General features: G+C 38.6%; 2 protein-coding genes across 3 annotated transcripts; one reads left to right on the top strand and one right to left on the bottom strand.

Annotated features, from left to right (window-relative positions):
- The first annotated feature begins 25,721 nt into the window (after positions 1-25,721).
- On the top strand, positions 25,722-28,228 carry LOC102801585 (uncharacterized). The gene is made up of 3 exons (XM_006824114.3): positions 25,722-26,302; positions 27,062-27,456; positions 27,628-28,228. Exons 1-3 carry the CDS (start codon positions 25,789-25,791, stop codon positions 28,075-28,077), a joined length of 1,359 nt encoding a protein of 452 aa, XP_006824177.1. The 5' UTR covers positions 25,722-25,788; the 3' UTR covers positions 28,078-28,228.
- A 19,091-nt stretch (positions 28,229-47,319) lies between these two features.
- Positions 47,320-66,912, bottom strand: LOC100374442 (uncharacterized). Of its 2 annotated transcripts, none has more exons than XM_006824115.3 (7): positions 66,804-66,912; positions 59,826-60,004; positions 53,745-53,942; positions 51,753-51,902; positions 50,752-50,892; positions 50,214-50,366; positions 47,320-49,559 (listed from the first exon to the last, which is right to left on the bottom strand). In XM_006824115.3, the coding sequence occupies exons 2-7, from the start codon at positions 59,989-59,991 to the stop codon at positions 49,426-49,428; spliced, it is 942 nt and encodes a 313-aa protein (XP_006824178.1). In that variant the 5' UTR covers positions 59,992-60,004; positions 66,804-66,912; the 3' UTR covers positions 47,320-49,425. The 2 variants fall into 2 exon arrangements, with proteins under 2 accessions (XP_006824178.1, XP_006824179.1); XM_006824116.3 differs by lacking the exon at positions 66,804-66,912 and adding an exon at positions 61,696-61,851.
- Positions 66,913-72,089: the final 5,177 nt, after the last annotated feature.

Raw genomic sequence — 72,089 nt, 5'->3', positions numbered from 1 at the left:
GTATTTGCAAGTCAAAGCCAAGCCATTTTGTTTGTTCACCAACTTAGGTTAAAGCGCTGTGGACGTTGCGCAGCACGTGTTCGAATTTCATGTAAATAAACAATGTATTTTACACGCGTTGTATACGTCGCTATGAGTCCCATATCGAACAGGACGCGGCGCGACGACTACCGCCCTTTAAGCGAGACAGCTCATTCATGCATATGATAAAACATCTTTAGAATTATGTTCATCGGTATGCAATCGTTTTATTCGAACGCGTACGTTCAACTTTGAATAGTGTTTTGGATTATTCTGTCCAGCGCCGACACACGAATCGTGCGTGGCGCCATCTTGAATTCCGCTCAACTCGTCTTCCGCTTCACGCGCTTCGACGTTCTATGGTTGCGTCAGTTATAGTAATTCAATAAAGTACTCGGCTGCGCTCGCTTGCCAGGCATTGTCTGCTACATATTAACGAGCGCAGATAACGTGTGCATATATAGAAGACTATGGAATAATTATATATATTAGTACACTAGGAATTTGTTGTTTCACAAATTATGAGAAGCGAAAACACCTCATTCATGATATAACATCGTCAGAGTTTTGTTCATTGATAAGGTAATCGATTTATGACAACAGACTGGAAATAGTTTAATTTTAAATAGTTTTACGATCAGCAGTGAAACATGAATAATGCGTGCCGCCATCTTGAATCTTGAACAACCTGAGCGTTCAACCCGATCGCCACAGTTTTCGGGCCGCGACGTTTTATGATTACGATTCAATTAACTTGCTCGGCTGCGCTCGCCATACATTGCTTGCTACATATTAAATATCATTACAGTCTAGGTAATTAAATTCATATTATATTTATTAGATGGTTTGTGATGTCGTGTGAATAAGACGTATCTTATATTGTTCGACATTTTTTTTTTACCACTAAGCTTGTTCTATGATCATCGGTAGTTGTAGCGCAGACACAAAACTCAATGTCAAAATCAAAAATGCTTACGCAATCTTCTTAAAAGCGGTGGTTCAATATCACGTGATATGCACCGCGAGATTTGAGGAAACGAGGCACGAATAGATGCCTGACTGCATATGCATCTTAGGTGTAATGGTTCGTAAATTGTTTGGGAGTATATTTCACAAAGTCTTGTCTATTGAGCACGACAGTGACTTCGATTTCACGTTTCACAAGTTCTGAATTTCTTCATTGCACGTTCTCCCGAGTAATCGTCAACGCTGTAATCGATATATCGCACAATTTACGAGAATTTAATAATATAAACATGTGAGTTTTATCTCCAGTTTACATCAAATTGAGTTTGCTCAGGTGTTTCGTCGAATAATTCATGCGAGAAGAGAAAATCCGCTTTCAGGCGTAATGAGAGATGTGCGTATAATCACCGCGCTAGGGAATCAGTGTGCTTAGCCACCTGTGTATAATCGTTACGGTTATATATTCATCGAGATAGGGAGTCTTATATTTACATTTCACTATAAAAAATGTCGTTTCTTCGGTGCTCGCTTGTAGTATGGTGAAAACACTTTCTCTTTATATCGAAAGTACAATGATCCTACAGTCAGATGCAGTGAAGCAATAATTTTACGATGAACCATCAGACACCAGTCATTGTGTAATAAGGTAGGAACATGTGTTATTATACAACGACGGGGAATACGTGAGAATATGTTCGCGCGCAGAATTCTCTATCGAAACTGAGCTTCGCTTGTAATAAATGTTATTTATACCTGGTATGTTAAATAGAACCAATCTTATTGTAAGTATTCTATTCTACGTTATGACGAATGTACGATCCATGGGGCTGTTTGCAATATGCGAAACACTCTGAATATTTTTCTGCAACATTTTCCACATTTTTATAATTTTTTTTAAAATTGTTTTTCTAATTTTTATCCGAATGGTCTGATTTTTTCATATAAAGCAGGTTCTGACCAAAATTATTGATATTTATTTTGTGAAAGATGACAAATTGAAGTTGAATTTTGTGTCCATCCGGCTGTCGTGCATGGTTAATAATAAATTTAAATCCATAATCGGCAAATGGGAGATAATAGATTGTAGTTAGTAAACATGTTTTCATATGTTTCGTAATTTTACTAAAAATAGTTTCGAATACATAAAAGTTAAAATGTGTTGTAGGTTAATCACCAAGGTGCGCTCGTTAGTGGACTCACAAAGTGAAAAATTGCCATGGCAACTGATTGGTCTTTAGAAACCACTTCTACGTAATTGGCAGGGGGATTTAATTATGCAATTTTAAATGATAAGCGCCCAAGGCCATCGGAAGCCTAGTTATTTCCAGTGACACCTTTGCCTGTTCGTTGTTCATTACGTAGCAGACGATAAGAAATATCCCGCCAAATCCACGCAGTGATCCGTGTCCGTTTTATTCACTTATCTTCGAATCGTTTCGTTGAGTTTTGCTAAGGGAATAAATGATGAACAATTTCTCGATTAATACGTCTAATGAAATGGTATTCCTAAATCTGAATTTAGCGACAAAATCGCCACGGTCTTAACGATATTCCATGTATTCATGTCACGTTTCGTATCAGTGGTGTTCACCAGTTATTTAACGGTGTGGGGAGTTAATGGAAGGAGGGGAGTTTTTTCCCCACATCGTTCCCTATTCCGATTGCATCGTCTGGTTACGTTGGCTACATGGCAGTTATCACAAAAGCAAATGCCTCAAATCTTTAAATGAATCGTGCTATCCACTGTGTTCTTGTCAAAAGAGCCGACAGCTCACCGCTGCGCACAGTACGGGGCACCTCTCAATGGATCTCTACCATTATTTTTCAATGGGGAGCTGGTATTGTTTTTCCAGGCAGTTATTTTTGTTAGTGGCAATCACAATAGATGTAACTACCCTGCTCCGCCTCTTCCGGCAATAATAGTTGCCCACTTATGTATGGGATACCTTGTGCGTAATTGCTTAATTCAATGATTACTGATACGTACTATTAATTAAAAGCGCGTGCTCCGTAGTTCGTTATTCCACCCAACAAAGAACAATGACCATATTAACAAATGGCCGCCGAGATGTCGATAGGAGCGAAAAAAGCCACGCGACATGCCCCCCCCCCTCATAAAAAATAGTATTCTATTCTCTAGTGCTATGCGTCCATTTTCCAAATATCATGGTTACATAGATCAAGCGAACCATGGAGGCGATGACAGTAGAGAATGGAACACTTTTTTTGGGGGGGGGGATAAAAAAAATATGTCACGTGGCCCTCTTGCCCTTGACGCTATATTGGCGGCCATTTTACTCTGCGTTTAATTTCCGATAATTTAGTCCGAAATGACAACAATTAACAAAGTACACATTATAATGATGTTTTGCACCACGCATAAAGGTAAAATGCACATTGAAAATTTTGCAGGATTTTACAAAATTTCAAAATCAAGTCGAGTATTTTCCTTAGTTTGCTTTCTAAGTTAATAATTGTTCTAGTGATTGCATCACATGACCTCGTCCATATTGCATCTTTAATTTCGAATGATCAGTATGTACAATACAAACATTAAGTGTATTACAAGTTTAATGTACCATTAGACATCGATGTCTTGAAGTATCCGAAGCGTTTTATACGCAAACACATACATTGACACGTGACACGTGCACTATGTAGGTACGCAAGGCGTTGGAGTTGTTGAATTTCATGCTTGTCTGATCACGTGACAGGGGTCAGCAATTAACATGTTGAAGTGGATGTAGTGTTGTTAATAATAATAGTGGTTAAGTACATATAATTATAGTGTAACTGATCACTACTCGAAGTGGTTGGACGGAAGCTTCAATTTTACGATATTGATAGTGCTGTCTCTTGTACGCATATGGTAGCAAGTATGTAGACAATGCAGCGGGGAAATTTAACCCCACTCTTAGACACATCATTAATATTGACGTGCAAGCTACAAACAGAGCTTCATGGCAATCACCATGGCGACCATTCTAGCCGGTATATCTTCATGATCACGGATACTACGTGTTTGGTAATTTCCCCACAAACAGTTCAATTACCTCACGCCTTTATCCCCATCCAGCGCAGATGATAAAAGTTGCATTACACTTTTATAATTAAACAAATCGCGTATCAGCCTTCGAATGTGTTGCTGTCGTCATGGAAACGCAAACCTCGAGAATGAATTGCGAAATTGATGTGCGGATAAACACAATGGTGTTTCATGAATACGTATTTCAAGGCATATACCTGTAGATATTAAGAGGGTACGGGACGATCGATTTGTAGGTAGCAATGTGTGATAAATATATTCGTTTTTATTATAGCATATGAACAATCTATTGATGTTCGATTTTTTTTTCTAGTGAGCCATCAGTTTTGAACAATATTCCCCTTTTCCTGGGTTTCTAAATAACCTACTCCCATCTTCCTGGTGTCGATCGATCATAATGAAGTATTCTCCTCTGGGATAGGGATGTTTTATTTGAGAGACGAGGAAAAAAAAGACTGATTGCTGTAAAACAGCACGGAGCGTGTTAATAGGTAGAAACTGAATAATGAAAATATACGACGCTTGGTTTTCACTGTTTCCTCCACAGTGTTGAAGAATAAATCACGCCAACCTTATTTATTATATGAGTTCCGAATTTTAAAAATATGCGTGTATGCATGCATGAAGTACATCGTATCTCAGATAACGATTTGACACAAACAAATCATAGTATGTTACACAAACAAATTATAATTGTTATTATTTTACACGGCATATGACTTATTCACAAAAAGGTTTGCAGAAAGCTAATATATTTGTTTACCCAGAGGGTGCTACTTATATACTAAGTACATATTATATTACTTTTTCTACCATAGCTCATTGGAGTTTTGCTCCTATTCCGTAACAAACTGAGACAAAAATAAATATCTAAGAAGAAGGGAAAATTTTGTAAATATCGTGAACTAAGAAATCAATTAACTGAATCAGGCTTAATTTTAAGTCTATTTTATTCTACACGTTATTTAAAGTGCGTGAGAGTATGCCGTTTGTGTCGAGAGTCGCCACAGGAACAACATTTTAAAATAGATTACACTGTATCAATACGCCCCCAGGGCAGGGATAACGTCTCGAGTGGCCGATGGAGTGAATAGCAATTGATCTAGTTTATATGGGCATGACAATAATATGAACCGTTGTGCCTGACTGTAGAGTTACACTATACTGATTTTTAGAAAGAGAATACGTCCGTCCGTGTTTAAAAATGATGCACGATTTCACCTGATTATGTCCATATTAATTACATAAATTTGCATGTGAAATAATTGTACTAATTATTCTTATTATAGAACTAAAAATTCGAATTCACGTCAACCATTTGTCAAAAAAAAAAAAAAACATAATGAAATTTGGACAATATGGATGTTTGGCATTTACTATGAGTAGGCTACTACATTCGTCAATTAGGTGAATTAAAGCGGGGGAGTCGTCACCTGCGCATGCGTCATGTGGCTATAGCATGTCATTGTTTACAAACAAGCGTCTACTCATGAGCCTTTGCGTTTTTAGCGTGTGTTGTTATCGTCGTTTGGGACTCAATTCCCGCGCGTGCGCAGGTGACAACCTTCCCGCTTTAAGAGCTCGTGCAGTCACGAAAATATATTGAAATAGACATGAATTTAAAATATGCATATGTGACGTAACATGTCTTACACGTCGACATAACTGGAACCTCTACTTCAGAGTGTGTCACTGATTTGCCTTTGTCTGTACGCATATTTCTCCTGTCATTAAAATCATCCACAATGCATCGCGCGCCATTAGTGCGTGGACAATACGTGATGATATGTAACGGTTTATCGTGCATAATGGGACGCAGGTGAAAGCTTGAGATATACATCTTTAATATTCCCGCAATGAATAGTTGTCAAACTGATTTTTCTTTTTTAAAAAAAGCTGTCGCGACAGGCATCCGTTTACTGTGGATTTGCTCTCAGATGAATCAAAATTCGAATAAAGCTTGTCGAGTTTAAAAACAAACAATCTGGGGTCACTTTGGCGAGTTCATTACGATGATGATATTTTAAATGTCAAGGTGTTTACGTCGCAGAACCATTAATAATAATAATAGAATGCATGATAAACCGTACTCTAAAGCATTTTCAAATGTATTATCCGAATCGCACAGTTTCGTGAACACGAGGTAAAAATACCCCTCGCGACGTTATCGACAGTTTTCGTATTTGACCTCAGTAATATCATAGATATGATTGGACGCGCCTCTGAAACGTTCGCCCAATCAGAGTTGCCATAGCATATGAAAATTTGCATAAAACAAAAGACGGGATGATGCCGAATTGCCAGAGAAACACAAATACTTTATATATATTTTAATTATTAAAAATGACGCAGAGACGTTTTTTTCTAATTTCAAGTTAAGTTTACTTCACAAATGTTGGCCCAGCATTTACAAAGTAAACCTTCCGGTATACATGTCTTTCGGTGCAACATGAATCAGTTACTGTGATTTGAAGCGAATGATGTTTTGAATTGGTTCACATGCAGGCATTAGTAGTTATGCAGGAAACGCGTTTTTCAAACATCGACACTCGTAATTTCTAATGGCAAATGGTCCAAAGCCAATGAAAACAAAATAATTATAAGATGTACACACCCATTACGTCACATCCTTACTACCGTTCCTGCAAAGTCTCCTTACGAGACTTGTATGTGTTCACATAATCATTGTTATTGGTCAGCTCATGAACTACTTCTTTATGTTTTACTTGAATCACTCAACGTCACTATGTTTTTATAAGCACAGTCACTTTAAAGCCTCCCGTAGTGCCAATCAACTTTCGTTTCAGTGCGCATGATCAGTTGTTGTCGAAACACATTTACTGATACAGCATCTAAAGTGGTCAGGTGAATTCAATCTAATGAATACAGAATGACGATAAGAGATTGCGGAATGCATAACACGTACTTCGTTTATCCCTAGTAGATTTAAATGTTACAACGAGATGGTGATAATATACATGCTACGGCGGTCGACGAGCGCGTCTTTGAATAAACACATAGTATACCTCCAATATTATTGAAAACGCACATTTTCGTTGAAATGTTTATATTTTCCAGTCCAGTATTGTATAACAATCCTTATTATAATTTCTTTTAAAGTGTACATTTTTTTCGAACTCTTCTCGGTGACATTGGCACCAATTTACGCGTGAAATTGCGTCTCTGTTTACCAAAATAGACGGTAAACTTACACTATCACTTTATTATTTCCCGCAACGTGTGTACCGATAAGCTTGTAGGACGCCCTCTACCACATTATTACATTAATAGGCAGTCGAGTGCATATTAGACTGCACAACAACTCAGCTAACAAAAAAGTCAGACGATTAGCGGACATAAAAGCCAGAGGCGGCGGCACGAATTTTTGTATAGAGGGGCGAGATCTGCTCTTCACCCCGAAGGCGTGCTGAGTTTACTGGGGATCCAGGGGCATACTCTCCCTTAAACGTTTTGAAATCTAGACCCCATGAAACACTATTTCCTGCATTTTGAGAGGCAAATGTTGCTGACCCATTGGGTTTCAGCTTGATTTTCGAGGGGGCGACGCCCCTCCAACATTTGTTCGAGGGGCTACCGCCCACTCTGCCCCCTCTACCGCCGCTACTGAGAGCTGAATAAAGGCTGATTGACAACTTTGATCACGTGTTCATATTTTGTTCTCGTTTGTCGCGGTGACAATTGTTGCTAGTTAATGTTGAGTTGGCAAACGTAAAAAAGTATGAACCACAATTTCTGCTGGGGTAGATAGGATAACAATTATGTGTGCGTTATTTGTTTTCGTCATGATATAGCGTCACGTCGCTTACGTCACTTGAAGGGCGGCAGTCGTCTTGCCGCGTTCTGTTCGATATGGGACTCATAGCGACGTATACAACGCGTGTAAAATTAATTGTTTATTGACATGAAATTCGAACACGTGCTGCGCAACGTCCACAGCGCTTTAACCTAAGTTGGTGAACAAACAAAATGGCTTGGCTTTGACTTGCAAATACTGACATTTTAGGTTATAGACATTTCTGGGTATGTTAAAGACATGTGAGTCAATTGATGTATCGCAATTGAGACTTAGGCTTCATACAATGTCATAAACACAACTTTTCTAGAATACTATAATACTAATATGCCCGTCACTACACTGAAAAGCGCAATGCGTTATGGGAAAGCATTTTTTGGAATATCTCTCAACTCTGTGGGAATAACGTAAGAGATACGCGACGACCACCGCGCTTTAACGCCGCTTACGTCATGTCAATTTACGTCAATCAGTTGGCACCCTTTCCCGTGTCGATTGTTTATCAATTCTTACTCCACAGAAATAATAGCCCATAGCCGAGGAAAAAAAAAAAACATATATATATATATATATATATGTACTTGTTGGATAGCACAAACATTTTTTTTGATGTGAAGTGAACACAAAATGGAGATCTAGAATGGACTGTGACATACATGTCCCGCTTGAGTTTTTTTTTAAAGCTGCGTGTCGAATCATTGTCCGCGCACGCGCATAATGTCAAAGTAATTTACAACTTCCCGAGTTGACCTGAAGATTGATGCATGCATGAGTGGTCAATTTCCTCGTGATTTGTGTTTACTCATTTAGAAAAAAGAACAATATTATTACATTCGGTTGTCCATGCATCAATTCGATAGATTAAAATTGAAGCATTCATTGATTCCGGGTGTTTCCGGTTCAATGACGCCTATAAAGTTTTTCAACATGACTGCAATTTTCCTAACAGCTGATGGTTATGGTTGCTTTGGAGCCTAAACTTCACCTGAAAGGCATTTAGTGCGCATATTACAGCATAAAACCAGTCACATTGACGCCTCCGTCCGGTCATATATATACGCGCTGCAAATTAATATATATTGTACAGTATAGGTTAATACCATCGCATTTGGGTGTGAGCTACAGGCGTTTTGGTAACATTAACACCACTTTAATCAATGACTTTCGCGACAATTGTAGTGCTCCATACCAACTGCTAGGAACGTGTTATGTTCGTTTTACAATACGACCTTCTACAGAACAAAGCACTACATGCCACACAAAATAAATTTAAGTGTCCCTGCAAAGGAATGTAAACTTAGAAAATCTTTTATGTTGCTTTAACTGGTCGAAGGGTCAAGACCTTGCATATTTCCCTCTCTTGTTTTCGCCCCCCCCCCCTTAGGACTTTCCGCAGAATTCAATGTTAGAAAAAAAAGCTTATTTATTCAATGCCTACTAAGTGTGACCATTTGTTTTCTTCTTTTCTGTAGGTCATGGTAAATATAATAGAATGTCCTGACTGGATGATTTGAACACACCGCCGGTGGAAGGACACTACTGGTTTGCTCGATATTTAAGTCCGCCGTGTCACATTCCCGTCGAACAAAAATACTGCGGATTTCTGGCGCGTGTGCATTAAGCTTTTGTCGCAGCTGCATCATTTGTTTGAACCAATTTATTGAGCGAAGTTTTGGATGAATGCGTCGGAAGGCTTCGAATACCAAAGACATTGGAGCGTGTTAAAAAGAAACTGCTCGGTGTGCAGTGCGAGTTGACAGACAGCCATGACCAAACACGCAGTCGCCGTTCTCGGTATTATTTACGTTTCTGTGCTGATGACTTACGCGAAGCCGTCGGGTATTCTACAGAGCGTCGTCGACGGATCGTTCACTGGTTTCGCTTCCGACCAGGGGAAAGGAAAGTACGATGTGGCAACACGGCCGATCAGTAAACAAGTAGCTGCTTACAAAGACGGCGATTCTGTTTCGAAGATGGAGTTTGACACTGACTGTTCATTGCAGTGCACGGTCACGGCCAGCGACGAAAACGACTTCCAGAATACAGTGGAGACATTTGCTGAGTACGTTCGTAAAGGCGTGCGGAAAATTACTTTACAGGTCAAGTTGATGAATGAAAATCACCCGCATCCATTGTATGTTAATACGAGTCGGTATTACGAACCGGACAGATATGTTTGGTTGAATGAGCGTGGAGATTCTCTTCTGACCCTGCCTACCAGCGTCGAATCCATGGCAGCCCAAACGCTGTGGATAGCTATGAAGTCTCTGCAAATCAACCTTAACTCAGAGCCTGCCGGATGCGTAGCGTCCCTGTACGAGGACTGTAAAATCGGGCTGATATCTCGTTTTTTGGTCAGGAACGTAACTGATCAGGTAACTGATATATACGCAATCCCTGATGCCAGACTGTGTTTTCGAGTAGTCGATTTTGCCTTAGTTGAATCCGGAACTACAGTTGGATTTGTTAAGTACATGTGTTGCCACGGTGATGTAGAGGATGTGACTATGGAAACCAGGGCTGGTTGCGACAAGGCATTTGCGGCATCTTCGTTACTCAAAGCGACTGATATAACTTTAGTTGTCGTAATATTCTTTTTAATTTTCTGCTGTTTTCCCTTTTTGGTGTTACGCCTTATACCAGGGAACTGGGAACTTCCCCGCGTATATCAGCTGGAGGACACAGAATCCAATCAGCGATTGGTTGTCATAGAGGAATGCGATTTACTACATTATGATAAGAAAGCGCCTATTGGCCCAATCAACTGGCTGTGCCGTTTGTGCTGCATATGTAGATTATATAACCCGGATGTTAACAGACGAATGGACCAATGCTGTTACAGTAAACGAAAATGTGGTGCACTGGGGTCATTAACCTGGCTGCACGCTTACGAATGTGCGCGCAACTTTGTATTAGTTCTAATATTGTGCCCCCTGGCTTACTTCATTGGATTATCAGCAGTTGGATGGATAGATGTAAAACAGGGGACAATTGAGCAGACATACTTATCATACAACCCCCAAGTCGGTGACATAGTACGCCAAGACGATCTGTCCATCGGTTACGTGCAGGATCTATTCACCTCTAAAGTTTACGTGGGACTTGGAATTTTTTTCTTTCTCATTTTTGGAATTTTGTCGATAATTTTAATATTCTACGATAATGGAGAATTGACAAGAATGTTGGTGAAGATAAACCCACTGGAACAGGAGTCGGAAAAGCAAGACGGGTCAGCCACATTTAAATTCTTCTTTCGAGCCGTCAGGGACGATGTAGCAGACGACTTATCATCGACTATCAAAATAAATCCTAATTTTCCCGCCAATTTATTAAAATATTGGCCAGACGATGTCTGTGAAAGCTGGAAGTCTTGCATTTATTTCCCGTTAAAGCTAGTTCTTAATTTTTTTAAGTCGCTGTTAAAGTTGCTCCTAAAAATTCCTCTGCTAAGCTTTCTGGTTCGCACGGTCACTGTACTACATACTTCAGAACGAATCAACAAAGGTCATGAAACAGACGACAGTTTTTCTTGGAAAATCATTTTACATCTTGTATACTGTTATTGTTTTTTATATATGTTATTTTTAATTTCTCTTTCGGCATATTTTATTCTCGAAGTCGTTGTCGCCATGTTGGCAGCGTTATCAATGGACTTGCGACGCACAGCTCCTTACGTTCTCTGCGCAGTCGCAGTAGTGATGTACTGGTTCGGGTTGGTGACCGACATGAACGATCACTATTTGACCATAAAGAAAATCGTCTTCGAAATATGTCGTCTGCCAGACTACCAAAAGCGCCATGCATTGTGCAAGCATGTATTCATTAAAGACATTTTATTTTTGAAAAAACTCACACCGGACAAGCTCGTATACAGTGACGCTTTGGTGTTCGAAAGTTGTGACGGCAAAGTGGAGAGTATGCATAGGGGATTATTCCAATACGTATGCGACGAGGTTAGCCCACCGACCGAAATTTTTTTCAAAAAAATTAAATCATTTACTATAAAAGTTCTTTTTATTCTCATAGTCGTTTTAACGGTCATAACTTTTAACCCAGACCCGTCATTCTCAACAGCGGCGACCGCGGCTATGGTAATTTTACCTAAGCTGATCTGCTTGTTGAAAAAGTCGCCTAAAGGGGGACAAATTGACGAAGATATTCTGCGAAACGACATTGCAGAAGCGATATGGAATTTTGAAGGCACTCTGTACACGCCGTATTACGTGATTGAGAACAAGCCCGTGCAACACCGGGATGAAACGTACATGACGGAAATTGGAGGAAGTGACGATTTCGAGACTGCAAACGAGGAGATGATCAGCCATGTTGAAAATAACGATATGATCACAATTAGACTACCGATAAATGGCAACAACAAAGACCAAGAAACGGCCGTATGACTAGGCTCCTACCAGTATTAGTAGAGATTGGGCATGTTGCGAGGTCAGTAGGGCGTATTCAAACACCCAGTACGTCCAATATGTGCGCGCAAACAAAAATAATGCGTTGACCGTAACTCCAAGTTCGCTTATCTGTTGTTTAAAGTTCGAGTTACTAAATATGGACCTTCAACAAAAACAAAAAGAAAAGGTTACCTGTAACTCGAAGTTCTGTCAACTTTTAATTGGACATCGAGTTACAATTTGGGCGTGATTTCGCAAAAGAGGGCATTGTTTCTGAAATATGGGCGTGGTCATTTTTGTAACTCGATGTTTTGGTAACTCGATGTCCGTAACTCGAACAAGTCTGCTGACACAATTATAATTAGCCCCCCCCCCCTCCCAACATGATTAATCTCTACTAAAACTGCGGGTTTCAAGTTGTTCTTAATTTCTGGAATTCTACATTGTGTACGCTCTACGTGATAACGTTATCGCATGTTTGGTCGCGACGTAATTGACCATTTCCGTTCATTGCGAGATCCCGCGTTATGCGTGAGATCAAACGTAAAAACAGGACAAACGCAGGTCATAGCGTCTTAGTGGCGCCGTAACATCGGGATATCATCTATTTTATGGCCAGGCGTGAGGTTAACACAAATAAGAGCAACGAATTGACAATAGAAATAATGCTTATATATATATATTATTGTTAATTCCAGGTAATATTTCTATTATATAAGTACATTTCAACAACTGTTTTTCTGGAACACTGTACACTATATTTGACTCGTGTAAATTAAGATGACGTGACCGTGTGACCGTGTACACCACGACGTCACAGTCGGAATGTGTGTCCATTTTGTAATGGTACTATGCTAACAAGCGATTAAGATAATCAATTATTGTACTCAATAGTCTTACTAAGCGATGTTAAGTTAAATTTGACGTCTAATCACAAACAAAATATAACTTTAACACACTAGCTTAAAATAAACCCCCTAACGTACGATCCTGTGTTATCCAGCTCAGTAGTTAAAGGGCGGTGGTCGTCGCGCCGCGCATGTATGACATTTGTGTTGATAAACATTAATCCAGTGCGCTCATTTAATGTAAATCACAAGTACGAGTTTTTGACCTGGGCGCGACCTGCACTAATTACCTCCGGTGACTCCTTTGATACCTTCCAGTCACCAAATAAAATACCTAATTAAAGCTTGGTAGCGTCTTAGTTTGTACTCGTTGGTCTGCGCAACAGTCAGAGCGGCCATCTTTGCTCATATGAGACCCATATGTCGCACATGCGTAGCGCGACGAGCACCGCCCTTTAAGGTCAGCAACAATTTACAACCTACTCATATCGCGCGTGAACAAACTTTGAACTATTCTACAACACAAAATAATCCCATAAACAGCTTTATATCCTAATATTTCCGGTCCGGTTTCTATGAGTGAAATAAACCCCGAGTTGCAAGCTTTATTGGGTCACAAGTGAGTTCAAACACTGCGATAAGAAAAGGCGTCACGTATACCAAGTTGAAACATTGAAACTTGTGAAGCGAAATACTGTCGTACACCACACTGGAAGTAAAAAAAAATATATGTAATATATATTTGAGGTAGTCATGACAATTCACGTAGAGAAACTCAATAACTATACTAAGGTACTATTATCATTAAGGAATAATTAAAGGGCGGCAGTCGTCGTGTCGCGTCCTGTTCGATATGGAACTCATAGTGACGTATACAACGCGTGTAAAATACATTGTTTATTTACATGAAATTCGAACACGCGCTGCACGACGATCACCGCGCTTTAAAATAATAAACAGAAATTAAGAGTGTACGATGCAGTGAATTTTATGAAGTCATGATTGTTCTTTGGGTGAGCAAAATATTGTTGTGCAAGTCAGCAGTGTTTTGCTTACCAAATCAGATTAAGAATCCTTGTCGTGAACGGTAGCAACATTTCCCTTTTGAAACGGATTAAGGGTATAGAATTCGAAATTGAGGGTGAATTTTGTTACGTATGCTTGTACCCGAAACTTTGTGTTTATACTTTCTTTTACCGATCTTCGGTTATATGTATTTTTTTTAATACCACGTTTTAAAAAAAATCTTAAACTTTTAAATATTAATATTAAATACTAGCTGAATTTTTCTGCCCACACCCATTTAGTTCAATGTATAAACCCTTGTCTGCTTCAAGAAGAAATGTTGCTCACTGTTTAGTACGAAAAGGATTTTTATCAGACTTGTCTACTATATTTTTCTCATTATTTACCACCCAGTTTGAAAACAAAAATCACTACGCGTTGGTGTTCAATTGATTGAATTGTAGCCAATCATATATGAATGAACCGCGAGACTTGCGGGTAAATGTTTTATTATTATTTAATAATTTTCATAAAAAATCACTGTCATTGAGCATAACTGCGTTTTAAACAGATTTATGTACGCATTTACGAATGTATTTATATACGGTGTACTCTTTCTTGAATACATTATAATATTTAAATATACAGTATGTATCAATAATTTGAATATGTCGATGAGTATTTCTAGGACGACTCCATTGTTGTGAAGGGGTGAAGCTCTTCAACTTCCTTTTATTTAGATCATCTTAATAAGGGTAATTGTCCAGTTAAATGGGAGTCAGGAGTTCGTGATGCGGACACAGCGAAAAAAATGTTTTTGAATTTTTTTACGAAAATAAGTGTGCAAGGTGTATTTGAAGAAACTGCAAAAGTTATACTATTGCGTAGGTTTAGCAAAGTACAAGTATGAACAGCCCAAATAAAGAATGCTCAATCAATTGTGTGATTTATTTAGCGTGTCTATCAGGCCCCGTATGTTGAAAACAATTCATATATTTAATATGTTATGCGTAAAATGTTCCAGCAAACGACAATACCTCTACATTCTGTGACTAGTACATATGCCAGTGTCCTGAGATGACGCTATACTTGCCAACTTGAAGTCACGTGCATTCGGGCTGATTTTGGCGTCACCCGCATTTCAATTTCTGTAAAACATATGAACCTAAGTTTGCGATCTTCCATGATTTGCATCATTACCCATTATCACTAGATGAATATGAGGTTATTACGAGAAAGTATGTCAAAGTATGCACGAAGACAGTACAGCGGGAGTATCGACCGAGTAATAAGTTATACATCTTATCCTCCCAAGGATACATCATGGGAATGCCGAAATCCAAAAAGTTCGAATAGACCTCAGCGAACTTCTTTGTATGGAGTCCGGTCAAACCCTGGTGGCAGCCATGTTTGTTTTTATTATTAGAGGACGTTTACGCGCGTAATCATTCTATATTTGGAAATTACATTTCCTAATATGGTAGGATGAAAATACCCCGTAAAATATTTGTAGTTGTAGTTCTGAAAATATGCAAATTGGAGAATTTTCGTATGATATAATATGCAAAATGAGTGATTTGAATAATTCAGGCAGTTGGCGGGAATATGTGAGTCGTGAGTGCCATTCAAAGCCCCACACCCCTTTATTGTAGACTGCTGTGATGGCAATCTCTATTGTATAGTTTATATGTGTTATCGCGTAAATTGTGTATGTTGCTCTTCCTACAAAACCCATTACATTTGCACCGAAAATAGTGACAGTTTTGCAAATATATTCATTAGCAACCCTCTATTCAGAAAAAAAAATATAACACCATGATACATTACAATTCTCAATAAAAATACATATTTTGTATTTGGAAAGGAATTATTCAATAAAATCATTTTGATAATTTTGGTAGATAACACTCTATTCATGTAGAATAGATATGCATTCAGATTATGCTTTATATTATGTCATACAAATGTAAAATATGGTAGTAGTAATTAATTATTAACTAATGTTTGTTTTATTTACAGTTACTAATGACAAAACATGTATATTTAGCTAACTGTGTATTAAACAGTAACAACGGGAATGGTTGAATATTTTTTACATCGAAAAAAACCAAAACAAAAACATTTTCTTCTGAGGTTGCCTTAAACCATTAGAAATATTTGTGCTGTCAACTGCAGTGGGTGTAAGATTGCTGTTTTAATAATCGCCTACACCGTGAACATATACGAATATCCCCACAGTGTTTATCCGACTTAACTAAAAATAACTGCCAACATTTCACAAAAATCGTTTATATTCAATTGTGAGAATAAATGTGTTTCTGTTCAGTAACTTGACATCCGGTTCACGTGTACGCTTGCGTCAGAAACAGTCTGATTCGTAGAGTGCGGCTCAAGAACGCTATTTCATATATAATAACTATGTTTTGTATACAAAAATTATGACAATAAGTACATTTGATTCAACGATATAGTTTTTTATATTATTATTTCAAAGTCTTGTTGGAGAGGGTGCTCCACAAAATAAGCGCTGCATGGCAGGGTCCTCTATGAGAGTAAACAATTTGCATGCATGGTGACAGTGAAAACTGGGATTCTTACACCTCTTCAATATTGTAACTACTAGATATGGATCAACCTTTTCGAGCCTTTTTACCGTAAATGACTTTAGAGGTAATATGTCAGATCAATTTTTTATGAAACAGAGACGATGTTTTGAGTTCGGGCGGCAGACACTCATTCATTAGTGCACCCCGGGTCCTTCTATGATATTTCCACATCACGTCTGTACCGTGACTAAAATGGTAATTGTAAAATATATTGATTTGGCATCAGCAAGTTTTGAATTGAAAACAAGCAAAATCTCAATTATTGGCGCTCATTTCATATTGTCTTTCTATTCATTACTCTTGCAACTTATGACAGTAAATAAATTGATTAAGGCGTAGGGTAATGTCTCCTACATGTTTCTGGGATACTGTCAACCAATGAAAGTGACTGTTACAAACGCGAGTCGGGAACCAGGTTAATCCAATTAACACAGCAGAACAAAATACAGTACAGCTCATCTATTTTCTATAACTGTATATTGACACATCATTCCAGTACGATTGGTACCTTATTGATAGTAAATTATAAACCGACTTTTTCAACACAAAAACTTACCTCGTAGTTCTTGAAGTGCGATGACGCCCACCCGACCTCATACAATCGATTATATTTCAAAGGGGTGATATACGAGATACAACTTGAAAGTTATCTGTTTCAACGCCTGATTGGTTTTGTAACTTGAGATGACGTTATCTTAGAACACGGGCTGTTCATTTCATTTCTATACTATGTATGAAGCCACGAGAAAATAAATTACGATAGCAGTTGACGCCACTTTGATATGTGTATACGTTTTACGTCCAAGGTGGTTCACTTGTTATCAGGCTTTTGTTTTCAGCTTCGGGTCGGACAAATTTATACATGTTTCTGGTCCTTGTACGCGTCACAAAAATATTCATGTTTCTCGTCATCGCGCGCATTACAAAATTTCTGGTTCTGGCGCGCTTCAGTTAAAATCGTGTGCGTCAGTTTTGTTTTTTTTGAATTTTAGTAGAATAAAGGGGGGGGGACAGTTTTCAGTACGAATTTATTGTGCATTTTAAAATTGCGTAGGCGGCCGTCGATTTTAGAAAATAAATTGCCCAGAGTTGATCTTTTGATTTATGCGGTCATGCGGTCGAATTGTTCCCAGGAGCAAAAAACGAACGAGGTTATGCGATTCGACGAAGATTCTTCAGACACGCGAGATTTAAATAAATATAATATAATACTAGTAACCTCACAATTGATTTAAATCGCGAGGGTCATCACTTGCGCACGCGCGGGAATTGAGTTCCAAGCGACAATAACAACACACGCTAAAAACGCAAATGCTCATGGGAAGACACTTGTTTGTAAATAATGACACACTATGCGTATGCGTAGACGACGACATCCCCGCTTTAAGACATTAAAAAAAAGAAGAATTTAAAGCGTTGCATTAAAAATGTAAGTATTCAAGAAATAGGTAACCTAAGTACACCATATAGCGAGTGATTCAATAATATCTTTAAAATATGGTATGTAAAAGATATGCCCCTGATATGTTGGTAAAATGCGTAGTGTCAAGTTGTATCAGTCGTTGAGTTATGCACTACTATAAAGCGGTGGTTCTTTCAGACTCAAAATTAAACAAATGCCCCATTATTGAGACGAAGCATTCAGAATATTCTTGGCCCGAGGGAGTGTGCTTTTGAAGTCAAAGAGCATCATGTATTGAACATCGACCATTGTTCGCATGGGATATAACTGGGGGAAGTACGTTTCGACGCAGTCAGTCCCATATGTCACGTGACACACATTTGCAGTAAGGGAGTGTTCACAAATTAGCCGAAACCTGAGGTTACCAGGCATAGTGAATGGTGTTTATACATGTTGCAATTAGTCGCTGTGTCCCTCCTGGATTGTAAAATGCAATAAGGGACTTGAAAATTGGGAGGTTTGGCGATGTTGGATAAAATATTTGACGCGGAGCACATTTTGCAGGCCTAATCAATTCGCCAATAGAGGGCGCTATGTAGTGACAAAATAAACGCTGTGGTCACACACAACACGTGCATGTAAATATAAAGCTGGTCAAGAATGATCGTTTGCTGGGTACTAACAGCACAATCAGTGATATCGTTTGCTGGGTACTAACAGCACAATCAGTGATATCGTTTGATGGGTACTAACAACACAATCAGTGATATCGTTTGCTGGGTACTAACAACACAATCAGTGATATCGTTTGCTGGGTACTAACAACACAATCAGTGATATCGTTTGCTGGGTACTAACAGCACAATCAGTGATATCGTTTGCTGGGTACTAACAGCACAATCAGTGATGTCGTTTGCTGGGTACTAACAACACAATCAGTGATATCGTTTGCTGGGTACTAACAGCACAATCAGTGATATCGTTTGCTGGGTACTAACAGCACAATCAGTGATATCGTTTGCTGGGTACTAACAGCACAATCAGTGATATCGTTTGCTGGGTACTAACAACACAATCAGTGATATCGTTTGCTGGGTACTAACAACACAATCAGTGATATCGTTTGCTGGGTACTAACAACACAATCAGTGATATCGTTTGCTGGGTATTAACAACGCAATCAGTGATATCGTTTGCTGGGTACTAACAGCACAATCAGTGATATCGTTTGCTGGGTACTAACAACACAATCAGTGATATCGTTTGCTGGGTACTAACAACACAATCAGTGATATCGTTTGCTGGGTACTAACAACACAATCAGTGATATCGTTTGCTGGGTATTAACAACGCAATCAGTGATATCGTTTGCTGGGTACTAACAGCACAATCAGTGATATCGTTTGCTGGGTACTAACAGCACAATCAGTGATATCGATCGTTTGCTGGGTACTAACAGCACAATCAGTGATATCGTTTGCTGGGTACTAACAACACAATCAGTGATATCGTTTGCTGGGTACTAACAACACAATCAGTGATATCGTTTGCTGGGTACTAACAACACAATCAGTGATATCGTTTGCTGGGTACTAACAGCACAATCAGTGATATCGTTTGCTGGGTACTAACAGCACAATCAGTGATATCGTTTGCTGGGTACTAACAACACAATCAGTGATATCGTTTGCTGGGTACTAACAGCACAATCAGTGATATCGTTTGCTGGGTACTAACAGCACAATCAGTGATATCGTTTGCTGGGTACTAACAGCACAATCAGTGATATCGTTTGCTGGGTACTAACAACACAATCAGTGATATCGTTTGCTGGGTACTAACAACACAATCAGTGATATCGTTTGCTGGGTACTAACAACACAATCAGTGATATCGTTTGCTGGGTATTAACAACGCAATCAGTGATATCGTTTGCTGGGTACTAACAGCACAATCAGTGATATCGTTTGCTGGGTACTAACAACACAATCAGTGATATCGTTTGCTGGGTACTAACAACACAATCAGTGATATCGTTTGCTGGGTACTAACAACACAATCAGTGATATCGTTTGCTGGGTATTAACAACGCAATCAGTGATATCGTTTGCTGGGTACTAACAGCACAATCAGTGATATCGTTTGCTGGGTACTAACAGCACAATCAGTGATATCGATCGTTTGCTGGGTACTAACAGCACAATCAGTGATATCGTTTGCTGGGTACTAACAACACAATCAGTGATATCGTTTGCTGGGTACTAACAACACAATCAGTGATATCGTTTGCTGGGTATTAACAACACAATCAGTGATATCGTTTGCTGGGTACTAACAGCACAATCAGTGATATCGTTTGCTGGGTACTAACAACACAATCAGTGATATCGTTTGCTGGGTACTAACAACACAATCAGTGATATCGTTTGCTGGGTACTAACAACACAATCAGTGATATCGTTTGCTGGGTACTAACAACACAATCAGTGATATCGTTTGCTGGGTACTAACAACACAATCAGTGATATCGTTTGCTGGGTACTAACAGCACAATCAGTGATATCGTTTGCTGGGTACTAACAGCACAATCAGTGATATCGTTCGAGCAGTCAGTCCAACATTTTACAAAAAAAAATTGCGGTGTTTACAGAATTCTCCGTTAAAGTCTAAGGCTTCGTTGTCATGTTTACGGCAACAGTTTGGAATATAACAATAAAGGATGTAAAAGGAATTACGTCATCGACACCTTGATGGAAATTGTAATTATAGTGAGAAACTTGTAATGAATGGTCGTTTTAAAACCTTTACGTATGCCGAACAGTGTTAACAGCGCCCTCTGTTGATGAAGATCTCACGGTGGCGTGTGTGAAAATAATTATTGGTTATTATATCCGTTTGAGTACGTGTCAATTGCAAATGCAAGTGATAAGGATATATATCTATATATCTATCTATACATAATTTTGACACAGAAATCATATTCAATTTATGACACTACTACGTGACGGACCTTAGTCACCATCTACAAGTTCATATCGGGCATTATGGAAATTGAATGCGCATGCGCTTTTGCGGCGTCAACTGATTGAATCAACACATTAGAAAAAAAAAGAACACCCCTAAAGTTACATCCGTGAATAAATCTGGGCATGTGGCTTTGAACTGTGGCCTTGGATACCCACCAAGATATTAGATTGACCCCGTGTTCAACGTCAGGTAAAACAACCATTAACTGAGGAATTGTTTGATTTGTTTCCATGTTATTCGAATTTGTAAAAAAGTCACGTGGTTTCCAGCGCTTTTGACACCTACGTCACATGGCATTTGTGAAAAAAAACTTCAAATTAAAAATGTTAACAATGATAACCATTCACAACATTTCAAAGACAACAAGTATTTTTTTAAGAAGTTATAATTATTCAAAGCACTGTCGCGCTTTCTGATCACGTTCCATTTATATTTATTGGGTTATCATTAATGAACGTATGTGTAATCAACAAAGTTCTAGATACAATGAACACATTGGCATTAAACATAGACCGTGCATTCACGGGTAACATGGGAATTCCAAAATTCAAATACTATAATATGAATTCCCGAGAGCATTAGTTTGATCGTGCAGATTGTTAAGTTGATTTTGAAAGATTCAATATATATCTGCATGAAGATTTTTTAACTGACTGGGAGATATTTAAATTTCACTGAGAACTGGCGTTTTATTAATTTGAACAGAGATAAATTGCATCTCTAAAAAAAAGAAATAGAAACTATAAAAAATGAAGAAAATATGTAAGTATTATATAAAAACATGCAATTTTACATCTTTGAGTCTCAAACCATTTTTTTTTTATTATTTGGATAGTGGCCTGAAATGGCATAAGTAGCGTTTTAATCAATCTAATACAAATTCAATGATCTTTGAATATTATCAAAAGAACACTATCTATTGTGGTATGATGGATATCTATGCTGTGCATAAACAAACAACGCTTGAACAGCTGGAAATGGATATTCATTTTTTTAACAATTTGTGGAAAATGTGTTGAATGTTACCAGTACGTTTACCCGTTTGATAACAATGACAAAGAAAATTTTGGCTGAAACTGAAGTTGAAGTCCGATTTTCGAAATCTCAGATTTTCCGCCAAACATATCGTGTACCGTGACACACTCAACATGCCCGTGAACCACATGTCATGAATTCGAGCAAATTTGTTAAATTGTGATATAAACGGAATGTTTTGTAAAATGTTCAAATTTGGTAATAACGAGCGGTAGGGTCTGTTTGTCATTTGTGTCATTTGTGATATGTATGCGATGGCTTCAAACTGTTGATGGCTTGAAGCTGTTACAACCGCCTTCATAAAGAAATCATTGACACTCGCGGAACAAAGTACTTTTGAACTTCGCCCCGTGGACAAAACATTTCTCGTTTCTGCTAATCAATTTTATTACATTTCCTGCATAAAACAAATTGAAATTCAACAATAACTGAAATTAGTGGTATTGTACATGAATTTAAGTAATCGCGAAGTCGTTCACAAAAATACATTTCCATTATTGAGGAGTGAAAAGACACAATGGGAATCGTTTTCACTAGTATGTCAATTGGTGGATTGTGAAACTCCAAATTGAAAATCAATATGATGCCAAGCTGTTCACCGGGAAAGATGTGTGTCGATGTAATAAGCGGTTGTATTTAAAAAACGAGATTCGAAATATATATTGTTTTAAACCTAAAATATTTAAAATTATTCACCAATTTTAGGCGTATTAATACAGACGGGGTACCTGGCATTATGTTTAATAGGTCACATTCAGTTGTTTTGCGGTTAGTATACAAAGATATGGGAACAAATAGAACATCCCGTTTGTTTTAATTATTTTAGCGTGAACAAATACCACAGCCGATACTTTTGAACTGATGCGCCTTTCTCTAAAAGCGGATAGTGTTTTTTAAGTAGAACCTAAATGTGTGTAGTTTTTAGTTGTTATATTAATTTGATTTCAATATTGCGCCACAGTCGTCGCGTGTTTCACTTTCACATTTTTTCATTTACACGCGGTGTGAATGTTACACGACAACTGAAAAACTCTCGCTTAGAACGCTGCACGTCGCGGCACCGCGAATGTGGGCGCTTTGAACTAATAACCACAGTTATCCCTGCATCGACAATGTCTGTACAGCGTGAATTACATCCAAACTAATGTAAAATACCATGTATATCACTTGGCAAATTTAACTACCCTATAACTTTCATAGAGTATAGTCTTATAACGAGTGTTGGAATTTTAGCTTTGAGCGATAAAGTGTAGTGTCAAAGGTCATCACGTTTCAGTACTATATCACGTGATCAACATTGTAAAGAAACAACGTGTATAGCTTTTAATATGTTTGAACACTTTCAAATAATTTAATTTAGTTAGTTCATCGTGATAAAAATAATAGAACATTATTTATCGCTAAATAAAAAATCAGGGCGCATAAACATCCACGTTTTCAATAGTTCATTGAACGAATAATACATCAGCTTTGCCGTTTGCTGCCAAACAAGGTTTTTATTTCATGATGAAACTAAACATTATTATTCCTAATAAGATACAGCATTAAAATAATCATATTTACCCATACTGCATGTGTTATTCAACTCACGAGGTCTATTTTACGGGCAAGGCCTGAAGGCTCCACGAATAATTCACTCATCCGTCATGCGGCGAGTCTTCAACTTTTTCCCCAAAACATAACACCACAGATTTATGTGGCCTCTATATATTATATTGATCGAGTAAGGTTAAGGTTGAACAGTTTTTTTTTGGGGGGGGGGATCCTTCAAATTAAGATGCAAAATAAAGGTAGACGTCTGTGGAACATTTATCAAAAGAAGTCACTTTAAAGCATTATTTCATTAAAAATGAATATTAAACATCAGAATGTCATAATATAATGTTATAACTGTACTGTGGGATATTTTACTTTCGCTTGGAATTAATTTGCGCCATTTTCGAGAGGATGAAATCCTGCAAATATACCTTTTATCCTATATTTCACAATCAACTCATCAAAAATCAGTGAAAATAAATTCTATACAAAATACCCAAAAAAGTCTATTCAGCGAAAAGTAATTCCAGCTATAATAAAGTATTTTACAGTATATGATTTTTACCGTGTATGACCAAACAAAACTATGCGTTATTATGATGAATTTTAGTGACCGTCTATTTTATCTGGATTTTGTGAACATCAGTATAAAATAAACACGAAATGCTATATGAATCTGATCATGTATTATAGTATACTGCCTTGGCCTCTGTGTCGTAACAAACCCATCTATGTCATCGCGTATGGCGTACGCTACTTTCGAGATGAACAAAAAAAACGCAGTACAAAACGCAGTACAGACAGTCTTGTCTAGCTTGTTGCTAGTGTCAGTGTCCTGAGTTTTCGACTCAAAGTTTCTGGATTATAATATTAAGACATCAGTGTCTCAACTGTATTCGGTAAATCTAGTTTTACCGTTTGTATATGGATTGCTAAATTCATTACTTTAGAAGAAACGAGATTGATTTGTGAACAATGAGGAAACAATTGACGCCCTGTTGGTTGTAGAATTTCATCGCAAATTGAGTAAATTGTTGGAATTTATTCCATTGATCACGGGCTAATTAACACTAAACGATGTGGGAAGTGGCTTGCAACGTCCCGGGGGTGTGTATTGTGCTTAGATGCAAAAAACGCTGGTCACTTAAACGCTTTGCTAATCAAATGCATTCTAAAACAAAGAGGCGATCAGTGAACACAAAACATAATCACAATACAACAAAAAGTAATCTCGATTACGTCAGAATGGTATAATTGTCTTTTCAAATTTAGGTATTCCGGTGTGGAGAATGGCGGTGATTGGCTGCAAGAGAAAAAAAAAACACGATTCCGGTATTGTTACACGATGCACACTGCCGTGACGACAGCGAACAAAATTTGGTGGAGAGAGCACAGGTAAGACAGCGACTTCTATTCACACTGTAGCAGTAATCTGCGAGTCCTGGAGTTAGGTAGGACAACTTCAAGCGTTTCGTGGTACCCACACGTGTGTTTCAGTGCATTATAGATAGTTTTCTGTAAGCCTCTATCTAAAGCCGTGGTTATAAATGCCATAAACCTATCAAACTCTATTATCACATTCTCGTTTGAGTTATAAACCCAGGCGTTTTAAACACAATTTCCGATATTCAAATGTATATATTTGTAATCCACTCAAAATAAGAACTTCCCGGAAAACAATAATTTTACGGTCTCGGTTCTTAGTTGAATTATATTTTAATTATAAAATAATACAAATTAAGGAACATTCTTTTCGCCTTCGAATAGGTGTAAACTGCATAAATTAAACAGAATGAAGGTGCTTGAATTACGTGGTGTTAATCGCCATGTTTGCGAGCAGTACAATGGCTCCACCCACTTGTGAACGTTTTCATGCTGGCATCGCAGCTACAGCTGTAAAAAGCGCAGTTAGCGGCTAATCAACAGCTAGATGGATATGTTAATTCGATCATGCTAAACACATTCTATGATATTATAACCGTTCAACAAATCGTGCCATTTTCAAATGCGACACCGAACATGGAGGTCTGGTAACTTCTTCAGTAACTTCTTGATTTGTTCCAGCCAGTCGGAGAAAGAATGACTTCATATCAAGTCTTGAACACTCGGGATACAAACAGCATGTCCTCTTACCAGACGCCAACGTCCAAAGATTCGAAAAAAACATCCCGACATATGGTGAGAAAATTGCGATCTGCGTACGAGGATCACGAACAGTTATCCCTTCATCACGGACGCGCAGGCACACATCAGCGGGATGTAAATGGCGACATGAAAGAACTGCAGATGACATGTCCGAGAGATGGCCATCTCGCTTCTGTTGAGGCCGAGCAACCGAAGCAGAAAATCAAACAGGAGGAGGAAAAGGAAAATGTTGGAAATTCTGAAAAATGTGGCATCGATACTAAAGTTTCAACCAAACTGATTCATAAGCATTCTATTGAAAGTATCCTGAACATAACGTCACTCAGTGGAAATAAACAAGGGGATTTTAAACCGCGTGATAGTGGAATCTCTCTCAGTTGTGATACGATTTCTGTTTCAAGACATCCTGAAAGTTGCTATAATACCCACACAGAAGTGAAAAATGCTGGTAAGATATTATTTAGATTACCATGTAAAGTAGATTTATTATAACTGGTACAAGCCCTGCGTACAGTGCTGTGTGTACGGAGACGCGTTCGGTTGATAGATGTCCCCACCACAGCCCTGCGAACTTCCATAGACAAAGTCCGGGACTTTGAAAAATATAACTTTTTTAATGAAATAACATGACCAGGTACCCAAAATGGTGATCGATTACCAGATATATCCAGAACCCCTAGTTCGGAGTCCAATTGTGGATGAAATCGGCTACTTTGCCCTAAAAACAAACGCATTCTCTCGCGTGAATGAAATTAAAAATGACGGCGTTTGGTGGATAATTCCTCCGGTACCTACGCGTTTACAATTTGACCGTCTTTACTAGTTGTTATTTAAAAACATTTCAGTTTCAGATAACTTTGTAATGGTTGTTACGGATAACTATCGTCATTTCTAAAAATTTCGGCTGGGAAACTACTTATTTTTAACTTGCGCACCAATTACGGCGCGCTCCCGGACTTTGTCTATGGAGGTACGCAGGACTGTGGTGGGGACATCTGTCAACCTAACGCGTTCCCGTACACACAGCACTGTACGCAGGGCTAAACTGGTACATGATTCCCCCCCCCCCCAACACTTCCATCTTGAAATTCGCATTAATCTATACGTACGACATTTACCAGCTCGTCATTTACCGTAGTTTTCAAAAAAATGCATGATGTATGATTTTATTATATCAGAAATTAATTTATCCGTGATTTGTTCACAGTTTTCGATCCCAACCTCAATTGCGACGCCGTAATTCCGAGTTCACCCAACAAAGACGCCATATTGGAGACGACAACTAGATTGATCTCTGAACCCCTCTGTAACGATCAAGACCCGTGTGTCGAAGACGACGCAGAGAAGAACCCGGTCGGCACCGATGAATGCGATAGTGGGTTATCGGCATCCCCGTCGACACCCAAAGCTAGCAAGGACGGTAGTTCGCATACGAGTCCGGGAAGTTCCAATGGAGACGACCAATACCGGAAGCCGAGAACTATCTTTAAAGTCTACCAAGTAACGGCGTTGGAGGAAGTATTTGAACGAACACACTATCCTGATCAAGATTTGTTAGAATGGTTAGCTGAAAAACTTGAAATACCGGAACCCAAAGTAAAGGTAAGTTTCATGAATATTCAGTAGTTGCCTACTGATAATCCAAAGAAATGTGAATATTTCTTCAGGTTTCACCGCCATGACAACGCTACCGCACCACAATTTTTTTTTTTTTAAATATATTTATTTTATGTATGTTATATGAAGTGTACGTGTCTATTTAAATCATTCCAGGTTTGGTTTCAAAACAAGAGGGCGCGCTGGAAGAAGCGGACAGAGAATGATCTATACGAGAATGATTGCTCCCCCGTGCCATATATGGGCTCTCCCGCGCCTTATATGGGCACGCCTACGCCTTATATGGTCAACCCCGCATCTATTATGGTCAGCCCCGCACCACATATGACGAATAACACGTGGATGCAGAACATTCCGCCCACCTCCCATCCAATGACCAGGGCAGCAGCCCCATCCGACCACCATCCCATGATGCAACACACGATGATGCCACAGTACGCGAGCGCTCCAATGATGCACCCCATGCCGGCGACGCAATTTCAGGGGCCACCTTACACAGCCGTACCACCTTACTACCCCATCATGAATGTGCCGATGTCAGCTAGTTCGCGACCTGCTGGCATGCCTATGATGACGTCACACTATCCCCACCAAACACCGATGTAAATTCGAACATTCGTATGAACCGTGGCAATGAATTTCATCAGGAAGTTGAGAATAATCGAGGTGTCATCCAAGCGAACACTTGTTTCCCAACCTCTGCCATATTTAATGTAATATATTGTGCAATATAGTTTATTAAATAAGATTATAGTAATGCTTTTGTGTTTTTATACTCGGTTCGGATGATGATGACATTTGAATTTGTTTAAAGCGCTGTAGACATGTTTGAATTTGACGTAAACACCCAATGTATTTTACACGCGTTGTATACGTCGCTATGGGACCCACATCGAACAGGACGCGGCGCAACGACTGTAACGCATTAAATGCGCAATATGGTGGGGAAACCTTTTTATATTGTTGTTTAATTCTCATTAGAGCTTAAGCATTAGACTATGATTTGTCATGAACTGAAACCCCTATTCTTGTTCGCTGTTCGATAAAACAATGGTTTTTCTACTACGCATGCGCATTGTTTACACGCACAATAACAATTACTGCACATGCGTATTATTAGTTTTTTAACGGATAGTGTTGTGTGTTCATCATCGCAACATTTTTAGCTTATGGTAAATCATAATCCTATTCGGTCTACAGTATGGAAAATCGTATTAAAAATATGTTTTCGTCCATATTAAATCTTCATGAAGTGATCGTCAGCACGCAGCAACATGAGCTGTGGAAAGAAGTGTTAGCATAGTAACCAATGATAAGAAGATTAGGAAACGGACAACATTTTCTCGAAAACAGTTTGACCCCCCACATTCCTTTACTGCGCAGTGTCATTAAATAGGCTCGTGCGTTGTATACGTCGTATGGAACCCATGCCAAACATGGCGCGTTGAGACGACCATTGCACTTACTCGTTGTAGTCGAACAAAGAAAGAAAGAAAGAACAAAATAATTAAATTTGTAAACGACACATATGATAGTGGCAGGTAATTATTCAAAGAGCAGTGGTCACCGCGCAACGCATATGCGTTGATGAACATTGATTTTCCCACAATTTAGAGCGCTTTCCCAGTGGTATGAATGAATTCGAGATTTGATCTGTTGATCTGGTCGCGATGTGCACTAAATATCAAATTTGACACTTTAGAGTCCTCCAATACGTTCAAATCATCCTATGACTTCTCGAGTTTAATCTTAAGTTGGTAATATCCTGTTTTGTATGCATTGATATGCAAAACAATATCTCACATATGACACATATCTCACGCAATAGTGTCACGACGGCCATCACCCTCTTACCGGGAAGTTGACCATGTGCTCAAGTGAGGAAAATGCTATACCACAAACTGAAAGATGGTTCCCACGTTAATTTCAGCTATGCATAGTATGCCGGTAGATGGCGCGATTTCGCATTGGCGCTGAGCTGGCGTACTCTTTGATAGCACATGTCTGGGAATTGAAAAAACAAAAACGTGAATGAACGTTTAATCAATTGAATTACCCATTGTTTTATTATGTTGCGAAGGGGTCATGTTTTCTCTTTCCCCGTAGAGTCTGATGGATAAATCCGCGTAAAGTAATATCACGTTTATCTAAAAAAACTGAAAGTCAAATATTCAATCGAAAATTTGAAATTTTGAAATTTGAAATTGAAAACCCGATGACACAACCCAAGGCTTTGCTCTGAAGACCAATACGCAATACAAATGGTATGTCATATCATATATGTTGTATACGATGTCTTTTTTTTGGGGGGGGGGTCTGGCTAGGGGATGTATATAATAATAATGTAATACTATGAGGTTATTACGAGGATACTGCAAGGTATGTACGAAGACAGTACAGCGGGAGTATCGACCGACGCGTAGCGACGCGTAACAGATTTAGCGAACATTTGTGTGTGGGGTCCGGTCAAATCTATGTTTGTTTTTTTATCATTAGAGGACGCTTACGCGCGTAATCGTTCCCTATTAGGAATTCGCGTTTCCTAATATGGTAGGATGAAAATCCCAGTGCAATACCGCAAAATTACGGCACGCTGTCACTTACGGGGTTAGTATAATAATAGTATATATACATAGAACATTACAGCAATTAAAACTGCTTCATAATATAATTACAAAACTTAGAAAGGTTCAAGTTGTTTTGATGAATTGAATAATTGCTCCGAGTCCATTTTTTAGTGTGTTTGGTCAAACACGATAATACGGTTTTAATAATTGTTTCGTTATTGTACGGAAAACAACACACTCAAACATATTGTGATATTCATCACCAATATAGTTGCCTTGGCATTATGTATATATTCTATCACGAGCAGCAACGTTTTGATAACGACCAGTCATGATAGGTAACCTATCATTATAACATCTAAATTTACATTTATATAATTCGATTACGTCAACTGTTTCACAACGGGAACTGTCATCGTAGCGTTCAAATAAACACAAGATCCAAACAAATGTAACGTGTTCAGAATTTCGAGTAGTTCAAATAAAAAAAATAATACCCGCCATGCAGTGGTGCGATAAATTTTAGTGATTACTGTACGACTGTCTGCGACCGAGGCTACACAATGTATAACGTACTCGGACAAAAATACGTGTTATTAAACGGCGAATAGAATAGAATAGAATAGAATAGAATACCTCGGCTTCATAAGAACGTTACGTCAACAGGTGGTTGAGTTGTCCGGGGTAGCATTCGGTCTGGTCGTACAACATGATTTACATGGCATTCCGTATCTTGTTACACACCCTATAATAAAGCACGCGGTAGCCATGCGACCACGGCATGGACAAATAAAAAGTCAGATTTCTGATGAACCTCCCTGATAATCGCGCCATCTGGCGTTGAAGCGGTGTCGTACAAGTCACCTAACTGCGTCCCGGACATGCGTGGGAGCAGTGACGTACATATACGTGAAACATCATTATTTTGAGTATAGCAGATAGCAAAAATAATTTAACTATGGATTGACGCAGCTAACACACAGTACACAGGAATTTCTTGCAAATTTGCTAACTATGTCCTGCGAATGCGATTTTATAGTAGGAGAAAAAACTGTGGTACCGGTTTGTGAAGTATGAACCTGAATCTACTAGTATTTCAAAATGGCCGCCAGAGTACGGCTTAACCACAGGAATAAATCACACAGTCGTTGTTTCCATGAGAACAAGTTCGGGTACCTCGCCCACTACTTATTTGCTCTTTGACATATATATTTATTTGAATCGTCTGCTCAGTAAAATATCAAGCATTTGTAAAACATAAAAATCGTCAACATTTGTATTAGTTAGCCTCGTCCATTCTCGACACTAAACAAAAACATATCTAGTGATTGGGGGCGAATCTTTGACTCTCTGGTAAACACATATTACCGTTATAGTTGCCATGCCAACCTGCGTGGTGTCAGGTTGACCCCTATAGACATGGCCTACCGCAATCGATACCGCGTAAACGTGTAAAATTTACTGTCAACGGCTTACGTTAAATGAGTGAGTGAAACAAATTATTTCGATGTTTACAATGACGTCGCGGATCGCCGTCAGCATGTGTTAGAGATATACGACAAATATTTGTTAACATTTCGGTTTATCGTGACAGAGTATTCGTTGACAGTGACATTAGCAGGATGTTTACACATAGGTAGTGGTCGTTACTGCATGCAACACACATATTTATCGGTGTCAGTTTAATGACTTTAACACACCGATAAAAAATCAATATTGATCGTCATTGTCAGTATAGTCGAATTATTGACCGCTTTTGGACTGCTTCTGATTTGCACGACAAAGCCAAGTGAGCGAGAACAAAACTTGACACTTTGCACTGTTTTGTTGAAAATCGTAATAAAGTTCGAATTCATTTGGACGTGTTTTATTACGTGTTGAATTTCACCGCGTTTCCGAAGTGAGTCAGTCTGGACAGTGGCGTCCCGCGAATACAACGTCGATAACGACCGGGATTTAGCAGCTTCGACAAAGAGTGTTGTACAATTACCTGGACGTGGATATTTCAAGATAGTAATGTTAACGTTTTGATTTATATCAGTCCAGACAGAGAGCTGGAAATAGACTAAAGTGCCAGTGTAATTTAAATCGACGTGGAATGTGCGTAATATGTCGTAGTGTATACCACCAATGTCAACGGACACCAGAGAACCACAAGTTTTGAAGTCGATCATTTTGGGCAAAGCACGAAGTTCAATTCAAGTTCGCTACAACATCACGGGAAACTTTACTGTGTTTGATACATATAGTCAATAATCTGAACCGGTGAGCGAAAATGAATTAAGTTCATTGATGCCAGGCTGATCCCGGATAGCAAATGACTTGGTCTCACTTTTTGTGACGGTGTCAGCTAATCATAACACATCTTTGACTGAACTTTAACGATGAGTTTCAAACGCAGTCAAATTGAACACGCTCGTAGGAGGAACAGAAAGGAACAAGCGTTGTTGGAGCTGAAACTTCGAGGATTTGAAAAACAACTGTGCTACTCTAAGGCACATGTGAATATAGAGATGAAAACTCTGCGAGCGGCCCTGTGTACGGTTAGGAAAACTACGGGGAATTTGTGTTATAGAAGACCGTTGCCGGCACCGCCCTCGGACGAAAGTTCTTCAACGGTATCACTCAGTTCGCTAAGTTCCGCTTCAACCGATGACGTTTTTCAGAATTACAGCGTGAGTATGACAGAATTGAATTTCAAAAAACAGAACTGCGATATTAAGCGTAAGTGCTCAGTGTCAACAAGTTTAACAGTACCACGAATAAAGAGACATGAATTCGAGAGGGAACAACCAGAAAATCCCACGGCTTCTTTAATCGAGAGCCTGCTTCACAAGAAGGAGGGCGCTACCGAACGTTCGCAAGCCAAAGTGCCGGTATCAGAAACGGATAGCGCCAAAGTGACAATTGATCGAAATATCGATTTGATATCATTAAAAATACAACATGCTACGAACTCACTACATAAACTCGGAGAAAGAAGGCAATCTCTTCCAGTGTCCGTTATTTCAGCCCCAACTCGCGTTCTTCCAACGTCTTATAAGCCGCTTATCCGGACTAAATCGGTCGAAGAAGGACTTACTTACGACGATCTACAGAGAGAATTATACAGGGGTAATTTAGAATATAAACCGTTTTCGGGGAGTGTAAAAAAGTTGACTGGGAGTCCAGTCTTGAACGCAATGAGAGACGGGGTTTTTGACAACAAAATAAGTATACCAACAAAAGTGGCCTGGAACGAGGAGGGTGGTTTCAAACAGCAGACCGTGGGAAACCATGAAATCTCTGTGAGCGAACTAGTGCGGTCAGGTGACCATGCGCACAAAAGTAATGTCGCAATCGATATTAAGGTGTCTGTTGCTGATATTGGAGACCGTGACGACGAGTTCGAATTGGATATCATTAAAGAAAAAAAACATTCTAGTGTAACTGAAGGAGTTGACTCTGTTTCCCGGGCAACGGATGCTATTGATAAACGTGAAAAGGTACCTACGACAACAATGAGCGAAGCGCGGAACGCGAAAGAAGAATCGGAACCTGCATCGAATCACGTGCTCAATAAAAGCTCGCCATACCAGATGCCCTTCCGTCGGAACATGCTGCAACGAACATCGTCGTTTTTGAAGAACGCCTTGATTAACGAAGACGCCGATAAAAAGTCAAATTTGAAAGCTGGGGCGGAACATGGCTCATCCAACGTACCGGCAACCAGGGCAAACAAGGGGCCCATTCGACGCTGGAAACGCGACCTTAGGCGTGAGGCGCCACCCGGACTACGAGTGGCCAGTGAGCCAAAGGTAAAACTAGCTGTGTCTACAAAGGCAATTAAACACGAGGTGAGTCACCTGCAGAATGCACGCGAAGTCGACTTCCGCAAAGAAATGGATAAAAATCGCAAAGCCCAGTTACAACGAAAACTCGGACAATACATGACATTCAATGTTATTGCAATTGGAAAGTAACGAACTAAAGTTTTATCTTTAAGATGCAATATGGACGAGAAATGTAATTTTTAGTTGTGTTGTTTGATATTGTATACTGAATAGATCGGACTAAGAGTCACTATAATCTGAAAACGCTGTTCTTGTAGCACACATCTGAATATTCGCTCGGTGAAACTTTCTAATACGCATGCGCACTGGTTGTTTTTGGTCTATAACAACCATTGCACATGCGTATTAGTGGTTTTGGTTTTTCACCTAAAGTAATAATGCCTTACGTCCTGCAAATTTTCAGTTTACGATGAATCATTGCGGATACAGCTTTAAACCGTGACGGTTTGCTGTATATAGATAAGTTAGTTTACACGATATACATCTGTTGTCGCGCCCTCTAGTGTCAAAGTTCTCATATGACGTAACTAAGTGTAAGTGACGTAACACCAATACTGTTTAGAAATGTATTCTCAATCAATTACCGTTCAATGTTTCTGAACGATAGTTCCTAATGATATTATAAATGATGAACGAAATACAGACACGGTTGTCACTTTGAAATACATTGCTTTGAATTTAAGTCACTGCCCTTGCGAGCACTCATGCCAAAGCCTTGGATGAAATGGTTATGATTTTCTTGACATTTCGTAATGTCTGAGAACATCTAATAATAACACAACGCCATGACTTCGCTCTGACGTTTGTGATGTATTAAGTTCCCTTTTCACGACGATGCAGTGTATCCATGCTATATTTCGAAGGATAAACCGTGGCACTCGTGAAAATAGCTTCAATACCGCAACAAACCTCAGAGTGAAGCCATGGCATTCTGTCTAACTATCGTCTACTGAGTAAGCTATTGTTCTTCTTCACTACAATGCATCCCGTCATGCATTGTTGTTCATCGTCACTGTCACGTGCTGAACACAGCTGACTGGAAAATGTGTAATGTTCGTACAGATATTGTGGTGACGTGAGTAATGTAATTAAAAACCGGTAGCCATCTAAGACTAATCTTAATAGGAAATGCTTTTCAACGATTATTGAATACTTTGTACTAGTAGTTTATTTTCGATCGTATAAATAGAGAATCCAGTCCCCCGTGCAATTTGGTGACGGAATTGCTTGATGATTTTCGATATTGACAAGAACATTCTGCCGCCGATCTCTTGCGAATATCATAGCTGTTGCATTTATTATGACGCATATCACATGACATGTCAAAGGCTTCAAACAAAACGTTGCCGACAATACAACGTTGAAGCTTCAAGTTTTCCGGGCCCCAATACTGTGAACTGTAACGAGTACGCCCTCATCGGTTGATAGTGAAGCATTGTTTCTATCTCTCATGTGAACATATTTGTTTATGCCTTGTTGTTGATTTTCAAAATAAATATTATGTAATATCATATTATGTGTCAGCTTTTTTCTATTTCAAAGGAGATTTTAGATCACATTATCAATATTCTGAACAATGAACAAAGCACCAACGCATTTACTAACGTGGATGTCTCTTATCCAAGTATGTTGAGTCTTCGTAGTTATAGGATACTTACTGCTCATATCAACAAGCAAATACCGCAATTAAAAGTCTGGAACCCCATTGTTTGTGACAACATGTGATTCAATCTAATTCATACTGTTGAGTGGACAGACGGTCGTCTCGGAGTAGACCGAACCTACACCCCCCCCCCCCCCGACGCGAAGCTAAATTATTCTAGCGATTAATTACCTATTTGGGTTCTGTGTTCATGTGTAAGTTGTTTTGTAACGTTGAACACTCAGAGGTAAGATCAATACAAAAACACTCTGTCAAAATGTCAATATAAATGTTTATAATTTGTTTACAATTATTTTGTAATCATTGTTAAGTTGTTTCGTGTAACGCCATTTAGCCACAGGTTCGTTAAATCGACTCAAAATAAATACAAATGGCGGTGCATTGTGTTATATTTTATTGTACTGCATTGCACATTTCAATTAAAATGCAAGCAATTGTCACACGTTCGTAGTGCGACTCGTAACAAGCATTTGAATCTTCTACCAAAACATTATTAACGACTCGGAACAAAAGTCTTTCGCTCTGCACTTCATTTACAAATAACACCGAAACGTTTGCATATTGTCGTTATAAATAAAAATAATGAACTTCACGCAAAATAAAAGCTATCATAAGGAATGTTTTGTCAAACTTGGCCAGTGTAGCACGTTGAGCCGAGACTGGAGAGACGGGCTGTGTTGCAGTGCTGTACATATACCGCGGGGTGGGCCTGGACGAGATTTATATTATTCAACGTATTCACTGACATTCAAACTTGAATCTTAACGACTTAGTTTGGTAAGTTAAATTTATATAGTTATTACACAACCGGTAGACCTTATTGACCACAGTCGAGAACATGGTTGCTATGGGGAACGTGAAACAGTGAAAGATTACTTTGTATGATGTAAGTTTGATGCCCTGTCGGGTTTCAAATTAAGCAAAAATATTTTCTTACACAATACCGTCAATATTCAATGTAATATAAATATTTCCACAAGCATACATTCAATTGATTCGGAGTAAGATGGTTTGATTGTTATGTGTCTAGAATGTCTAATCAAATTATTCACTTTGCCCGACGTAGTATGAGTTGAAAACTACACTGAAGGGTTATATATCGTTGGACTAAGTATAACGACATCGTGCCTTCACAGTTTTTTGTTTATGTGGCGGTCTATATGTGTGGAAAAATTCCTTGCATACGAACACCTAATTACGCGAAGAACCTAGAACACTTTCCTGGGGTATTTAAAACTAAAAATTGGCATTCCAGCTCAGCAGCCAATCAGCGACGGCCTAACGCTTAGATGACAATTTCGGTTTCAAATACCCCGGCTTAGTGTTCTAGGTTCTTCGCGTAATTAGGTGTTCGTATGCAAGAGATTTTTCCACACAAAAACGACGAATTATGCCGAATTTTGTTATCGGTTGGCTTAATATAACCCCAACGGACCGTATTTTTGTGAAAGATTGGTATTTTTGTCCTAAGTTGTAGGAATCTGAAAAACGCGTTTCACAACTTGTCTCTTATTTAGTTGTATGCGTCATTCAAGATGGCGCCCCCCATATAGTAAATATCGTATTTATTTTATTATCACGTTTGCGCCAGCTGACTGTGAACCAAGTATCCAGGTTCCTGTGAGTACAATCGTTGACATTTTGAGTTCTGTATGCCAGTATTAACTGTTTCCAGTAGATCGACTCGACCAATTATGTTGTCCTGTCGAGATTTCAACTAAAGTAAAGACTGTTCTTCGTTCTGGAAAAGTCCCGTCATTCGTATCACATGACTTTCTGTTGTCGACATCCAGTCGGACTGACTTGTTTACCGTCCCAGACATCTACCAAACTTTGATTCGTGTGACATTCAGCATCAAGTAGAAAGTGCATGAATTGACTGTGACATTTTACTGTTGTGCATTTCCCGGATCTACGTTGTGATCAAACTTATTATTTTCTATAACGTTAGTCGGCGTTTAGTAAAATTCGCCCGCACTGTCATTTCGTGACCTTATCAAGCCAGTGTGTAGTTTGCATTTTGCATGATATTTCCTTACCGATAATTATTTTGTGTCGTATACATTTATTTAGTCCAGAGTACTTTACCTGGATTGTGTATTTTACTATACATACATATTGTGACTACCATTCTGGTGAGTGATATTACTGAATAATTACCTTAAATTGTGCCTGCTTTGCATGTTTAAAACATTTTGTATTTTGGATGTCTTTAGTATTCAGTAGTTGAACTCAAGCGTTATTTTATTTTTGAATACTTAACTATTTTCTGTTCATATAAACCTGTGAATATACTATTTTAGTAATCGTGTAGGAATTATTTGTACCTCCCTACTGTTATGGCATTGTAGATGACTGCATTGGTTATGTATTATTTGAGCACACAAGTTGCATTACGATAGTCTTAGTATTTTACAGATAAGCTAATGTATACTGCTGTATTTAGTACGCCTTTGTTACCGTGAGACTAGATAAGTAATCTTTTCAATTATAGTAACTTTAAAGTATTTTCCTTTTATTTTACCAAGTACCTGTATTTAATATCCGAGTGCTAATCTCTGTTGTTACTAGCATATACTTCTATATATCTAGTGAATACTCAGGCATTCGCAGCCTTAGTACCTATTACGTAGTATATATCAGCACTTAGTGTTTCTAGTTAGTAAATACTGTATTGTTTATGTGGTAGCCATTTGTATTGAGTAAGTTAGGATTACTGCGTATGCCATACATTCTCTTCAGTACTCTGTACTGATGTGTTGGCCTATATGGTTGTAGCAGTTAGTGGCACTATACATTACTGTGCATAGATATTCCTGTTAGTCATTATAGTAACCACGTAATGAGTAGTATCTTGTAATACATTTTGATAGCACATTACAGAATACTTGTAATTGTATTTTCTACTTTTTATTGAGACTTTTATTGAGAAATACCTGCGTTACGTGACACATTACTGTGTATTACTGTATCCACGTAGCGATCATTACGATTGTGTTTTTGCTTGTTATGTGTTAATACAACATTCTAACTTTACATGCAACACTGAGCTGGGTATTTTGTTATCGAATCCGAGTCCCCACGACCGCATTTAGCCCACTGCCCCGATATATTACTTGTATCCTACCGTTACTGTGTGTGTAGCTTACATTTATTTTTTATGTCATATATAATATAACTATACAATTGTATCCAAGATGCTTTATGTAATTTTCCAAGTGATTTAAATATATAATGTTGTTATGATTAGAAGTTTGAAACGAGTCATAAAAAATGCAGCATGTGAAAAATTGTATCGTTCTAAACGCAATCAATTAATGGCATAGCCTCACTCGGCATAAGCTGAAACGAAGTGGAGTGACCCGGCAAGGGCAGTTACAACACGGGGTAATCTAGCATGGGCTGACTTGACAAGGGGTGACCCGGCAAGGGATGACTTGCTACGGGGTGACCTGACGTGAGCTGACCTGGTATGAGCTAAAAGTATGAAATGGGGTGACCCAACATTGGCGGACCTGACATAGGCTGACTCGACACGAGATTTCCCAGCATGGGTTTACCTTACAGCAGGCCCGTAGTTTGGGGGTTTCGGGGGGTTCGGTCGAACCCCCTAAATTTTGGAAGTGAATAGATTTATGATCGTAGATTAGAACATAATAAAACAAACAGTATTAATTAAAATAATTATCATCAGTTGTGTTCACGTTACACGAAGTACGGGCTAAGATTTAAGCTGATTTAGGCTTATCTAGCATATTTGCATTTCGGCTAGACCCAATTGCGTCCACGCACAGGGAGGGTCAGTCGTTAGCACGGGCTAAGGGCTGCCATTAGTTGGTGACCTTTGGTAAGCCGCTATTTACGAACGAAAAATGGATGACACGCGCGAGGTTCTATTTCTGCTGCTGGCATGTTTCGTTCTAATTTTGAAGCGACGTGCACAGGAACGCGAGAGAAGACGGACCACTTAATATTTGGATGCACATAAACAGTATACAACGGGCGTAACAGAATACAGCGTTTTATTAATGCATGTCGTAGACAGCGAACCAAATTTATTTTGTCTACGATTGGAGCTGTTGTACGCTCTACTACAGTGACCCGATTAGTGTGGAAGTGAGCGCGGAGTAATGACTGGTGGAATAGTGTCGTTATACGAACATGTGACAATTTTCACACCCAAAGGTCGCCGCAGAGGGCGCTTAGCCCTGGGCTAAGCGTTCGCGCATACTTCGTTAGCCCGTGCTAAGGTCTAGACCGCGTCTTAAATTCGGATCAGATTTAACCCGTACTTAGCATTCCTTGGCCCGTGCTAAGCGTTCACGCACGTTTTCTTAGCACGGGCTAAGGAATTTGACCTCTTAGCCCGTGCTAAGGAGCTGTGCGTGAACGCAACTATCGTTTAAATCACTTGACTCAGTGAGGTAACTATCAGACTCGGTCGAAATAGCATAGTAATGAGCATTTAGGTGGCAACGAGCTTTAAATGTCAATCGTGAAGTTACGCCGTCTCAGTTCAACAGCAGCCAATCAAAACAGGTTGTTATAAATGGGCAAGCTTTTATTTGGTGATTCCGCGATGGTGTAATGAAGATCGCGTTCAAGCAGCTGATGTTAAATATTAAAGCAACATTAAAACAATCATGTAATGGTAGTCACTCTCTGAAGGATTTGGTGGTCCTGAATAGGTCCGTTTGTCTTGTGCTAGTGTTCGCTCAGTTAGTAAAGTGTGGGATTCGAACGGGTTTGAGACGACACTGTACTTTCATATTGGTTCATTAGTTTTGTATTCTTCAAGTTAATGATGGCATATATACTGTTTTGGTCTAAGTGTATCAGCCAAATGTAGTCAACTTATTGTATTAGTACGTGTAGCCTGTGTTATTGGACATAGTGTACAGCTAAGGGTTTAAAACATCATTAAAAAAATGACGAAGATTTATCATCACAAGTTGTATAGGTCGAAGAGCTTCTTGCAGCCAAAAAATTATCCCACAGTGTTGCTTCAGCACTGAAACTATGCGATAAATCATATTTTTCAAACATATTTTTTTACACGTTTCTTTGATGTCTTAGAAAATTTTCTATGTTTTTAGTGGGTTCATAAAAAGGAGATGTAGTCATTGAAGTTTATTTATTTGTTTACTGCTAAACTGCTACTATATGCATATTATTTTACCGCCTTCTAAAAACAGATTTACAGTGAACCAACAAATTTACGTACTGCAAGAAACTTGGTAGTATGCTATTGGTTGGTGCGTTTAATTTGTTTGATGCAATCATTGTGCCAGCTATTTCTAATGGTAGCGATATGGGGGTACAAAAATTCGGAAATCGAGAGGGTACAGACAACATTTTGCAGATATCTACTTGGTATTAATACAAGTACAAACAATATAGCGATGTTGGACGAATGTGGAAGGCTGCAATTATGCTGTGGTTATTTCAAGCGTTGTCTCTTATATTAGTTAAAATTAAATAATAAATAGCTGGAACCCCAAAACATGTTATATCATGCTTAAACGATTAGACAAGACCGGCAGACTTACTCGGGAAACCCACATAAAAATCTCCTGTTCAAATATGGTTTCGGCATTGCCTGGTTTGAAAAACAAGTTGCAGATATTGCAAATTTCTTAGAGATATTTACTCAAAGAATAAAAAAAATGTTGTCAGCAAGAATGGCATGCCTCAATTTCACAATCATCCAGGTGTGTACTTTCGGAAAAATCAATGTAGTATTATAACCTGGGAGATTTATTGGCAAGCAATTATAGACTAAACTATATACTGACGAGTTTTCGCTGTTTTGGCCATAAACATAATGTTGAATTAGGCAGACACACAAAAATACAGTTAGATCAATACATTTTTAGTTTTTGCAGTGATACGTTTGAATTTAGCATGGTAGACAATTGAAATTATATGTTCATTTTATAATGATCTAAGGGCTGATTTATGCAAATACTGACAGTCTGGGCTTACTTCGTCGCTACACAAACTGACCTAAGGTCTATGATCTTTTAAAAGTTTTAAAGCGACGAGATAAATATGAATTCAGCTTAACTTAGTACCATATGTTTACATGGATGTTGTATTGTTTTTAAAACGTGATATGCACTTTTCTGCCCATTACATTTTGTACGGTGTGGTGAGGCTCTGTACAGAAATAAAATTACATAATTGACTAATACTAAAATGAATAATTGTAGACAGATTTCGACATGAAATTGTGTCACTTTTATGTGCACTAACATCTGTGAAGAGCGAAAAAGCTCGTGAGTAGCATTCTACCTTAAAATACTTGGACAATAATGCTAAGATACGTACAGTCTTGTCTTTTTTGTGTACAACATTTTGCCGTAATGGATCGTGGGTGTGGGTGTGTTTGTGGGTGGGGAATGGCCTAGGACCCCTTCTCTAAAATGGTAAAATAGTTCAAAAATGTTATGAGGAATAACTTACCAACGTAACACAAAGTAAACCAATTGAATTTAAAACCGAGAATATAAAAATGTATGTAACAGAACTCAACAACACTTTTTGAATATTATAAATAAATATATCATTTATTGTTGTTTTCGAACCCCCTATTCAAAAGTGCTGGCTACGGGCCTGTTACATGGCTGACTTGGTATGGGTTGGTTCGAAACAAGGTATCCTTGTGTGGAATAACTCAACACAAGGTGATCCTGTATAGTCCCGACATAGGTTGGCTAAACGTTGGATGACCGTATAAACATGTCGTCCATGATGGAATTGACATTGATAAACGATTTCGTAACTTACTGACATTGATTTATTCTATTCCACCAGATTTTCAGAATTATCGCCATGGCAACACATATAGAGAAAACGCAGAGTCCTTCTAAGAAGACAAAAATAAAAGGAAAAACAAGTTTATTTTCGGATGCAGTTGCGCATGCACGAAGATTAAATTTGGGCGAAGATACGAAGTTGAAGAGAGAACTAAAAATGGTAGAGATGGAATCACGTCGGAATTTGCGGGCTATCCAACACGACATACATTCGATAAAAAACCTTTTGCTCCCACTGATAGAGACAACAGGAATAAGTCACGAAGGGCGCCATCAAGCGGTCGATCTCGCTGCTGATCAAGATTCTCGCGAGAAACGACAAGGAGCCAGGTTTTGGTTTGACGAGGAAGAGGTAAAGTTATTCTTCAACTGCAATAGCAGTGCTGGAGGGAACCAAGAACGAATGCGGTCTTTTATGTTCAAATCAAGATTCGGGTCAATAACCTTACCCAGAGAAAACAAACACAAAGATGAGAACACATTATTCGCCTGTGATGGCACTGATTATGACGATGAGGGCGTATATACATGCGTGTACGCCGCAGACGAATTGCTGGTGGACAAACATGCGCAAGACTTACGCAACAGACTGCAGGAAGTATTAGGAATGAACTTGAACTACACGACGACCAAACGAGTTATTGACAGGGATGCGCTTGCGATAAAAAGACGACAGAAGCTTGCGATACTAGCACTTAAAGGTAGACGGCGGTATATGGTGAGACCAAACACAGAACAAGGCGGTGACGTCATGAAAACTTTGCGATTATTGGCTATTGGCGACTATGCGAACGGTTCTCAATACAGTATGCGGGAAACGCCAAGAAAGAAGCTCCCGATGCTACTGATGGGTGAAGAAGACAACAAAACAGGCAGTTCTCGAGATGTAATGGAAAATGAAGACGAGTCCAAACTAGATAATTCGGAAATCAGGTCAATTCGTGACCAGAATGGTTACACCAAACGAAACTATTTAGTTTCCAGAGCGGCAAAAATCGAAGACTCAATGGAGCGATTACGAATCGAAAGACAAGAAAGAGAGACTAAAAGAAAAGATGAAATTCTTCCTATTGTTGATTTTTGGAAGAATGTATCAGAAAAATATCGACTTCAGCAAAAGCATAAACTGTTCATCGTAGATCGTTCATTGTCATTGCAGCAACGCCGCACCAACGCGTTGGAGAGACGACAGCAACGCCACAGCAACATGACAAACAGACGACCTACGATGAAAATGGCAAAATCTCAGAGACTGCAGAGGTACGAGACTATCATATTGCGCGAGATGAGCGAGAGCCAATCAGATACCATTGGGTGTTATCGTGTGACTTACAGCGGGATTGAAAAGGAAACAACAAGAAAACACAGAATTGTGAATAAGTGGAAAAATGCTGTATCGACGGTAATCAGTCTAAATAATAGCGAACATAAAAACATGAGTGATCTGATCAATGCAGATAAACCGACAAAGCAACTAGGCGTCGGAAAAAAAGATAACAGAGTCAGCGAAAAGCTCGCAGGAAACAATTTAGAACCGATACAAACAGTAAATGGTGGAGGTGCTACTCCTGGCAAAATACAGCGTAGGAGGAGCCCGGTGGGGCGAGCTGAAAACTGCACGCAATTCAATACTCGAAACAAGAAGACGACGGAATTTACACCTTATAAAGCAAGTATCAGTCACAAAATGGCCTCCTCTCAGACGATCGCATCTAAAAAAACGCATGTAGAACATGAGAAAACTCAATCGTTGATTCCCAAAATCAAAGATCCGGAAAGAAAAGTAGTTAATTATGGCGTAGATACCAATACAAGTATGATGGACTCGGACACAAATCTGACAAACGCGTTAACACACTCAATGGCCAAAGATCCATTGAAGAAGCGCGTGCCGCGTGATTTACCTATAGTTAGTGGAATGATGGCACGTCAGCGGGATGAGGATGATACAAATGGTAGTGTTATCCGTCACCATAGTGATACTGGCCGGGTGACTCCGATACGGAAACTGATAGAACTGAGCCGCCGTCGCCATCCCAACCAGATAATGAAAAGCGGTGTACACCAACCGAAAGAATCCGAATATCAAATCGAGAAGAAACGATGTAATTCCGACGTTGATAAGCTAACGTTGAGATCCATATTAAAGAGAGGAGCTACACATGCGCAGTCGACACTCTTCACCCCAAATCGAAAAACGACACGGCGAGTTAGGATCCGAACACACGGAGACAATGCATCGAAAAACAAGGATGGAGCGAGTATTCACAATTTGAGCCAAAGGATAACGCGATGAGCGACAGTCGAAAGTTCTTCTCAAGTACGGGAGGTGACGTCATTGGACGTCACCAACCAAGTCCCGATGGAAGCGTGAGCTGAGAGTGAAAGCACCACCATTTCTCAAAACATTAATGCAGCTGTTGTTTAAATTGACAATAGTGGCATTGTGTAGTCTCACTTAGAAATAGCAAAGTACGATAAAAAGTTCATGGACGCACGACTGTAGATCAAAACAGTTACAACAACGTGAACTTACCAACCCGGGCTTTCACCCGTTTTACACAATAGAAACGTCTCGTCGTTAGAGGGCGCGACGGTGTGTTAAAATAAAATGTAATCGCTGCAATCCTCGAGGGCGGAGCTACGTCACAAGACGTTCCACGTTGCTAAGACGCGCACCACTGTACCACGTATTTCTAAGGGCTCTATGTGAGCTGCTGTGGAACGTGAAACGCCGAGCAAAGAGTCGGTGAAAATTCGAGAAAACACAGGAACTCAAATTTGAAGTGAATATCCGTTACACATGCAGGGGTAATTTTGTTACACTGTTCAAGGGAGTCTCAACAACCATCCCAAAGTATCGTTTTCTGAGAGTTTTCGGCTTTTATTTTCACCGTGATGGTTGCCATGCGATGAAAATGCCCGGGTGTCCGCCCCGAGAATAGAATACTTTAGTGAGACAGTATATATTTCAGACACGTTTACCACCAACAGGATGTGACGTTTTCGCTCTCTCAGCCAGTAACAAGACAAGAGTGGTAGTATTATCTTTTTTAAGGGGTACCAAATCCATCGATGGAACCTCCACCAGTCTCTTTAATCGTAGGCGGAGAGTCAAATAATATTTTCTCACGAAATTATGTTTATTATTAATATAATAATGTTTTATTGCAAATATAGGCATACATAGCGCAAATATAATATACATAACAAAATTAATACTAAAAGAAGAAAACTTATAATCTAAATTTTTTATAGTAAAATACATTTGAATAAACTTAAAAGGGAAACACAATTGTCATAAAAAGGATTGATACGGAACCACTCCGGTAGATGGCGTGTTCATAGGCCGTTGAATAAGGACATGTAGCTATGAAGTGATACTCATCTTATATCAAGAACGGTATACAGTATTTACAATAACGCTGCTCAACTGACACATTTCCATGGCGTCTCTTTTCAAAACACAGATCATGAGAAGAACAACAAAATCTTGACAGTTCTCTTCAGAATTGTCCACTATGAAGACAGTTCAATTACATTTCAGGTTCAAGCAACGACTCAAAACATTGATATGAACAGAGTTTTGGGAATGTTGAAATATTTGTATTCCAACTTTGCATAGTGCATTCATTTATTCTCTAGATGAATTATACCAAGAACACACTAGTGAAAGCACCTCCTTCAAGTTTGTTTTTCCAACATGCATGGCCAGATCTGAGATGGAAAAGTATAGATTGATCATTATAGAAGTTAACAGTTGTTACGCAACATTGCTTATGCCATAAAAATGGTTTAAGTCTCCGTTTCGGACGAAGTTCGTAATCGGGTACTATTAATTTGGCTGGCATGAATAAGCATATTCGAATTTACAACAGATGAATTGCAATAATTGCTAAGTACAGTCATAGACAACAGATAACAGCTTTAGAGACCAAAATAAATTATCTCATTGACTCGATTATTTACCGTCAGTTTAATAACATTGACCATTTTGATCTTGTCGTACGTTTTTAAAATCAGCAGTAACAATTAGGTAAAACTCATCTAGATATTTAAATGTAAACCGTGTGTGTAGGTGGGAGAACAGAAACAGTACATACTATTATATATTTATCGAGACTAAGTACACATTTCTTCCCCATTACTAGTATGTGTATTTCTGTCATGTCAAAACCTACTTAGTTCGCAACAAAAAATGTAAACACCACCAAAGTTTCCACAAACAGAGTACGTTTAATATTTATTACACGCAGAAATAATATGTATAGGGACTAATATAATTTTCAGACTGGCTCAGTTCAAGTTTCATTTAAACACACAATGAAGTGAATTAGTTTTCGTAAAAACCCTGCATTGACACGCAGATCGCCGCAAACCAACCGATCTGACACATACCGCGCGTGGAACTATGGGAAAAGTGGTCGGAACCAATTTACATGCATTTAAATGTTAATAAAATAAGATATTCTGATGAGTGTTGTGTGTTATTTTAATTGATCAACTCATTAAAGATTAAATCTTGCTAAAAATCGGGGGAGGATGTGTTCAAAACAAGAAAAATACTTTTATATAGTTCCGCGGCCGAAACGCTGAGAAAAATGGTAGCTGATAGATCTTTAGCTTTCAGAGGCTAGTTATGCGTCATAAGACACAGGTCTGTGCTGAATAGCGCCACCTGTGTTGACACAATGAAAAAGCCTGACAATTCCACGATAATGGATGTATACGCTATACTACCAGTATGACTACAATTTAACAACCAGTTTATTGTAAGCGAGTCTTATTTTTTTACGGAGGGGTCATTGACAAGGATTTCTCGCCTGCCTCGGGTAACTTTTTACGAATTATTCTTATTTTTGAAGAGGGTTGGCAAGGGGTAATTTCGTAAGCTGTAATCCATTGTTTTAATTCTCGTAATAATGTAATTTAAATAAATAAAAAAACGTAAATTCGTAGACATGGACTAGGTGTAAAATGTAATCAGCTATTTTATTCGTCCGTAATTTGTACAAAGATATTATATTTTGTAAGCATAAGAAGCATTTTCAACATTAAATGTCGTAATTCGCATGCAATTTAAAATTTTTATTCTTAAACACAAATTATCAAGTATATTATAAAAATGTAAAATGTAATTAGGATTTTGTTTACTGTAAATGGAACTTTCCATTTTATTTCCCGTAAAAACGTAAAATGCATTTTTTTATTTCCTGTTACCTGTACCAGCTATCCCCCCTTGCCCCCTAGAAAGTAAGTCTTCGTCCATACAGATGCCCATGATTGTATTCCATTTGCACGCACAAGGACGGACATCATCTTTGTCTTTATAGAAAGAAAAAGTTGCGATGATCGGGCGCCATTTACGGGAGGACCGAGTACCTGCGATTCTCTACACACATTCTTGACAATATCGAGTTTGTTCCGGATCTAATATTTCACGATCTCTCGACTCGGATCACTGTCATCGCACTGCTCCATGGCACATTTCTCTTTGTAAATCAACCAGTTTCTCTTAAAATTTTCACATTTTTGATTTTTCCCAGTGAATGTATCTAAACGAGAGGTGTCGCCACATGAAGTGCGCACGCACGGAGATTTAGTCGTAAGCGACAATAACAACGCACGTAAAAAAACGCGAAGGCTCATAGGTAGCTGCTTAACAATAATAGCATAAAGGTCGGTATGTTGAGATATTCTCCGCACAGTTCATCAATATTTTGTTTACATTAAATTAAGCGAAACGCAAGCAACTCCTAATACAAACAACAAATTTGCAATAGTTAACTTCAGACAAATTGAGATAAAATAATAATGAGACAGAAACTAAAAATCCCAATCGTACCTTTGGGCAAGCTATAAACTGGGCTGCCTATCATTTTTACACCCTAGATATACCATGATTCACATACCGGTATATTAGTATACAAAGCTGAATGTGCGTTATGTTGACAGAGTCATAATGCTTCTAAAAAAGTTGAACTTTAATTCCTATATTATATAGTATAGTGATGTATACATACTACACCTAGTTATACTCAAGAAGCAAGTGTTCACTCTTTTATTGCATGTTTTCTCTTTTGTTTTTAATTGTTTTACATTAAATTAAACTGTTTTACATTTACTGATAGTAAAGGCCGTCACACTGTGACGTCATTTGTTTACATTTTGGTCAATCAGCATGCGAATGTCTGACAACAATTATTGCTTACTGGCCAGCACGTAGCAAGCGATCTACTTCACTCATGAAATGTTTTATTTATTAAGAGATACATACATAAATTTAATTGACACATTGAACAGCACCATTATTTAATCTTCAAGTATGAACGACTTCAAGTTGTTTTTATGCTAACCAATCACTGCGCATGAGCATATGTGCAAAACCTAAATAAGTGTGACATATTTACAGCGTAATAGATGGAGAACATTCCTATAACCTTTGCCTGACCCCGGTGTATTTATATCCGGGTACTTTTGACGGTGTGGAGCGGCCATTTTGATTGAGATAAACATGGCCCGTAATCAAGTGATGATGTGATATGCGCGTATCATGGTTCCCGTAAATGCCATGCTGTGCCCCTAGCAGAAATAATGGTTCACCCATCAACTTATTTACTTATTGTGAACTTTTTCATTTTTTTTTTTGGTTTTTAAATAACAATTATATTACGTGGAACGAAAGTACCTTTAAAAATGAATGATTTGGATACTATTCCTGTTAACTTAAAAACGTATACATCGGTAATACGGAAATACCGGTGACACTCTGGTCACGTGAATTTGAAGACGTCTACAATAATAATTACTGATGTCACTGTGAGTATATGTTGAGTAAAATAAAAAATAGTACGAATAAAATTAACATATGCACTTGTAATCAAAATATGTGTATATGACGGACATGGAAACGGGTGTGGCGTGTTCAGTTGATCAGCCATGACATGACGTACGTGAACATCCCACGAAAAAAGTCTTTCTTTTGAAAAAACCCAGAATATCATGTAAAAGGAGTCAATAAAAAAGTACAAATTTTGTTTTTATGTCTATAATGTTCAATTTTAAATCCCCCCTCATGCTTTGCACTTCCGATTTGACGTGGCTTTCTTTTCGCATCGCTTTCCACCAGCTAATACCTGACGCCGTTTAGTCCTCATACCATCCACGCATTCTTTAGATTTTTCCCATGGCCCGAAGAAACATTTCTCTGTAAAAAAAAATGAAAAGTAACCGAAATATTGAATATGTAAATTTAATATGTAAATATGTATTATCATATAAGTATCAATTTGTTTATATATGTTTGTCGCGCGGAGATCGAACATTCCCATTTATTGCGCAATTATTGATCGATTAAGTGTAACTCAACGAAATGTTTACTTCAGAAAAATCTATATTTCTACATTTAAAAACGAAATTCAAGTATGATATGAAATCAGTCATTTGTTCGCCATTCATGTATAACGTGAGATCTCGCAGAAGTTCAGAATATCTGAAAACTAATTAGCTTTGTGTGATAAATTAAATTACTTATCGAAACCTAATTACATACATATCAAACTCAAAAACGTATGTATGAAAATATACTTATATACAAAATTCCGCCGTTCTTATTGGTCGATAATCATATATATGTAAATCGAATAGCACATGTATATCCAATTTGATATCTAGGAAAATATGACCACTACCGTCAACATCAGATGTTTTGCAAAAACAGTTTAGCCCTCTACGCCGAAAGTGTGCATTGCTTTTGTTTTTATTGCAGCCCAGCAATTACAGCGCCCTTCACTATAACATTAACACTGGCGACTTTCATGTGTTTTCTTTCAAGAAAACAAAATTATCTTCTTTTACCTACCTACGCCTTTTTTATTGTAACACAACCGCGACTGTGTTGTCGTTGAGGGACAATCTGCTGGTGGACTACTCTTACGCATTATCACACCCTCACGTGACCTCGTCCTTGAATTCTCGTCGCACTCACCCCAGTCAGACCATTCGTACTTGCAGCCTATGTTGGACAGAAGAAAGGTACAATACATATATACATCAACATAATTAACAAAAACACACCTTTCACATGAAATTCAACTCATGTCTTCCATTCTCGAATAAATTATTGCAATTATTATCATGACAAGATCTGTATAATTATTCGTTCGTTATTCGATAATTAAATGTTGTATTTCAATGTTAACGGGGACGATGCTGACAGTAAGCCGGGTAAATATATATGTGCGCATGCTCCTTGTGAAATAAACAATACATATATTTTTTGGGCGAGTGTCGTCGCGAACACAGCCTACAACTTAAAGTTACCATTGTTTAGCGAACGCAAAGTGAAATTAAATTTACGCATGATGAACTGCCTCACATGTGACGGTCATGTTACTTACCAAAACTACATTTCTTGACTATGACTCTTTCCGTGGAACATTCCTGCTCTTCTGTCTTGTCTTCTACTAGCGTATCTAGGCGAACTCTTGTGTCAGTCGGTGTGTCACACAGTCCCCAATCTCCTTTTTCGAATTTACACCCTTTTAGAAAACAGACCATCAACAAAATTAATAAATTAGGCAATGTTGACAATTCCCAAGATATATTTATTCATTCCTCGGATTATCGGGCAAAGAGCCGACTTACAGATCTGCAAGTCCAAACTGTTATGATTACGATGGCTTACATAGTAGAAATCAACCCGCTGTAAATCTGCCATTCTTTGCCATGAGGATAAATGGGTTCTTTTAACGTGCACAGAAGACATAAACAGTACACTGGGCCGTCAGTTTTAATCGTGCAGGTCCGTTAAGAAGTTATTCTCCTAAAGCTAATGTCGCGTGATTTTTATGTTGGGAGATCGACTCGGAACTCACAACCACCTCGGTGCGAGGCGAACATGTGACTACCGTGATTACCAATGACGTGGTTGTTGTTGGGTCTAACCAACGTGGGCCGACGTACCCTTTTCCTGGTTGAGTGTGCCACAGACTAACTAAATGGTGAGACCAAAGCCACGGACCGTGAGTGTTTTCACTGACGGGCGCCACTTCTGGGGAACATTGGTTGAGGTCCGCGGGTGCGTGTTAAGCCAGACCGGCGGGTTGACGCCGCGACAGTGTCATAATGCTATCACGATATGAATATAGTTCGCACGTAGGGCAGCGATGGCAACATGCATTGCATGTCCTGTTAATACTTGCTCTTTATACAAAACTAAAAAGTATGTCTCAAAAATGTTTAAGCGGGAATTGAGTCCCAATCGATTACAACACACGCTAAAAACGCAAAGGCTCATGGGTAGACGCTTATTTGTAAACAATGACACGCTAAGGCCATCTGACGTATGCGCAGATGACGACTCCCCCGCTTTAAAACAAGAAATAGTAAAACAATATACCCCTCTTATTTTTGTCCCGTTTACATCTCTTTGTTATTGTCTTCTCCACCGGACATGTGTCTGGATTTCCTTTCTTCAGCCGTAACACTACATTTCTGCTTCCAATGGAAGAGTCACATTCCGCAAGTTCACCGACGGTGTATTTGCATTCTGAAATTTAAACAAAACTGAAATTTACTTATGCTTAGTTAGCGGGTAATTGCGTGAACTTTAACTCACTTTGAAATACAACAACGTGCATTCTACCGTGTATGTTGTTACCGCGCGTTGGAATAAAACAAACTTAAGGGCGGTGAAAGAAAGTGATATTAACAACAGTTTAGAACAGCTTGGGCGTGTATTGATGCGAGTCGCCTCACGTTAGATACTGTAACACATATCATGCAATGCATTGTGGGTAAGACATTCTCAGTGTAGGATGTAAACATATTATCATCTTGGAAACTGATTAAATTATATGTTAATTTTTTGAAATGTTTTAACAATATTATAATTCGTATCAATAATATTGTGTAGGACATTTCATTTGTTAAAAAACAAAATGTTTCAGATATAATAATCTCAACATAGAAAAATGTGCAAATTTTGACCGTTTTTCATGATATTTTGAACTCATGTTTCACAAAACAATTGCCCAGAGAGACACCATTTTTGTTTTGTTTCGGTATGCTGATGCATAAATCCATTATATTAAACATAGCATATGACATAAGATCTTCAATTCCTCTCGGTGCGCGCTCACTGTGGCGCTTATTTTCTGCTAATTCTCCAAGCCGCATCTGATTTCTGCCGTCGATGCTTGAAGAATGATTTTCACTTGCTACATGCCAACAATAAAAACGCTGTAGTGTCCAAAGTTGTAGCTATTCACCATTTTATTCAATTTTACTGAATTTAATTTATTTTTAGCTAAGAACCGGCACTTTAACAAGACGCCATCTGAATTAGCAAATGTATATATAGGCAAAATAAGCTAAAATAAATCAGTAGCAAAAGCTTTAAACACAAAATGAGTACCTTCTACTTCCAAAAGACGTGCTATGGCGGCGCAATGCATCATAAGAATTGCCCCCAGCGCCACATACTGTTTATCGCGGTATTTCAGCATGAGCAACAAAATGTACCTCCATACCACTTGCTGGCAAAGACGTGTTTGAATAAGTAAATTCATAGTATAATATCGCCGAAAGAACTGTTATTTGGCTTAGCATTGTGTTTTACGCGCGTCGCATACGTCACATGGGGCCCATTTCCAACACGACATGAAGCGACCACAGTGGCGTTCGCAGTTTTAAAATTATACTATCCATTTTTCTGCGTTTAAACATAACATTCTTTTACCGCTGCTCTCCAAAGAATAGATTTGTTTAAAATAAATGTGCCCAAATAATATTCGGTACCATTGCGTGTGTCAAGATGCTATGATTCGAATAATCTTGAGTAAAAGACGGAAAAAAACAACAAATTTGCTCGTGTTTTTTCGATATATATACGTGTTTGCAGATTAAACGTACATCCATACTAATACGTTTTATTGAAAGTTTAATATCTGTGTCAAAAAGCTACTGGCAGTCAGTCGCTATTGGAATTGGAAACGCTGATTGATACATTTGTGTCAGCACTGAAAACGTATTTTACTATAAATCTATTAACCGTGAAGATGTCGTGGTTTACGACAATGATAGTTTGCAAAGCAACCGTGTGTTGTGTACAAAAGAAACTACAGTATTGTTAGTAAAAAAGCTACTTGTCGCAAAAGACCTTAGCGGGTTAATTGGGTTAAGAAAAAAATATCCACTAAAAATTGAAAATAACATGTTAACAGCAACATCTGATATGATATGTGTATGTAATAAGCATGAGTAATGAAGTTTTCGGCGGAAAGAAACGATGGTTAGGTCAGTTGAAATGGTAATTGCCATTGATTAATATTAGCTTACCAAAGCAGCGCCACCAGCGTTCAACACGAAATCAAGAAGCGAATTGTCTCACCTTTTTTCTGCCTGTCGCTCCCACAGGCCACTTGGCATCGTTTTGTCTTTGACAACACTTTGCAGTCAGGTCCTTCTCGTGTTCCTACCTTCACCCCCATGCCACATTCACCTTCACTGGGCATACACGCATCCCAGATCCACGGACCACAGTCCTTTGCGTCATCATTTTGACGTCGTCGCCCGCCACGTTCCCGTGCTGAGTGAGGAGTGAAATGGAAGTGATGATCATGTTGGCGTGGTAACGGTCACATCATAAAGACATATTTTTTAAATGATATTTATGAGTGGATGAAATTGTGTGATTGTGATTTTAGAGGACGACATTTCCATATCTAGTGATACTACGTGCCATTAACTCAAATTGTGTATTCGTGTCAGTTGTATGTCTTCATGAACAATACATTCGTACACGAGAAAGACAGACCCTTTTAAATAAAGAGTGATAGGTCTCACATTACTAATTAAACTTCCCGATAGACGACAATGTAAACAGTTTAAATGCAGGGCTGTTTTACACATAGGCTTATTGAGTCGAGTGTCCACAAATAAATACTAAAAAATGAATTTTAAAACTATAAAAATCAAATGGTAAACTGTATCATCGTGGGAGTTGTAAATCACAAAAATAAACCTGACTCAACCCCACTGGTATTGACAAATATTGGAAAAATAAAGGGTGGTTGTCGTCGCGTCATGCATGTGCGAGATATGGGTCCCATATGAACATAAATGGCGAATTTGTCTGTTGCGCAGACCCACAGTCTCTTCCTTGTTGAGGGAATGTGGCAGGCCACAGTTGTTGAGGGAATGTGTGCAGATTAACGAATACAAACTGAGAAGTTACCATGCTTTAATTAGGTAATTTCTTTGGTGATTGAAAGGTATCGAACAAATCACGTCGCATCTAAGTCAAAGCCACAAATCAAAACACGTACTCATAATCATTTCCATCAGGAGAGCGCATTGGATTGCGGGAAAATCATCAATGTCTATCAACGGAAATGTCGCACATGCGTGGCGCGAAATAGGTCCAACTGCACTGTGTTTGTCAAGATAAAAATATTGTAGTAAAGAAATAAGAGGATTATCAAACTTTTTTTTTAAATATGTTGGTTCAATCACGGCGACCATTTTGTTTCAGGACCATTTCGTATTTTTCGTTCCCATGGTAAAGACATATTACGCGTATACATTGTAAATGTGTCAGTCTGCCGTTTCAGACCACCAACCAGATACCAAATAAAGGGACATCAACGACAATCAAAACAAAACTGCAAGAAATAATTATGTATGCCACTAGAGGGCGGAAATTGCGCGTTTCCGGCAGTGTGGTCATCTCGGATGATACAGCGCTTGGGGTAAACCTGACACTTTCGTTCGATCAGTCTCACAACCAACGTCAGCCGCTATATATAAACGTTAACAACATCCATAATTACGCGGTAAAGACTGAATCTGTCAATCATAAGAATTGGTGTGTTGATACCGTGTTCATCCGCGTCTTGTTTCCCGTAGAACTTTTTTTTTATATTTTCTGCGAGAGTTAGCTTTTTTCCACTAAAATGTAACAGCAATATCGTGCACATTTTTATATGCTGTTTTCGTAATTTCTTCACTTATTTTGAAGCAACTGGGCATAATTTAACATCGGCTACAGGTCTTTATCGAAATATTGGGGCGGGGGATGGAGAAAAAACTATGTACAACCACAGTCACTCAATAGAGGGACTGTGGTAAAACTTTCATGTTAAAAAATTCAAGAAAAACATTTTGTTCTTGCAGTCGGTAACTAACAATAAACAAGTCTATCGAGCGATATAAGGTCCGAACTATACATAAATAGGCTAATACTGATAATTGAAGTGCACATTTAAATATAGAATGAACAGAAACCTCGTCCCAAGTAGTAAGTAGGTAATTGTAGTAGGTTTTACAAAGAAGCCCGTAAAAACAACAAATCGAAATAACTGTTGTAACACGATCTGAAAACCAAATTTGTCTTTTATTTTGAGTTCAACCCGATCGTACGAATGTTTATAGCCGTGTTTATTTTTACGTGGGAATCGATCGCCGCGGTCCGTCTGAGAGTTACATCGATGGATAGGTCTGTAGTCAAACACAACAGGACGTGGTGAGAATACAAGATTAAGTCGATTCCCAATTCGAGTATAAAGAGTCATTCATTCTTGGGGTCGGACGTACAAAAGAGCGGGGTTGACTTGTTTTTGACAAATGTAAGTAAATTTACCTCCAATTACATTGTATCCTATCCATCTGGTAACACGACACTTCATAGGGTACGATTAACCGTCTTACTGAGTGCTCGCGGCTGGTGTATTGGGCACTCTTGTGATGTCAACATGAAGAGGTTCGGCGAATATATATACGGCCAATCAGACGAATATTTAAATCGCCGACTTTAAACTCGTGAAGAAATTATGACACACTTCGAAAATAATTGTTATAACTTCAATAAAATAAAACTCCACGCCGACCCATATAGGATGAAGAAAACAAATAACTGCCGAAATATTTTGGGGACTTAATAAATATGCAATTTAGACCCGAACTTAAAATTTTCAATAATACTGTTTGGTAAATTTGAATGAATGTGAAAGTTTGTTATAAAAATAAAACGTTGTTCCCGCAGCACACACATGCGTATCCGTTCAAGAAAACGATGCAATTTTCTAAACGCACGGGCACTGATTGGCTTGGTTCGTATAATTGCGCATGCGTACTAGTATTTTTTTTATTTGCCATCCAATGAGCACTGATGTGTGTACTGCAAAAACAACGTGTTTAGTTTAGGATAAATGGTAATACAATTTGGCATCAATAGTAATATTTATTGTTTAAATGAGTGATTGTTAATTAGGGTATTAGGCAACAGTGAAAAATATTCTTTTATGTTGTTTATGAAAAATATTTTGAAAAAATAATGTTATTTTCAGGAGAGAAAATATCCTTTTATGTTGTTTATAAAAAATATTTTGGAAAAAATTGCACATTACAATGCAAACAATGTTATTTTCAGGAGAGACTTCATAGACCACGGGGGTAAAGCATTATTTAGTTTTTAACCTATTTTTAAAATCCAGATTTTAAAATAGACAGAGATGTCAGTCACGATATATGACTTTGTCGCCATCCTACAGTTTGACACATGCTAATATGCCATAGGAACGAAAAATACGAAAAGGTCAAGAAACAAAATGGTCGCCGCGGCCGTGATTGAACAAACATATTTAAAAAAAAAAAGTTTGGTAACCCTTATATTTTCTTACTACAATATCTTTATCTTGACTAACACAGTAACCTACTGTTGACTGGGGAATCTGTCTTTAAGAGCAGATTTTGTATCTGGTTGGTGGTCTGAAAAGGCAGACTGACACATTTACAATGTATACGCGCCGCTACGTTAAAGGGCGGCGGTCATCGCGCCACGCATGTGCGACATTTGTGTTGATGAACATTCATTTTCCAATGCGCTCTTCCAATTGAAATCACAAGTATAAGGTTTGATCTGGGCACGACTTGAACCAATTACCGCAGATGACTCCTTCGATACACTGCAATTACCTGCAAATACCTAATTAAAGCTTGGTAACGTCTCAGTTTGAACTCGTTGATCTGCACAACAGTCAAAGTCACCATCTTTGTTTATACGAGACCCACATATCTCGCGCATGCTTGGCGCGACGACTACCGCACTTTAAATATTCGTCGTGCAGTAATCGTTCGATTCCCGTGTAAAAATACAAGTCAAGTGTATTTTACATGCGACGAATGCAGCACAACAACTTTGATTTTCGGTGGTTTAAGAAGATTTTTGCGCTACAGCACCTCAGACTTAACGAGGCAGCTGATCAAGACGAACAAACACGCGATTCCATAAATCAAACCATCAAACAAATTAGTCGCGTCCTCGAGAAAACCATCAATATTATTTGGCGATATGTCGCGTATTATTTTAAAAGCTGCAAAGTCGGCTAAAACATGTCATTAACTCGCACTCTCCCGAGGGACAAGAGACAACAAAACAGTCACCAAACAGTACTTAAAAAGGTGTCCAGACCACACATGCCAATAAAAGGCAGGTGTAAAAACCCATAATAGGCTTGTCGATCAAGACTTTACGGGGGAGAAAACAAGTCAAGCTGTCGGGGTATTAAATTGGCTGATAGTACGTGTTCAGTGTCGATAATGAAGCGATGTCATTGTTGATGTCATGAATGCAATGCAATGATATATAGCGAGGCAAAACAAAAATACGATGAAAATGACTTGAAAATACGCTAAACGAACAATTGTTCAGAGAATATGACCTTTTTGCTGGACAGAATTCCTTTAAAATGACGATAACGAGTGTACCACGCAGTGTAGAATGGTCAAATCTCACTCTGGACACATTTTCAAATCTCAGATCACGTCACGGTGCCGTGATTTACGGCACTAGTTCGGTGCAGGCTGTCACTCGATGGCTCACCTAACAACACTGCAATACTACTGTACTAAAAACTACAAGTTGTGAAACACGGCAGAATGAAACCCATCCGTCATAATTGTCGAATTCAACTAATTAGTTTAATTGAAATGCAAGCCAAAATAACACTCCATAGATTCGAGGAGAGATGTCAACATCACGGTGACAAGAATCTTGTTTTTAAGTGTAGTGTAACGGTGAATAATACTCATACACGGGAAGGAGTTTGTATCCCCCATCCATAACTCTAACCTCACCCCTACCCTCCTGCGCCCCCAATTTAATTGTATCTGCGCTTTCTAAAGACACCAAGTGGGGCATATATGGGAGGGGGTCTAGCATGAGAGGGTTTGACTTAGGGGTGGTACAAAAATAACTCTTTCCCATACAAGAGTTAATTTGACCATAAACACTAAGTTGAATAATGTATTAGTAAACATTTCTTGACTTTGGACATAAAGAGTTGCATTAATCTGAATAATGTTTCCCTTTTTTCACTTTAAAAATGGCATCATAGTGTTATGCGCATGCTCATTAGATTTACGAATGTTAGAATGCCGAGTACAAGTCACAGATGATGTGATTTATAGCAGCTGATAAATTGACAACCAACCCAAACAGATTGGAAAAGCCTATTGTTTAAGGTGTTAATCGGCTTGGGTTGGTTGCCTGAGGTTCGAAATTGCCACATAATGAGCCTCACATTTGTAGACTGTTAATTCGACATTCAATGACATCAACAGCTTGTATTTACAGTGCCGACACTGGCTTGGTGGAACGGCGAGTCATAACAAGATTGCTATATCCCTGAACGAGCCTGAGGGTAAGTTCACATTAAAGCGGGAGAGTCGTCACCTGCGCATGCGTCAGATGGCCATAGCGTGTCATTGTTTACAAACAAGCGTCTACCAATGAGCCCTTTTAGTGTGTGTTGTTATCGTCGTTTGGGGCCCAATTCCCGCGCGTGCATTGATGATAACAGACTGACGAAGTGGTATGTGATGTCGAATATGAGGCTATCCAGTGCACGCGATATTCCGTCCGATTGCGTCAGCAACTCGTAGGCTCGTTCACAGTTAGTTCATCTACACAAATAAAACTTGTTCAGAATTTCGCGGTGTTTCAAATAAAACATTTACCCGTCATGCAGTAGTGTGATATACTGATATTTAGAGGACAATTTTACTGATTATTGCACGACTGACCTCGAACAAGACATCAGATGGTATAATGTAATCAGATACGTATCACGTGCAAGTGAAGCCACTCGTTGAAATCGTCTATTCACTAAATGGACTCATTTAAAGTCACTGATTGCTTTTTTAACGACAATTAGTGCAATAGCATAATCAGGGGGAATAAATGCTTACTGATTTGGAAAACAAAATTATCACCTGCCCACATTAAAGTGATTCATCGATGCAGTCTTTTGCGTTGACGGGGTGTGACGAATTACCACTGTGGAATGCTGGGAAATATGGTAGCTTCCGTGGGAACAGATTCAGTTGTACACCTGACCGAATTAGTGAAACTATTGGCGTGTGAGATACAGTAACGTAAACTAAACGTGAACGGTAGTAATCAATACCTTACCTTGCTTGTCTCGCCGGCGTTCTTTTCGTGTCTGACTTGATTGGTCAACGCCCTCCGCTCCGCCTTGCTTACCACTCTTTCCCCTTTTCCGCCCACCACGTCTGGCCTCGGCGATCGCCCCGAGCAGCACAAGAATAACGAAACATATGAGCAGTAAGCGGTTCATATTGTGACGTGTTCTGTAATACGGAAAGAGAGCAACATTAAAAGGAGCTGTAGCGTTAAAGATTAAGACTTCCCTTCTATGTGCGTATTTGGTGGCCGATTCTCCGCACTAATACAACTGTAACGCCGCCGGTCAGAGGACCTTCAACTAACCGTATTGTTGGAAAGTCATATGTTTGAAAAAAAGAGTGGTGCACATAATGGAGGTGCAAACCACAACCCCTTTGGGTACATATGTATGCTAATCCCCTATCCGGCATCTATGGTTCTCTTGTTTAGGGTTACCGGGGCGTGTAATGCCAACACGGAGCGATCTGTTATCAAACCCCGCGGTAATTCGATGAGAAAACGCCTCCATTGCTATCGTCTATCATCACGGTTACCCCGAACTGATGACGTAAAAACAGCCACTTCACATTGACACAATGACCAGTTTTTATCACGATCAAGTATACAAGAAAGAACGTAACACTTATTCTCAAGTGTGCACTTATTCTGTTTTAGACACATTTTTTTCCCCGTTTTCTGTTTTTTGTTGTTGGTGAGATTTACGTTTAGACTGCATTTGTATGTACTTCTGGATTCAGTTTGGCAGAAGGTCCGCACTACAACTTGGTAACGTTAGTGAATATTTTATCTCTATGCAGCACTGCTAGTTAAATCAAGTAAAATGATTAAGTACCCATATACGATTACCTGAGATGGGGTATAATCACAGAAATGTTAAATTAGTTTAACGCCCACATTCAAAATATTTTTAAAAACATTCTTGATAACATTGTGGGTTGCAGAAATTCACCGTAAATTACCTCCGAAATATCAAAAACCATTACCAAATTTCTTTTTTTTATATACAAATTTAGAATTCCGAAGTGTTCTTTGTCTATGACAATATTGGAACAATCACCGCGGTTCACATTCACTCTCATTTACGAATCGAAGTATTATTATTCTGGTTATTTAATCAAGCAGTACAGTGTGTAAGCATGTTAACCCTTGCAAAAAAAGGTTTAACAATTAAATTACATTCATTGGTATATATGTGTCATCGCGCCTGAGAAAATTATAATTGTAGTTTAAATCCTATAATCTGTCGATGCGACGTCTTCTTGGCATTTGCGTTATTAATTGTCCTCAATAGTTCAAGTATATTATATTAGTTTATTATTTACTAGTAGTACATGACGTTCAACGTGGATGTTTACTAGAGATTTGACGACGATTTGCATACATTACAATGTTCAGCGTCAATCTACATCGGTTACATATGCGTTCTAATTTAGCGCAAATAATCAAAACACTGACACGTTATATACAGTAAGTCGCGTGAGACCCACGCCGATTACAACGCGTTGAGACGATTGAGAAGCTTTCGAGTTACAAAATAAATCCGCTTAAATATTTTCATATTTAAAAGAATAGTTAAAAATTAACAAAGTAATCATAGTTCAAATGCATGCAACATTTAGGCTGGAAAAATATTGATAAGGTTAAAGAGTTATTATAGCTCCCTCGCGCAGCAGTCGCACGTAGCACATAACCTCCCTACACTCACCCACAGGCAACGTTAAGTACTTGTAGAGCAGTGTTTGCTGAAACTATTCAACTACTTATTATTATAAATGCTTCTAACGCCTGTATGATCGATCGATTTGTTTGCGAGATATTCAGTGCATCACGGCGAGTGTTCACCGACCACAATTACCTTCACTGTCACTGGTTCGATGGTGTGTGTACGATGTCAACATAAATACAGCACCAGCCTCACTGCAAAGTTAGTTCTCGTCGATACCTGCGTCACTTTTCGGATAATAGAGTACAAACAAGAGCTAAACGTGTCTTTATTGCTTTGATAGGTATCACGGGTGCCTCGTAACGCCTACACGACTTCCTGTTTATTCTATCGGTTCGATAGTAAAACACACACTGTCAGATCACGTTTCCCCAATGCTAACACACGCACAAAGTAGTACGGGTGAAAGTTCGGGCCTTTAGAAACAGAACGAAGAACAGTTAGATTTGCCTAGACTATTTTAAAGAAAAAACAAATCCGACAGAGAAAATGACAGACAAAAAGAAGAAAAAATCAAATCATCCTGAAAAAAAAACTAGTTCAAAATTACGTGAATAAAACAACTAATTACCAGTTTTGCTGGCATTCATTATCCTCAAGTCCCTGATGCTCATTTTGACTGTAGATACTGGTGCGCCCACCTTGTTACGGTGTATTTATTTGCGTATTACGAGCTATGGGCATAGATATGTCTTATCTTAAAATTATGGACTATGAAATTTTTTGGCAGATAAATAGAGCCATACACATATCTAATGAAATGCCTTGGTTTTGTGGCAGGTTCAGGCAAACCGATTGTTAAAAACACTATTTGAAGGTTTCTTGATTATGAACAGACTTTTTAGCAGATTGCATTTATGAAAAATTTCTTCACATAATGCAGAACAACTTATCTGTACTTCAAATTTCGAAATTTGTATTCTACGCTTCAAAATATAGAGAAAATCTACTTAAACAGTTGTGAATAGTGGATTCAACTGCAATATACGATCTGTCCAATGCCAAATTTACGTTATTATTGAGCATGCCATTTTCAAATTGTTTTAACGGTTTTTTAAATTCCATAATTGTGACGTTATATTTATTTAGGAGTTTAAGAGTTTATTTTCACATTCTGTTTATGACTCAAACATACAGTGTTCTGTTTAATGTGAAATTGTAGAGGGAATTATTTAAAGGAATCCCTCTTCTTTATGTATTTTTTTTATTTTTTATTTATTGTACCATTGTACTGAATACAATTCATATGCATTATGTATATGCTAAGGGTTATATAATCGCACTACTTTTTTGTCTTTGATCTTTTTATTTCGTTGTTTGGTGTGGAATCCAGATTCAAACTGATGATTTACCGTAAACTAAAAAATGTTGATAAAAACACTTTTACGCATGCGTAGTGATTCTTGCTGTTTGCACCAAAACAATCAACGCTACCTACTATTTGAAGGGTAGTGCAGCGCGTGTTCGAATTTCACGTAAACAATGTATATTACACGCATGTGTACATCGCTATTTATTTATTTATTATATTGTATTTTAACACACAACATCACCCCGGAATGGATGAACAGGGTTACAAATCAGATATTAGTAAAAGAAAAATAACTACATGAAAAATAAAGAAAAAAAAGCATAAAGAAAAAAATGATAACAAGTTGTATGCAAATAATGTATGACTCCCATGTTGAACAGGACATGGCGTGACGACCACCGCCGAGAAATGGCTCTATAGGGTCCAACCAATACCAATGAGAGAAGTATTAATTTCTGATTAAATTAAAGTAAACGCATCAGGTTATTTCAATAAAAAAACCCAATAACACATCAAATACTTAGAGAGTTTAAAATGTATACTTCATTACGCCTAGCATCAACTTACATGTTTATGAATAATCTTACGTCTTGTGACGGATTATCAATTGTTGTATACATAATAAAGTATGTATACATTTTTAAATATATATATTTTTTCATATATATATGTTATTTTGTGATTCTTTCCTGGCAACTTTTATAATACATAATTTGTTTTTCAGGACACACATTCGATACGTCCATGTGACGATGATTTGCTCGGCTACACTAATGGACAACACATATTTATATCGCCTTGGTTACAAAAAAAAAGAAGCTGAAATGTACACATTTAAACCAAATATGACAATATTAGTACTTGTAGGTAGAAACTACTAAGAAAAAGGTATATCCTAGTATGTGAACAACGGGGTTTGAACCCCGACTCTGATTGACCGACCCATCGGCCTCTTCCCGTGTCAGATCGAGCACCTCTATGATTAGCATAATTTACAAACGTGATGCGGTACGTATGAGCACGGTGATGTGAGTAAATATCTCAATTATTTCAGTTTTATTCTGTGTAATACTAAATTGAACGTGAAGTGGTAACGTCGACACGAAGTGCCACATCTGTGCCACGTGTTTGACTGCCATCGGCGCTTAACAATACCGTGTCCGCATCGGTCGTTCGTAACTGCTAGTATCTTCAGTTCACCCTAAATACCGATCGAGCTACCAAAACTATGAACATTTTTAATATTTTAAAATCGACCCGCCAAATATAATTATGCTCAAAATACCACAAACTTTAAACCAAAAAATGAGTTTTGAGAGATGTTTTTTCTGTCACGTTCTGTTACTCGAATAACTGACCTATGTTTTATCTTGTTCTGAGGAAGTATTCACCCATCAGCATCACCCGGACAACAATAAATTGCGCCGGGGAATGCAACGTTGCCTGAGAACATAAATAAACACGGTTGGGTAGATACTTTGGCGGACGTTACCTGAAAAGAATTAATGAAAATAACATTTTTTGACGGTGAGTCAATTATGTCTAGAAAGCACCCGGTGTATCATGAGTGTATTTTACGGAAATTTCACAAATTCCTATAGCACCAAGTGTACATGTACATTTGCATGCACATATTAGTGAACTGACTAATAGGGTTGTAGGTACAATGAGCACAGCAAAGGATAATGTAACGGGTAAAATGATTGGTTAATTCATTTTTGTTTACGATTATCTCGTATTGGACTTTCGGATATCCGGTTCCCGTGTCCGGTTGTCTGATTATTTAGTTGTTGTTAGACTTTCGTGATCCGTGCTAGAATTGAACACGTCTTTATTTAAGATACCCGCTACTTTATGGTCATAAACTGTAATATAATCTTTTCAAAACCATTCACTCACTTGTGACATAGAACATCCAATAAATGGCAATTTAACTTCAGCATCGTGCTAAAAAATGACAAGTACGACAAAATAAGTATCTCTCCCGAGTCTTGAGCAAAAGGACACGTTGAACGTCACTGCTTTTACCCAATTACTTATTAAGGCGTTAAAGAAGTTCTTTACCGCTAGAGGGCGTGAAGCTGGTACATGGAAATCAGCAAGATTGTGCCATTTGTGAGAGTTTCGCGGTTTAGAGGCTTTACTATAAAAACATTGCGCGCGTTAATTTTTAAAAGAGAGAGAACCATTTTAAAGATATATCACATAGCAAGGTATCACACCACATTCAGAATTTGTATCAATATGCGCGAGAGGGGGGGGCGTAGACTGTAATCATTTTTATTTTAAAAACCTGGGAATGACATGCTCGTATTTATTTATTTATTTAATTATTTATTTATTATGGTATCAGAATAATTAAACCTTGGATCGGTGAGTGGAATTTTACAAAAAAAACAATACAATTTTGAAATGGCAGACTGGTGCATGTCAGGTAGAAGATCAAACCTTTCCACTATTTCCACTATTCTCATTACCAGTATAGTTAACTCGGCTTTCAAATCTATGATCATACTGTTTAATATTTACAAACTGCCATTCGTTTGTTAGTTTGTTAAATTGTGAGCACTTGTCTCATGTGTAAAATAGTCCTGCTTTTTATGTTTTACGTTGTTGTCTGTGGTTTCATTACGATTTTCACACAACCCAATGAGCTCTACTCGCGGCAACCCTGAATGCGAGATTGGATCTGGTCACGATGTGTACTAAATGCCGACTTTGACTCTCTCCAATCATCAAAACGTTATCTAGTTTAACCATAGACGGTATACTATATTACACTGTCTATGCTTAAACTTTGATAGTGGGACGCGTTGATCTGCGCAACAACAATCAAAGTCGCCATCTTTGTTTATATAGGACCCGTATCACCCAGGGATCGCCCACATGCACGGCGCAACAATCACACCCTTTAAAATAAAAACAAATTATTTTAATGCAGTTTCAGGAAATGCAGCTAACAAGTGACCTGGAATTGCATAACAGAGTACATGATGTTCGTCCCTTAACCTTACTGTAGTTGTCTGCGATTGGAATTGTTTGCAATGATGACAAATGAGATCACATTTCCAATTTCGCTCGATTCACTTTACACAGGTAACCGATCACAGATCATGCACGTATACCAACAATGCATGAGGTATGTGTGACGGACGTCATACATCATTGAAGTGGCAGTCAATCTTCGTAGATTTTTGATGACAGATGAAAGCGTTTGACCCCGATCGACAAATCAAGACGTTGTAAACAAGATTACTCATGCGGTGTTGGCAGTTTAATATTTATTGCATATTTATTGAATAATGTGCATTTTAAAACCCGTTTTAAGCCGATTATAAAATTAATTAATTTTGCCGGAATTGAAAATCTCCGAATAAAAAAACAACATTTTTTTCCAAACATATTATAAAAATTTCCACTGCAATGACGCGGAGGAAACCATTCAGGAACACCCCTTTGTCTGGTGGTCAGGTCGAATCCCAATTAACCCAGTTTGACACTTGATTGTACCAAGTGTCAGACAACCAACGAGCGTGTTGTTTTCCTGAATATGGCGCCCCGTGAGAGATAAATATGCGATAACCAGGTCAAAGTTTAAACCTATAAAAACAACATGCGACGTACTTTTAGCAACCGTAATAACGGTAGATGACCGACGCTTATGACGCTGAACAGAACCACACAACCGGGCCGCTATAGTGGGTATAGATCGCTTATGGGACTAATACTGTACAACTACAATCTCAATTTGCAAAGACGGTCTATAATGCAGATCAGATCAGTATATCAAACAAGAATTCTGACGTAATAGAACTGAAACTGAACAATTGATCATAAATAAGTATTTCATGTAGGATATGACGCGATGATTTTCTCCTTCTACGGGAACTTTTTTTCCCCGGTCATCAATTATTTCACACCCACTCACCTGAATCAATGGTCTGCCAGACTGCGAACCAACAGCTCATTTCTCGCTGGTCTTACAAAAAAAATGACGCACTCTGCTGCTGAACAATGGGTCGGCTATAAATGATGACTGTGTAGCTGGAATGTGGTGACGTCACGGGATATTGCGTCCCGGCCGTTGATTGGACAATCACTCACGTCTGTATCAGGGAGTGATAGAGCGTCATTTGAGTGCGCGTCAGACAGTTGTAGGTTACCTGGTTACTGAGCAAGTACGCCATTCTAGCGCTCGACATTTCACTGTATCACGATTCGAAACGACCTCCAAATAGATGTTCATTGATTCACCGTGACAATATGTTGAATGTAATAATAATAATCTTTGTTTTGGATTTTATATTCTACATTTCTACGAATAACGTGAAATAAACGCCGATTCATTTGTGTCGCAATAATACGTATGTATTTCACCGTGTTATTTCTCCTGCAATTGCTCAGCGATCCCTATTTCTATGGATACAGTAGCATATATATATAATATACATTGACTGATATCAAAGTGGGCGGCAAACGACTCCAAAATGTAGATACAATGCTAGTCGAAATGAATTTGACCTCGGATGTGAACTGCATGGAAACATTTACAGTGACTTTATTATGGTGGCAAAGTACGCTGGCCTGGAACGTTCACCAAAGTCTGACGTTGAGGGCTACATCCAAACAGTGTGGAATTCAGGGCTGCAAACTTAGTACATACACACGCCACACCTGTTGATTATTGTTTTGTTTAACTTGAGAGGGCGTTATTCAACTTAACTGATCTGAGTTTATACCAACCGATAACGAGCCGAAACGTGTCTTATAATAATGCCGACTGACGACTCAAACTACTGTAAAACATGTATAAATAAATACATGCCGTTTTAGCGAATTTGACGCCATGCATGAATTAACTGAATCTTAATTTAGCTAAAGTGTCAACAATCTCATTGTGAGAATATACTTTATTTTAAATTAGTGACATCTTGAATTAGCGAAATTACAGATTAGCTAAATTAGCTAAAATAACATGGTAGCTAAAAAGACACATTTTACAGTATTAACGCGTATTTGAACGAATTGTTTCCAGCATACGCCATATGAATTATTGACTCGATTGACTCGATTGACTCACATTGACTCGATTGACTCGCATTGACTCGATTGACTCGATTGACTCGCATTGACTCGATTGACTCGCATTGACTCACATTCAACAACGACTGTACAGTACTGGATATAACTTAGCTACCCAATGACGGCCACGTTTAAACGAAAGGTATAGTAAACAACTGTAATTCATCCAGGTGACTGAAAACGTAGCGCTATGCCAAAATATGGGCAAAAGCAGCATGGTATTGTGAATAGTATTAGACAATATATATTTGTTTCATTACTAGTATTTAATACCTAGGTGTCATTCGACATAGTTCACTAATAAAAAGTTTTTGATAAATAATTAAATGTCCGTTAATCATTAACGTTCATTAACATTGAGGTTCATGTTGAATGTAACTGGGTAGGCATTTTTGAAATTGTGTTCGTTTCAATCTAGAGTTCAACTAACATGTTCGCTTAATTCAAAATATGCAAATCATTATTATATTATATTTCGTAGAGCTGAATGCATGTATGAATATACAAGTTGAAAGAGTTCAAGAGCAGTGATTGAATTCTACTGCCTTTTTACTTTCATGGTTTTATTGATAAACCTAATTTCAGCAGCTTCAGCATGACGAAGAATTGATTTTTACAAACACATCCGGCGCCATCCTGTGTGCAGCTATACGCTATACTGTGTTCCAGTTCGCATTAGAACATTCCAGTTCGCATTAGCTGCACACGGCGTTGCACACTGCTTGAGTATAGGTAACTGGTTATGTCATCACCATTCTCTTTCAACAAATATACTGTACATAATATGTGATATAAAGTCAAAATCAAACAAAACTGTGCCGTCACAAGGCAAAGCCCACGCCTCTCAGATTTTTTAGGTAGACGAACTGCACAATCGCAGATCTTATGTCTCAAAGCGCGTAACTGAGCGCGCTGGCGAAACGCACGGAAAGCGCGACTAAAAATCACGTGAAATCGCTACAAAATCCTAGTCTTTCTCTCCAATAAGATAGTCAAATCGTGATCTCAAACCTGGCAAACAAATAAGTTTACGAATATTGCCGCGTATCGTGTTCCCTTGACAATTTACTGGCGTAAATCAGGTAAATTCAGGGATAAGGTACCCGGATGGAGGTAGACATACGGCAGCAAGTCGACATACGAATATGTATACCTGCAATACGCGAGTCTGATTGGCTGTCATATTCATGATGTATTATATTATATTATATTATGCTTTTTGGTTCACGGGTAAAATAAAATAAAAGACGATCACGTAACAGTACAAAAACACCTTGGAACCCCGTAGGCAGGCCGGTGACACCGGTTCGCACTTAAGGGGGTACCAACCCCCCTGCCAAATTCCAAGGGAAAATCAAAACATTTAAAACACAGAACAAGTAACATAAAACATATATGCGCTGCTGAAAGTGTGTGCAATGATAGCCCACCAAGAGGACAAAACTCTTGGCTCCTGTGCGTGTGCTAAGTTTGCTAATACAATGATGTTCGTTTGTATCGATGTTTAACAACAAGACAAGGCAACCTCCTGTTTTAAATAGATCGTACCTGCCATGTGTACAGTAGAATGCGAAGTGTGTTATCCTCGATTTTACATAGTGCATCCTCTACCGTCCACATAATCTCAAATTCAGGCAGTTGGTTCATGATCCGGGAACATTCATATTCTGTTTCAAGCCTCGACTTATTAATACTATGAATAAAAATGTCCAGAGGCTCACTCGAGCCTTTGTTTTGCCTTTTATTACGACGGCTGACATGAATCGCAACCTTAGCCATGCACGCTAAGAAACAAAATAAACCTTGTGCCTTGCTCGACATAAAGTGTTTTGAGCGATGGGGTGGTAAAATAGTGAACCACCAAATCGGAATGCGAAAATCTGGTTGAAGCAGTCGCGACGCGATGTTATTAAAATAATGGAGTAAGGCGCTATTTGATGGACAATCATAAAAAATGTGTTGAAGTGTGTCAACTTCATCACAAAAGGGACATTTATCTGAATTGTTCAAACGAGCTTTGAACAGAAATCTCCCCGTTGGAAAGGCACCATGGGCAATACGCCACTGCAGATCCCCATATTTGTTAATTACTGGTGTTTCATAGCAATCCTTGAAGTTGGGTTTAGCACTTTCAGACAGACTAAGGATGTCCCGCCAAACAGTGTCAAGTTTTTGTAAGTGTTGTGTTATTGACTGGACACGTATTAGATATTTATAGATTGCGCCTTTTTCAAACTTATATAGTGGCAAATTTAGTTCATCATAAAAGTGCAGTTCAAAGCTATGATGTGAAAGAGGTTGATTACACTTCCCGTTCCCTTTGAAGTAGGTGTTGATAGTATCTTTCCATTTGGTAGGAATAGAATCGTGAATGACCTTGATACTGAGATGGAGATTACGCTAGGAATGGATTTTAATTTTATCCGACATATCAGCGGCCTCCAACCAAGTTTTATTCGTTTCTGATACCAAATCACATACTTTGGTTATTCCCGCGTCAACAAAATGTCTGAGCGCAAAAGGCTCATTTCGTATGGGATGTATGATGAGTGGGTTGTTAAACAGTGGCTCATTAAGAATATCAGTTACGTTATTATCATTGAACTTACGCACTTTATCTACAGATTTCCAACACTGGAGGAGCTCACAATAAAATAATGGCAATCTTTGTAAAGGTGCTTTGATAGTGGTGCATAGAAGTTGACTTGCATATGACATATTACTCGCTTGCATAAAAAAGTAGTCTGTGAACTTAAAACAGGGGTGGTCATGATTATTATATAGATATCTTTGAATATAGGAAAGTCGCATAGTACTTATGCGTGTTGGAAGATGTGTAACATTTTGTCCACCTCTTTCCAAGGGGAGATACAGTGTTGCGGCAGATACCCAATGTCGCCCTTGCCAAAAGAAGTCGAGCAGCATTTTCTGTACCTTCAGAACTACGTCCGATGGCGGCACAAGGCTATTAAAGCGATACATTAACTGCGATGAAATCAGATTATTAATGATAAGAGCGCGCGTTCTGTAAGACATGCTGTAAACAAAATGATTCCAGAAGTTGATCTTATTATTTACTTTTGCAACAAGTTCATCCCAGTTCTGATTCGTATAAGTTAGATTATTCCCAAGATAAACACCCAACAGTTTCAACCCCTCGCTGTTCCATTTTATATTGAGAGGGGAGTAGGTGATGTTGCGCCAGCTACCTACCCATAACCCTTCTGATTTTTGGAGATTGATTTTAGAGTTTGACGCAAGCTCGTAGACATGTAACCAGCGACTTAGTAAGTTGAAATCCTGCTTGCGAGTTATGAAAAATTCCACGTCGTCAGCGTAAGCGGTGAGTTTAGAACGTTGTTTTTTGCTGTGAGGTATAACCAACCCTTCAATGTTTTCATCATTCCTAATTTTATGAAGTAGTGGTTCAATGGCAATGACGTAGAGGGCAGTGGACATTGAACACCCTTGCCTAATGCCTCGGGCCACTGTGATGGGTGTAGTAAGGGCGCAGTTAACGCGGACCAGGGACTGGACATTGGTATACATGAGGCGAATGTAAGAAAGGAAACGGTCATCAAAACCAAAGGCACGAAGCGTATTAAAGAGGTATCCGCCGTGATGTATCCTATCAAATGCCTTTTCCTGGTCAATGGCAACAATAGCCAGGGGCGAGTTAGTTAAGTTGGCATAGTCAATACTGTCACGAAGTAGATTTATATTGTCGTGAATATGCTTGTTTGGTATGCTGCAAGTTTGGTCTGGATGAATAATGCTGCCTAAAACACCGCGCAAACGCAATGCAAACGATTTAGTGAACATTTTGTAATCGCTACATAACAGACTCACGGGTCGCCAGTGTTTTACGTTGGTAACGTCACCTTTTTTAGGGAGAAGAGTGACCACGGCCCTTGTGCAGGATAGGGGGAGCACATTTTCGTTTGTGGCAGCAGTAAATACATCGCACAGATCACTTCCAATGATATGCCAAAAAGTTTGGTAAAATTCGTTTGGTATTCCGTCGATACCGGGAGTACGCCCATGGGGAAGTAGTTTGACCGTGGCACTCAGTTCGTCAAACGTGATTGGTTTGTCAAGGTCACCACGATCTGTTTCATTTAGTTGAGGTAGC

Source organism: Saccoglossus kowalevskii, chromosome 12, assembly GCF_978046115.1.
Source record: "Saccoglossus kowalevskii chromosome 12, keSacKowa6.1, whole genome shotgun sequence".
NCBI lineage: Eukaryota > Metazoa > Hemichordata > Enteropneusta > Harrimaniidae > Saccoglossus > Saccoglossus kowalevskii.
Note: the sequence above shows the minus strand (reverse complement) of the source record. Positions and strands in the feature narration are given on the sequence as shown.

Excerpts from the sequence above, each read along its gene's own strand:
- LOC102801585 (XM_006824114.3), top strand. The coding sequence starts at position 25,789 with ATGACTTCATATCAAGTCTTGAACACTCGGGATACAAACAGCATGTCC. Across the intron at positions 26,303-27,061 it reads CACAGAAGTGAAAAATGCTG|TTTTCGATCCCAACCTCAAT; the intron begins GTAAGATATTAT and ends ATTTGTTCACAG. Across the intron at positions 27,457-27,627 it reads TACCGGAACCCAAAGTAAAG|GTTTGGTTTCAAAACAAGAG; the intron begins GTAAGTTTCATG and ends AAATCATTCCAG.
- LOC100374442 (XM_006824115.3), bottom strand. The coding sequence starts at position 59,991 with ATGAACCGCTTACTGCTCATATGTTTCGTTATTCTTGTGCTGCTCGGG. Across the intron at positions 50,367-50,751 it reads AGTCAAGAAATGTAGTTTTG|GCTGCAAGTACGAATGGTCT; the intron begins GTAAGTAACATG and ends TGTCCAACATAG. Across the intron at positions 49,560-50,213 it reads TTACAATAAAAAAGGCGTAG|AGAAATGTTTCTTCGGGCCA; the intron begins GTAGGTAAAAGA and ends TTTTTTTTACAG.